Genomic DNA, 71,756 nt, shown 5'->3' on the forward strand with positions numbered 1-71,756 from the left:
AGTCTATGTTATAATCCATGACATTGTGGCCACCACAGGCTCTTTGCTCCTCCCAGCTCCCTTCTCATGGTTCCCTACCTTTTGGCCTCCATGGGAGGAAAGGGAGTTGGAACTTTGCCACAGAGGTTTTCAGAAGATGCTGTTCATTTCTGACCCAAAGTAGACTTGGGAAAGGCTTGGGTTCAAAAAATGAAGACTCATTGCTTCAATCCTTGCAATAAACGTCCTGGCTTACTTTCACCTCAAACCTCAGAGGATTTCGAGATACTTCAGAACATTCTGTGCCTTGTTCATTTCCCATCAGTTGGTGGAGAAATTGAACCAAATGCTCTGGTGATAGTGAGGAGAGGACAGTGTAGACAATGCAGATGGGTGGGAAATAGAGGAACGTGGGGCAGGGGGAGCCATTTTTCCACGAAGACTTTTGGTGATGGTTGGGTCTGAGGCATTAGTTCTTTCAAGGGCCATTCAAGCAATTCTTGCAGCTCCATGATCACATTTTCCCACCGAAGAAGTGAGGTAACGTAAATTCCTCTTTATGGATCACAAGATCAGCAGTTATACTTCAATAAGGCCAATGGCAGACCGCAGGGTTTCACTTCCTCTTTTTGACTATATTAAGCTGTGGGCTTCCCTGTGCTCTTTAGTGAGTATGATCCTAGCCGAGGCAAGGTTATCTGGTGCTGGTGTGTTTGGTTGACCACAGAGAGAGCAAGGACAGGACTCAGTTATTTGCATACCCTTCATCCTGGGATGATGAGGTATTTGGGGAAATTTCCCTGCATGGTGGTGAATTTATACCCTCAATGTTACTTGGCTTGACCCAAAATTTATAGCTCAAACTTTAATAACCATTTCAAAATTTTGGAACAAAAGCAGACATTCTCCCTTCAACTGGTCCTTGGAGAAAGGATAAACACGGATACAGTGTAATATTTACCCCTTGGCCAACAAACTCCATTTTGAGGACATTACAGCTTCTATCACGAAGTTATATAAGTCAATACAGCTTTCTCACCTGTGGTCCCCCTAAGTGCCCGGACCTCAATTTGCGACCACGTCTAAGTTTCCATCGAGGTCCAACATTGTATTTTTCTCAGATTTTGTTTACCCAATCTGAGCAGAGATTCCCTGGGAGTTCTCTTCCTTGTTAGCAAAAGGATAAATCTAGGGCCTGTGGGCCCTTTTAACGTGGAGCCATTTGTTTTGACTTGTCTCTAGACATTTCCCGTCTGCCTTTCCACCTCTAAGAACCCCAGTATCTGAGTCAGTTAGATGGAAAGTGCCATTAAGGTTAGCAACATGGATTTTAAAGGACATTCGGGTAAGTGTTCTTTTCCATCCATCAACATGGGGGGTCCATATTATACCCCTGCCTACACCACGCAGCTCAGCCCAACAAGAGGACACGGGACCCAGAGGGCTCACATCCCCACCCCATGCTCTGGTCCTGGCCAAGTTCGTATCCTTTTCCACGTGGCTTCCTGTTCATCTCAGGGAGGGCACTGGACCTGGGGGGTGGTGCAAGCCTGTCCAGGCAGACAGCAGGGGCAGTGAACCCGGCAGGGGGAGGGCTGCTATGGGCTCTCTGCATCTGAGGCCTTGCATGGGGTCTCAGTGGGCCCTGGGCAAGTTCCTGCAGGGGGAGTTAGGAGACATTTGTTTTGTACAGACATGACTTAGGACCGAAGCTCCATTTCTAAGAGGACAAGCTATTCAGTTAGGCAAATTCCACAAGTGGTAATAAAGACTTGGAAAGTCACCCTCTTCCTTTGCACGACAATTAAACATCATATAAGACTGGGAACCAGGGGACTCAAAGCTTAACTTCCCTTCTATCCCAGAAGAGATGTTCTGTGGGGGAAAACACCTACCAGCCCACTGGCCGAAGACCCGAAGACCTCCTTTTCTCTTTGATGGGGCCACGGCCGGCAGAATAGACATCACTTCAAAACCGCCTCTCAGCTGGAAGTACGCAAGTGTTAGCGAGTCACAAAAAAATAGGGAAACTTGCGCACAGTGTCCTTGGCCACTTCCCCATCTGAATGATCACGCACCCAGTGCCATTGCCGAGAGGGTGCTCCCCTGTGAAGAGGGAAAAGGTGTGTCCATAGCCATTCAGTCAGAGAGAGTGACACAAGCCCTATTAGGAAATCCCTGGAGGACGGGGATATAAATCCCAGCCTGGACTGCCCAGTTTCCACTGAAGGTAAAAGTCGGGCCTGGCAGCCTTCCCCAGGCGAGAAGCAACAAGGTCAAAGAATGCAGGGCTGCAGGTAAGAGGCTTTTGAGAGAGAGAGAGAGAGAGAGGATGAGAGAGAGGGAGTGCCAGAATGAGGGGAAAGAGAGAGGGAGAGAGACTGTGAGAGAGAAAGAGAGATGGAATGAGGAGAGAGAATGAGTGAGACAGAGGGAATGAGAAAAAGAGGTAAAGAATGAGGGGGAGAGAGGATGAGAGGGAGAGAACTAGAGATGGCATGAGAAAGAGATGGAATGAGGGAATGAGAGAGGAATGACAGAATGAGGGGCGAGAGAGAGGGAGAGAGAATGAGAGAGAATGAGAGATGGAATGAGAGAAAGAGGGAGTGAGAGAATGAGGGGGACAGAGAGAATGAGAGAGAGAAAGAGAGAGATGGAATGAGGGGAATAGAGAGAGGAAATGAGAGAGAGAAAAATGGAATGAGAGAGGGAATGAGAGAGAGGAATGACAATGGGGGAGAGAGAGAGAGGGAGAGAAATCTGGGCAGCCAGGACACTTGGGTTCCATTTCAGGGGTGGCTTTCCTGGTGTCTCTGGACCTTGGGTGCCTTCTCTGGGTGATATTCCTCATCTCTGCGACCTTGGCATGTTGGAAGGTGACCCTGACCTTCTTCGGCTTTAGCGTCTCTGTCAAAAACGGGCTGGATCAGAGGATTTCTGAGGATCTTCTGTGATTCACAGTGACAGGCAAAAATGCTGTGGGATCCAATTAAAGGAGACTCTTAGCTATAGACAGTCACCTCGGGAGAGCCTATGCCTATGAGGCTTATACTGAATTTAGAGGGTTGCTTCTTCGGAAGGTCAGGGGGTTTTCTAGCATGGCATGTTTTCTTTTTAAAAGTAGGTGTAATTTTTCTAACACTCGTGCTGTCAGAGCTGGCTGAGGGCCAGTGTTCCGGGTTGTTTCAGAGGAGTAGTGAGCAGATCGTGGTGGGAAAATGTTAAGCTGTGGGGCTAAAAGGTCTGCGTTCAAGTTCTCAAGAGACTTTCCCTCTTCCTAGCTATATGTCACATGTGTGTCCATATCATAACTGTCTTTAAAAAACTCTATGCTGTAGTGAATGAGGGGTACCCTTTGAATAGAGGTCATCTACCTGGTGGCCAGCAGCTGGCCAGCAATTGATAGCCAGGCAGCATTAAGCTTACTTTTATCCTCTGCTTCATTATTGTGAAATAATAACACTGGTTACAATTTTTAAAAATAAAGTTGCTTTTTATCCTCAGTTATTATTAAGTAAATTGCACAATTTATTTTTAACCCCTCAGTGCCTCAGTGTCCCCATCTGTAAATAGTGAACTCGATGGGGAGGATCATAGGGTCATGGGAAAAGTAAATGAGTATGAATCATGTAAAGCACTTCGAGTAGCCTGGCTCACTCTGTGGGTGCGGCTGAAACATTGGCTCTCACTCTTTGGCGCACTCTCTCTTGAATCCCTCCCCTTGGAAGTCCTTTGCTCCTCGTGGAACCCCAGCTCCCTCAGGAGTCGCCTACGTTGTGGCCCCCAGCTTTGCCACTGAAGTGCTGTGATCCAGGTCAAGGCTGGCATCTGTCTGGGTTTCCTCTTCTGTAAATAGTTTAGTGACTTGACCTTGCAGGGTTCCCCTAGTTGCTCGGGGTCTGCAGGGGGATGTGGCCAGCTTCCCTCTCTGCAGTTCACCCCACCCCACCAAGCTCAGTCTTGCCCTGGCTCTTCTCTCTGAGCTTTGCTATCCCAAGAGGGCTGTGGATTCCTTCCCACCGGCTCAGTGCGATATTCCCACATGCACAACAGGAAGAGCACCTTCTCTCACATCTCATTAGTTTTGTTCAGTTCCATTGCATTTTCCATGTTTTAGCCTCTGGCTAAAAAGGCCAGCAGGAAGCTTGGATAGTGTCAGAGGCTCTGGGAGGACAGTCTCTGCCCCATTGGTTCTCAGCTGCCTGGGAGCACCTGCCAAGCCCTACCAGCAGGTGTCCCCTCAACCTTCTGGCTCCCACCGGATCTTACCCCCCAGCTGTTACACAGCAAAACCCTGTGTGATCAAGACCCTCAGACTCCGTCCCTCCTCGCCTCCCCTGGGCTAGCAGAAGTCAGTGTCACATGAAAACGCAACGGACAAAGCCTGAGTCATACGGGTTTGAGTTGTTTTTTTCTGTGAACATCACCAGCTGTCTGGACGAGGGCACATGGTCATGATGGTGATTTTGGCCAGTGCGTTTCAAACTTGAGGGTGAACTAGCACCCCTGAGGCTTAGTAAGCACAGACTGCTGGATCCACTCAGATTGTGATCCAGTCTTATGTGCAGGGTGTCCGAGGTAGAAGTTCCCAGGTGATGCTGATCCTGTTGCTGCTGGTCTGCGGACCACACTTTGAGAACCACTTCCTTAGGTGATAATAAGAGGCTTTAGATCCAGTAGCACACTGAGTTGTTTCAGGACAAGAAATGTTTGAGGCCATTTTCAAAACAGAAATCACAGAGATCTGCTGGGTTTGACATGAATGCTAGAGGCTGGAGGTCTTAAATAGGAGAGTTCTATTTAACAAATGGACAAACAGGTGCAGAGGGAATGATAAGTCTCTCAGTGTCCGGAACTTGACCTCAGGCTCCTAATGGTTTTGTTCTCCACTCATGAAGGGACATTGCCTAACATAGGAGGGAAGAGGGTGGCTAAGAGCAGCCAAGAGATGAAGGGAATATGGAAGCTTCTGTGGCCGGCTGATGGGCCAGAACCAGGGGGGCCACAAAAGAAACAGTGATGGAGTTGTTGGTCCTCTGGCATCTCAGAGTCCCTGCTCCGATGGTTCTCAGCCCTGGCCGAGCGTTACCATCACCTGGGGAGCTCTTAAAAATCCCTGTACCTGGGACCAATTACATCATTCATGTTGGGGGCTGGGACCTGGGCATTAGTAGTGTTGAAAACCTTCCAGGCAGTTCTGATGTATACCCAAGGCCGAGATCCCCTGCACTATTCCATCTCTTACACTCCTTACTGTCCCACTTTTTATTAACTCTTCAGGGACTCCTCCTCTCTTCCTTCAAACCCTGTGTTCTGAACTTGTAATTTATTTGATAAATTTCAGATAAATGGGCATTTTACTCACCAGTAGTGTGCACACGAGAAAAGTCTGAAAATCTGTATTAAACTCCCTACAAACATTTCTGAAACACACTTTGGTTAAGAACCTCTGTTTCATAATAAGCAAAAATAATTTCCTAAACAGAAGGAGGTGAATGATTGTGGCATTTGACTGTGGGCCCAATGAGTCCAGCTTAAGACCAGTTATCTTGCCATGCAACTTAGTCATATAACTTAGCTTCTGGATGTTAGTTTCACTCATCGGATGACAGGGATGGGGTAGGGAGCAGAGGTTCTTTGCTATGGTTAAGGATTTCTGGAAAGTATTCATACCACCCAAAGTTTTCATGAAACATCAAGGGGACATTTAAGAACATGTGGGCTTCTTTGGGGATTTCAAACTTGAGTGTATTGGGGGGCCATGTAGTAAATCAAATATGTGAGGCTATAAGTGATAAGGCCAGTGGCCAACTGGAATGAGCTTGTCTCTTGGGAAATACATTCAGCGAAGACTAACATCAACATTCCAGCTGAATAATGCATACTCACAAGCTGAACTGGCCCAGATTCCAATTTGTGATTTGCGGACTGGCTTTGACAATATGATTACATACTCCCAGAGTGAAGGGGATCAGGAGCAAAATCTGCCCCTCCTTTTATTTATATTTCCTTAGAGGAGTTATTTAACTCCTGTAAGCCCCAATGTCTTCATCTCTAAAATGAAAATAATAATATGTAGTTCATTTAATGTTAGGGAAAATAATGGAAAACTTTGCCTACTGCCTGCATTTATTGGTGTTCAGTAAATGTTAGCTAGCATCTTCAATATCATCATCATCAAATCATACGATTCTGACAGCAAAATTTCAGAAACCCCTCTGAAGAGCTGCGGTGATCAGGACATAGGGGTTTACTATAATCTCTGTTCTCATTCCCTGTCAGCATCTGCCTTCTCTACTTAAGAATAAGGCAGTTTATTCATTTATTATTATTATTTTTAAAGATTTTATTTATTTATTTGACAGACAGAGATCACAAGTAGGCAGAGAGGCAGGCAGAGAGAGAGGAGGAAGCAGGATCCCCGCTGAGCAGAAATCCCGATGCGGGGCTCGATCCCAGGACCCTGGGATCATGACCTGAGCCAAAGGCAGAGGCTTCAACATACTGAGCCACCCAGGCACCCCAAGAATAAGGCAGTTTAAAGACGAATGCTTCTCTATTGTCTAGAAATCCTGTTGATATGCCCGTAATCCCAAAGCCTAAGTCTGAGTTGGAGCCTGAGATTTTGCATTTCTTCACAAATGATGCTGCTGGTCCATGGACCACACTTTAAGTAACAAAGCTTCAGAATATTTGAACCAAGGTTTTCTTACTTGGGAGCAAGGAAGAAGTGAATGTACAGCGTTGGATGGGTCCTGGATTTTCTAGAGCTAATATTAATCAGAACGGTTTTTTAAATATCTGCTGTAGGCAGAATTCTAAGATGACCCCCCACTGATCCATGCCCTTGTGTAATTCCCCCTCCCCTGAATGAGGATGGAATATATGAATGTGAGGGGATATCACCCTCATGATTACGTTTACCTTCTGCCACCAAGGTAAAGGAATTTTGCAGGTGTAATTTAAGACCCTGATGCGATGACTTGAAGTTAATAAAAAGGAATTTTCCTGAGCATGCCTGAAACAACCAGGTGGGCTCTTAAAAAAAAAATAAATAAAAAAAGTTCTAGAGGTTAGAGTCAAGAGGTCAGAGAGAGTTGAAGCAACATCTGATGTTGCTCTATTGGTCTTGAAAAAACAAACTGTCTTGTGGAAATGGCCATGGGTCAGGAAATGGTGGACAGCTTCCAGCTGCTGACCATGGCCTTGGCTGACAGACAGCAAGAAAGTGGGTACCTCAGTTTATACAATCACAAGGAACTGACTTCTAGCAGCAAACACATAGAACAGAACCTTGGGATTTGAGAGTCTCTTACACCCTCAGCAGAGACTTCATCCAAGATGAGACCAGACATCTGACCCATGACAGTATGACTAATGAAGGGGTGTTATTTTAAGTCACTGAGTTTGTGGGATTTCTACAAAGCAACAGAAAACGAGTACAATGTCTTACTTCTCTTCGATTGTTGTGCATATCAGTCCAAGGTATAGATAACCTAAAACATCTCAGTAGCTTAATATAACACATTTCTCTTGCTTATGCAGTGTCATTGTCATTGGTCAGCTGTGTCTGACCATAATGGCTCATGATAGCCACCAAGGACATTTTCAAAAGAGAACTCATGGAGACCGTCTGTTGGATTGTTTGGATATGGGTGCTGGGGTGGGAAATAGGTGTTCTCCTCCTTAGCAGAAGGAGAAACAGACATGGAGACGCACTGGAGTGGATGCATGGGTGGAAGTAGACCTCATCCTCCTATCAGGTTGACCTGATCATCCTATGTGGCCACCATCAATAAACGAGGGCTCAGAGAAAAGGGGGCTGGTGGGTAGGACACCAGAAATGAAATGCATAGGCTTGCAAGTGACCCATGTCCTTCCCACTTATTTTCATGGCTATAACCTGTCCTGAGGCTATCCCTGAGATGTGGCATCCTGTGTGTACCCCGAAGTAGAAAAGTACCAGACGTTGGTGAGCGTGAGTCTGTCTACCATGGCATGTTGCTTAGTTGGGTGGGAGTGGCAGGGGAGAAAACAGGATCTCAGACTGTTCAGCTTCATAGATGTCTTCCTGGCGCTGGGACAAGATGGTGGGACATCCCAACGCTGAGAGTAGCAAAAGGGGCTATGTGTGTGAATGGAACGCTCACTCCCAGACAGAGGAGGGCGAAGGGCTTCTGGGGACTTTTTGGGTCAGCGGAAAACCCAGTCTGGGCTATCTTCAGCTAAATAGTGAGCTTTCTTGTGGCAAGGGATTTCCCCCACACAACAGAGATAAAAATCACTTGGGTTTTCAATTGTTTGTTTTTGCTTGACTTTTATCTGCTTGTATGGACATGCTGAACACAGGGCTGGGGAAGGCTGCCACCTTCTGTGACCCTCAGAGGACTAGCCATTCTGGGTGGGCACATTTTCCAGGGATGGAAGATGGTCTTTCAAAGCATAAACAGAAAATCCCCCCCTTTTTTGACAACTTAATTTTGGAAGGAAATATTTCTTTTTTCTTTCTTAAAAAAAAGCAGCAGGCAGAGCAGACTCCCTGCTGAGCAGGGAGCCAGATGTGGGACTTGATCCCAGCTCCCTGAGATCATGACCTGAGCCAAAAGCAGATGCTTAACTGACTGAGCCACCCAGGCATCCCTGGAAGAGAATATTTCTAAAATATATGTAGCATGGTGAAAATTTATATTCACTGCAAACTGATGCCAAAAAATGTACCTTTCTTTTCTAACTTTTCTAACAAGCATTTCATTTGGTGATTGAGGTCCCTTTAGTACCATGTCTTCTCCATTTTGCTGGCTCACATCTGCTTCTCTTAGATTTATTCAGTCTCTTTGGGGGTAAATGCTCAGGCTTTCAGTTTCTCACCTCATTGCTTTCTTCTAGCCAGGAAGGAGCCTGAGAGTATGGAAGCCATGCCCCAGGGTGGCAGTCCACACCTGATGGCCTAGGGCCTTCACTGGTTTCCATGGAGATGTCCCTGGACGTGGCTGGTCATGGCGTGTCCTGCCAAATCTACTGCTGAGGTCTGTAGCTGGGAAAACCCACAGTCTGATCTTGCAGCTGAGTCAGAGCCGCCACAATGGCCAACTTGGGCCCACTGTGCCCCTCACTGGCTCCACAGGCTCTCTGTGTCTTTGCCAGGCCACGTTTCTCATCTGGCTTTGACTGACCACTTGTGCAGGTGATACTCAAAATATTTGACAACCAGCAGGGGACGAGCACCAACCAGTCAGAATAGACGCTATAGGATTTGTTGCTAGACTGTGAGGATCTCCAAGGAGCCCCAGGAAAGGCATGGTAGCAGAGGACAGAGAGCTCAGGGCTTGGTTAAGTGATATTTACCAGCTGGTGGAGACATGTTTCCATCTTTGGCCACAATGCTCCTTATGGACTGAATATCCAGCTCCAGGTCACCTTGTCCTTTATCACAGCAGCCCCAAATTAGCCCAGATCTCAGTTTACCTCCCATTCCCCACTTGAAGCACAGAGAAGTATCTGGGTTTCTTCCCCATCAGTGAGAAACTCAGGCTAGCAGGCCTTCTGTCTCTTTGCCCTCGGGTTTTGAACTCAGAGTCAGGAGCGGGCCAATATGCCTACCTCCTCTTGTGGTTTCCTTCCTTTTACCCTGAACACCCCGCCCCCCACCCCAAAGCCTTTTCTTCTACTTCCCCTTCCTACCAGGAAGGAATATGTCACATGCACTTCCTTCCCTCCTTTCTGAGGAGGACTTTGGTCTTCCCTTTTCTTTGGGGCATAGTGGCAGAAGAATTGGAGATGCTAAGAGTTCTGGATTCTGAACAAAATTTAAACTGTTCTTCATGATTCATGGAAATCACCATGAACATCAACTGTTTTGTGCTGTAACACCCTGATGCCCCCATTGGGCACAGGGAGGTGGAGGGGACCACTGGTGTCTGCTCTTAATGGCTCCTGATTGCCGTAACTTTGATTCTTGCACTGTCTTAATGTTTTTCTTTCTTTTTCCCCCCTGCATCTATCTTAATGTCTTTCTGTCTCCTGTGTTATTAGGCCATCAGCTGCCTCTCCCTGCTCTATGTTCTCTGGTCCACCAGCCCAGTCCCTTTCTAATTTGCTACCTCTAATCTGCTTTTGATCAAGCATTCTGGTTGCATACTGCTGCGTAACAAAATGCCCCCAAATTTAGCAGCTTACAACACACATGTTATTATAACTCACATATTTTTGTAGGTCATGAATTTGAGAGGGGCTCTGCTAGGTGATTTCTTCTGTCCCATGTGGTTTGATTGAGTTCAAGCAGTGGTACTTACTTGGCTAGTGAATTGACACTTCTGGGAGTCTAAGATGGCTTTACCTACAGGGCTGGATAGAGTCTTTGAGGGGATTCCTGGGAGGCCAGACACAGCTGGAACTGTGAACTCTGCCCCCTACAGGTGACCTCCTTTGTGAGTTGGTCTCGGGGTGGTTGGACAGCTTACATGGTGGCTGGCTTTCCCCAGAGCAAGCATCCAAAAGACCCCAGCTAGAAGCTCTCACCCAGCATCATTCTGTTGGTTAGACGCCAGTCACAGGCTGGCCCATATTCAAGGTTGGTGAGTTGGGCTCCACATTTTGCTGGCAGAGTGGCACCGTCACGTTGCAGAGGACTGCATAAGATGGGAGGTACTGTTGTGGCCATCCTTAGAAAGTATAATTGTCACCCTGGGAAGCAACAACACTTGTAGACACGGAGAACGAGTTGTTGCAAGAGAGCTGCCAAGCCACTTCTAGGAGTAAAATATCCATGCCTTCGTGCCAGGATCTTATGGGCTCTCTTTCACCTGTTCGGGTCTTTCTGTCTTTGTTTTCTCTGTCCATGTTATATTTCAGATGGACAAGTTTTCTGGATGACCGATGATTTAAATATCTGAGGTGTTCACTACATACACTCAGATTATAAGAGGTTGAAAGCCACCTTTAGCTTACGATGTGTGATACCTGTCCCATATCAGCACAGAGCTAACGTTACCCAGCGGGTAGCCCAAAAGACCTAGAACTCCTATTCCCAGGAGAAGTCAGAAGTCTCGAGCTGTGCCTCAGCTCTTTGCTGGCTTTGGGAGTACCGCAAGTGAGTTGATGAGATTTGGTGGTTATCTGAGTAAAGCCCTGGATTTGGTGCCTTTGAAACAGAACCTGTGTCCAGGGCTGAAGCTTAAGTGCAAATTCAACCTGATTTGGAACTTTCAGAACTTCAGTGGCTGGGAGGGTTGCCAGAGTTCTCAGCAGCTCAGCTCTTGTATTTATCTTAGATTAAAAAACTGTTTCCCAGATGGGGTAAATCGGTTAGTGACTTGCCTAAGCTCACACAGCCAGTTAATGGTAGAGTGAATCCAGCTTCAGTCTCTTGCTGTGTGTGCTTAGAGGCTCTATCACTAAGATGTCAGTCAGAATGACAGCCTGGAAATGCCACACACTGGGCGTTGATTGAGCACGTGTGTGTGTGTGTGTGTGTGTGTGTGTGTGTGTGTGTGACTGTGTGTTTCTGTTTTAAGCGCCCTTCTATGATAGGGATTTTAGGCGTCAGGCTTCTGATTCCACTAGGTAAAGCTGAACACCTTTCTTAGTAGCAACTGGTGCTAGGTAAGTTATTACCTACAGTACTGAAAGTTCTCAGGCTGTGGGATGGACCTTCAGCAGGACTTAGTAAGAACACAGATGGTGGCATCTCTGACTTCTCCCTTAGTTCTGTCAGTTGCAGGATCCTGAGAAAGTTAGTCACCTCCTGAGTTTTGGGGTCTGCTTCTGTAAAATGCTGATGAGAGCCACCACTCGTCGGGTGATTTCTCTTTGCCAGCGCTCTGTACACATCACACACCATCTGCCCCCCTCTGCTACACGCCAGGCTGCAGCCATTTTACAGATGAACAGACTAAGCCTCTCAGAGGCAATGTGATCTACCCCCTGGCACCGAACCATCCAGCTGGCTACAAGGTTCTTTCAGACTCTCAAGTCGATGTGCTCTCCTATATAGACTCCCTCACACTCAGGACCGCTGCAAGATACAGCTAGACTTCTGAGCTGCCTCCTGGGGTGGCATCTGACCAAGGAGTGGAGCTTAGGAGAAGGCAGATTTGCATTCTGAAATGACAGAAGGTTCTGATCACGTGTACTTCCCAAGACTGGAAGTGCCCATCTAATGAGGGGTAAACTTGGCCATCTGTGGAGGATGCCAGGTTTGGGAAGACTGTTAGGGTAGGCTGCTAAGCTTAATGGCTCATGGCGCCCCCTCTAGTTTTGGGTTCTGGTGCTTCTACAGAGCAGGGGAGGAATACTAAGGCTGAAGACTGTGTTGACTCAGGTTTGCGTTCCACTTTAACATTGCATTAGCTTTGTGGCCTTGGCTAAGTTACTAAATGTATCTATTTCCATTGCTTCATGTTTATAATGGGGATGATGCACTCTTCCAGGCTCATGAGTGTTGCCCTCTGGAATTTCTTAGAGTGGAAAATTCCTCTTATGCAGATACCAGGCTGGGAGAACTTGAAGCCTGGTGGATTCATACTGAGCGCCTCATGGATGGAGCTTCTGCATCAGTCATTTTTCAGGAGGATGGCAATCATTCTGAGCTAGAGGAGTGGTCTTGTGAGGGGCTAGCCTGTGAGAGGGCCTGATGCAGGAAGAAGGTGAAGAAAGTATCTGTGGCCGATGGTCCAGTCTGCGGGGGGTTCTGAATGATTCAGCCTTACTGGGAATGCAAAGTGTGAACAGAGGATTTGAAAGAGTAGGGAGATGAATTGGGTTGATTTACCGAATCTCTTAGTCAATGGTTCTTGGGGGCAGAAGTTGGCCAAGTCCAAAAGGTTGGACAGGGAAAGAGTGCTTTTAGAGAGAAGGGACACTTGTTGGGAGAAAGTAAAAAATAGAGAGCCTGCAGCCATTAGTGGAGCCAAGTCTGAGTTTCTCTAAATTTTCCCTTGAGATTCAGCCCATCGTGGCCCAAAGATGGGTCTTCCTGTGCCATGGCTCCCAGAAAACAATTCTGTCTCCCCAGGCACCGCTAGGATCAAGGACATTGAGGTGCTCTTATCCTGACACAGCCAGGCAGACCAGACACAGTCTCACCAGGCTGCACTGAATTCCCTCAGTTCTGGGGTGTGTGTGTGTGTGTGTGTGTGTGTGTGTGTGTGTGTGTTGGGGAAACCAGCTTCTCTCTTTTCGGTAAAACAGCAATAAACTGTGGACAACCCATCCAGGGTTCTGCTTTGAGCCAGTATATTTAAAAAAAAAAAAAAAAAAGCTGCCTCAAACCTGCTTCTAGTTTCAGAGAAATATAGGACCTTGTTATTTATTTATTTACATTTATTTGTATTTCCTTATTCCCCAAACTCTTCATGTTCTGTGCTTTCCAGAGACTGAGTTCAAAATAGTCACTTTGTCTCTGCTTTGAATTTTAAAAAATTTCCCAAGCTTCACTTTAGTGCAAATATTTATTTTCCCATGGGTGTCAAAAGGTTTTAAAGCACAAGCCTGCCCCAACATGTGTCGGTTTTTAGGGATTTATTTTACAAACTGGAGGTGACAAATAGTATGCGTCAGGCCTGATAAACTATTTGACCTCATTAATATTCAAGATCTGTCACCTTTGTTTTGCTTTATTTGGATGACTGTACCTCCTGACTCCGAGATGGGCAGTTGCCTACAAACTTCCGGTAACAAGGTGAAGACAGAAATAAAGAGAAGTTAAAGCTCAGTGAATCAAGAGATACATTAACATATATTATGGAGTAAGATGTTGCATCACTTTAAATGCCTGAAAATTTATCTCTAAATTTATCTTTAAATTTATCTCTAAATCTATCTCATTCTATTATTTACTTACAAATTCGTCCTCGGTCTGCTAAAAATGTGTTCTCCATGCACTCTAAAGTCTTTAGGGGTGAAGTGTGAGAATGTCTGCCCTTTCCCATGTTCAGGGGAAAAATAGGTATATGTGTATATAATATGTATGTGTGTGTGTGCGAGAGAGAGAGAGGCAGAGAGGCAGAGAGGCAGAGAAAAAGGGAATAAAGCCAAATGTTAATAATTGGTGAATCTAGGTAGAATACATACGGGTGTTATACCGTTCTCTCACCTTTTTGGTCTGTTGGAACTTTTCAGAATTAAATGAGAAAGTGAAGCAGACTGTGATCAGGAGGCTGAGCCCGGGGAGCTGTGTTCTTTCTCCCTCTCTTCACTCTTCACACAGTGTTGGAGATTTCCTTATGCACAGCCCGGCTTTTCATCTCATTCCTCTGTTTTCAGACAGGGTATAGTGAAACATGGTTGTGTGACCCCCCCCCCCCAAAAATCACTCAAATTCTTGGAAACAGCTGCCTTTAAAATTTCTTTCTTCCAGTAAAAAGGTCAACTCAGATTCAAGCAGAAATATCAAATTGTCTGTAATTTAAAGGCACATTGAAAGAAAGTAGGTCAGGAGAGGAATGTTTTGCTGCAAACCTCTGCAGAACAAATTCTTTTTCCTTTGGGCCTGCCAAAGACTTACTCTTTCCCACACTATGGCAATTTTGGTTCCAGCCTTCCCCTGAGGTTTTGATTTCTGAAAATGATCACTACTCCGTGTTTGCGGTTTAATTACCTGAAGCCACTTCCTGAAGAGGTCACAGTAAAGTGGCTGTTTTGCCCGAGTCCTCATAGGGAAACCAATACAATTCCCTTGAGTGAAGGGGTCCCCCCAGGGTTGGGGGCTAAGGGGGGGGTGGAGAACGGCCAGCTGTTGCTTGAGGAGGACAGCAGTTTAGGATTTTGTTCCACTGGAACAGGACCTTTGTTGAAACATCTCTACTTTTCACTCTGACCACACGTTGCGATTTTGAGAAGAGGATTAATGTCCAAGGTGCTTTCAACACCTGAAAAAGAAAGTGAGGGGATTTCTCTAGGACACTTTCTGCTCTGTAGCTCTGTGAAGCCTCAGCTAACATCAGCCAGACTTTCTGGCATAAAAATAATTTTAAACTTGGTTACAAAGCACATAAATCAAGGCTAAGCCTGCACCTGTCTTGGCAGGGGTGCGGGGGGGGGGGTGCTCCTCTCCAAAGGGAGGCTGCTCAGCTCCTCTGCCTTTGAGCTGAATTGGTGCTCTGAAACTGTTGAGTATCAGAAAGAGGACTAGGGACAGCCCCGGCAGGGCTCCTTTTCCCGGGGTCCTTTCCATAAACTTCGGAAAGTTTGCATATTGGGATTAGGTTTGGCTGTGTATGGCAAGAAGTCTAAACGGAAAAAAAAAAAAAACAAACCAGAAACCAAAAGTTTAGGGTGGGAGAGCTGTTCCACGAAGCCAAGACACCAAGGACTCATGCTTCTGTCTTACTGCCTCAGCACTGCCAGCCAGTGGCCTGTGCCTTGTGGCCCAACTTGATGGCTACAATTCACCCATCACATCCAGACTGAGCCAGCAGAAAGGCAGACCAGTGGAGACCTTGAAGTCTTTAGAGGAGACTTTAAAGTCAACTTCCCAGAAGGAGCCTACTTTTCTACCTACGTTTTATTGGCCTACATTCTGTCACGTGGCCACTTCTAGTTGCAAGGGAGGATGGGAAATGCAGTCTTTATGTGGGCTAGTGATGTGCCACGTTGAGTTAGGTATTCTATAATTGGGGAAGCAGGAAAAGACTGATATTAGAAGAGGAAACTAGCAGCATCTGTCATAGAAACTATATTTTTGAAGAGTTAGGGCTTTGGAATCAGTAGTCCTGGGTTTAAACTTCAATTCCTGCTTATTAGTTGTAAGATATTAGTTCAGTTACATAACCTCCTTAATATCTTCTATTATATGATCTGTTAAATTGGCATGATACTCACATCATGGGGGTAAAATGAGAGAATAGATGCTCAGTATTCAGCTCAGTAGCTGTCACTATTACACGTGTCCCTGTGTCACCATCCTCGACTTTGTTCACTTATTTGAATATGTGGTATTGGTTATACATGTGTATTTGATTCCAACATCTTTCATATCCTTTCTAGAGAACCAGTGAGTCTGGTGGGGACCAGCACAGTTAGGGACGTGAGAAGCTAATGTGGGTGCAGAGGACAAAGCACCTTGGTCAATGCTGATGTGACGTTTATGCTAATCAAGTGGCCTGGTTAACCTGAGGCTGGGGTTAGTGGTTAAAGTTACAGGAAATATTTGTGTTTCAGAAACATGTGAAGGATAAGACCATGCAGAAGCAGGAAGAGTTTAGAGGAAACAGCCCTGGGGCAGACACCCAGCGAAGGGGAACATCTCAGGTCATTCACTACCCATCCTGGCTCCTCATCACCAGAGGGGGAGTTCAGGCTGCAATTCTGAGCACATGCCTTCTGATGAGCGAGGGTTTCTAGCATGCAAGGACTACTTCCTCAGTCTGTTAACCCTGCCCTGGCCACCTAAGGGCCCTGTGGGCTTACTGTGAGACATTCACAATGATATCTGTTCCAGGAACAGGAAACAAGTTAAACTTTAAGGAAATGGGGGAGGGGTGGTGGGAGGGAAATTTTCTTTTCTTTTTTTTTTTGTCTGGACTCACTCATCACTTCAAGTCCTTGCTAGTTTCTGATCATAAATACTCACTGGCATTTTCTGGGACTGGGCATCTTGTAGGCCTTGAGGGCTATGAATAAGACCAGGCTTATTCCGGGGACTCAAGGCTGTCCCCACCCATGCAGAGCCACATTACAAACAGGTATAGTAGGTGTCATGGTTGCTCCCACGTGTTTCCCCTCCTGGCATAACTTGGAACTCCTCCTACTAGTGGTGAGGGTAATTTCCCTGCCCTACTGATGGCAATTCTGGCCATGTGACTTGCTTTGGCGAATGGAATGTGGGGCACATGGGAATGAACTAGTTCTGGGCAAGGCTTTGAGTGCTCTTGTCCATGTTGCTCCTGTTTTTGCCATCACAGAAGAGGTTCATCTATCTCCCAGATCATAGATCCAGGGAGGATGAGAGACACATGGAGCCAACTTAGCTCCCACCCAAAGCCTGGAGCCATGCCTAACCCAGCTTGATCTAAGACAGCCAACCCCCATCTGATCCACGAACTTGTGAGCCAGAACCATTTTACACGATTGGCGCGATCGCCATGGCTATTGTTTCATGCATTTCAGTGTTGAGGAGGATTGTTGGCAGTATTGTTGAGGCATTGATGAGCTAATATGACAGGTAATTACGATATGATGAGAGAACTGCAGGGAGGTAAGAGGCACCTGGTGCTCTGGTCTTGGGAAGGTATGTAGGCAGGAGTGCTTCACGAACTTGTGTATGTTATTCACAATTTGGACCTTATTTGGCTTTCTCCCCAGGAGACCAGAGAGTTCATGGTGTATGTAGTCTGCCAGTGTGTATGTAAAGTAAGAGCTAATCCATAAAGACAATAGGAATAGTTCTTTGACATGTAAAATATGAGGACCTTTTGGTAGCTAGTGATTAATTCGCTCATTCATTCATTTAACAAATAGAAGTTAGGGATGTAGCTGTGAGTAAAATAAAGTAGGATCTCTGAGCCCATGAGCTGGCATTCCAGAGGGTGGAGACATGGTTGATGAGGAATGCCATAGAGAGCAATGGAGTAGGAAAGAAAAATGTGGAACATCGAGGCAGAAGGGTGGTGCAGCTCACACAGGAAGGTCAGTGAAGACCTCACCACCAGGGATGCTGAGTAGGGACCTGAAGGAGGAGAGAACCTGAACAGTGGCCATAGCTGAGGAATGAGCATCTTGGCACAGGGCAGGGAATGCTAAGGCGTACTCCAGGAGAGAGACATTAGGATATGGAACATCTATTCCAAGACACCTTGTAAGTGCTTTGGGGGTTTAATGGTAGGTATGCTCAGTGAATATAGTTACTGAGATGCAATTCCAAAGCTTCTGTGTTTTCTTGCTAAAAACTCTAGACAAAATGATTTCCATCATCAGGGGAAGCCTCCAGAACCTGCTTCCAGGGCCATCTTCAAGGGGTTCTCTCTCTGGCTCCTAGTGACCCCTCTGTCTCCTCCTATAGGCTACCGAGTGCTGGACCTGAGATCTCCATCTCCTGTGTCCTCCAGAAGTTGCCAGAAATGATGTTCATCTTGTACACGTTGATAATGAGTGTTTCAGCCTTCACCATTCAGCCTGAGGAACACACAGGTAAGAAATCAATCTTACTGAATCTAGCTGAATCTTACTACCGAATCTTACTAATCTAGCTGAAGAGGGCCTGCCTGCAGCTTCTCTGGGAAATGTGGTTGTTTATCTAGTGAAGCTTGTTGTTTTCAAAAAGCAAAGTGGGACAGATCCTTCCTCCTGCCCGTCTCCTCTGTTTCATGGTGCTGGTCATGGGCATCCATCATTTCTGCCAAAGAGTGAGCCCAGAAAGTGGTGCCTTTGGACTCAATAAAAGATGCTTTTGGATTTTAACCACATGTCCTGTCACAACTAAGCTCTTTCTCTATCTGAACTCAGCCCAGATCTACTTTTATAGATTTTATTTATTTATTTGACAGAGAGAGATCACAAGTAGATGGAGAGGCAGGCAGAGAGAGAGAGAGAGAGAGAGAGAGAGAGAGAAGCAGGCTCCCTGCTGAGCAGAGAGCCCGATGCGGGATTCGATCCCAGGACTCTGAGATCATGACCTGAGCCGAAGGCAGCAGCTTAACCCACTGAGCCACCCAGGCACCCCCAAGATCTACTTTTAATGTTAAGGAGTCAACAAGTGAAAAAATATGACCAAACTTTTTAATCGGTTTTTGTTGCCATATGAACCAGATTTAATTTTTCCCACAAAATTTAAATTGGAATGGACAGAAGCCCTAGAGTTGTTTTTGGGAGTTTTGAAATCATTATAACAGGAGGCGTTAATGGGACCCCCAGGGTGTAGGCCACTTGTTTGGGGCACTCAGCTTCTTCAGATGTGCCTGTCAAAGGAGCTTTTGGATCCAAAGCCTGACTGTGGTCTCCCTGTCCTTTAGTGACAGCAGAAAACTGCAAATTTCTTGGCAAGCATTTCAAAACTGACTTCAGGGTGGAAGGGGAGCCTGTGGTTCTGAGGTGCCCCCAGATGCAGCTCTGGCTGTGGATGTCTGTCAGCCCCCATGTCAACGTGACATGGCGTAAGAATGATTCTGCTCCAACGGTCCCAGGGGAAGAAGAGACGCGAATGTGGATCCAGGATGGTGCTCTCTGGATCTTGCCAGCATTGCAGGAGGACTCTGGCACCTACATCTGCACTGTCAGGTAAACCCCCACCTCCCCCGGGACTAGGGTAGGGAGTGGGTCTCCTTCCAGAATGGGCTTCTGCACGGTTCTTCAGTGATGATGTGGATTTCAAAATCCAGTGTGTAGGACCTTTTGTCCTCCTCACCGTTCCTGAATACCTCCTACCTGAGAGCCTTCCCCAGATGCCTTCATGGCTCTTTCTCTCCCTTCACTGAAGTCTTTGCTCGAATTTCACCTCTTTGGAGAAGACTTCCCTAGCTACTCTACCTAAACCAGTACTCCTGACAGTCCCTCTCTTTCCCCTGCTGGTATTTTTCCTCACATGACACACATGTGTTTACCTATTTAATGTTGTCTACCCCATTAGAATGTAAACTCTAGTTCCACAGGGACTTGATCCATTTTGTTCATGCCTACATCCACCTGGAGAGAAGAAATTGATGTAGAACACTGGATGAGACTTGAGGAATGAGTTAGTCCAACTGCTGTACATGTGAGGGGACCAAGCTCATTAATAACATGCTCCCAGGTGGTGTGTATGGAGCTGAGACAGGAACTCAGAGCTCCTGATGTGGGGTGGAGCCCCCTTCCTCTTTATCCTCTCCAATTCACTTTGTTGTGTAACCGTCACCACCGTCCATCTCCAGAACTCTCCATCTTCCCACATTGGAGCTCTGTGCCCATTAACCACGAACTCCTCCTTCTCTGTCCCCCAGCTCCTGGCAGCCCCCACCTTCTGTCTCTATCTGTGAATTTGAGTACTTTAAATACCTCAGAGGAGTGGAGTCAGACGGTGTTTGTGCTTTGGTGATTGGCTTATGTCACTGAGCACAGTGTCTTCAAGAGTCATGCACACTGAAGTGTGTATCTGAATTTCCTTCCTTCTTAAGACTGAATGATATTCCATTGCATAAATACACCATGTTTTGGTTACCCATTTATCTGTCAGGGGACAGTCTACCTGCTTTTGGCTATTGTGAGTAATGTTGATCTGATCATAGGTGTGCAAAGATCTCTTTGAGTCCCTGCTGTTACTTCTTTTGGGTACAAACCCAGGAGAGAATTGGTGGATCAATGGTCATACTATGTTTAATTTTTTGAGGAACCATCATATCGTTTGCCACGTGGCTGCTCTATTTTACATTCCCACCAGCAGTATACACGGGTTCCAGTTTCTTCACATCTTCACTAACACTTACTATTTTCTTGGTCTTTCTTGGAGAAGGATAATAGCCATCCTACTGGGCATGAAGTGACATATTATTATGGTTTTGATTTGCATTTCCCTAATAATTAGTAGTGCTGAGCATCTTTCTGTGTCTTTTATTGGCCGAATGTCTATTCAAGTCCTTTGCCCATTTTTAACTTTAAAATTTTTGTTGTCTCATTATTTTAAATTTCTTTTAAAAATTGAAATATAATTAACATGCCATGTTATGTTAGTTTCAGGTACAGAGTATAATGATTCAACAATTCTATACGTTTCTCAGTGCTCATTGCTAAGTATACTCTTAATCGCCTTCATCTATTTCTCCCATCCCACCACCCATCTCCTCTCTGGCAGCCACCAGTTTGTTCTCAGTATTTAAGAATCCTTTTGTTTGTTTGTCTCTTTTTTAGTTTATTCATCTGTTTTGTGATGAACACATTTTTTTTTCTTAAATTTCACCTGTGAGTGAAATCATATAGTCTTTGTCTTTTTCTGACTGATTTATTTCACTTAGTGTTAGTCCATCTAAATCCATCCATGTCATTGCATATGGAAAGATATAATTCTTTTTTATGGCTGAATCATATTCCAGTGTGTGTGTGTATATGTGTGTGTATCACATCTTCTTCTTCTTTTTTTTTTTAAGATTTTATTTATTTATTTGACAGACAGAGACCACAAGTAGGCAGAGAGTCAGGCAGAGAGAGAGGAAGGGAAGCAGGCTCCCCACTGAGCAGAGAGCCCGATGTGGGGCTCGATCCCAGGACCCTGAGACCACGACCCGAGCTAAAGGCAGAGGCCTTAACCCACTGAGCCACCCAGGTGCCCCCATATCTTCTTTATCCATTCCTTAATTGAGTTATTTGTTTTTGAATTGTAGGAATTCTTTCTATATTCTGGCTATCCATCCCTTCCCAGATATATGATTTACAACTATTTTCCCCCATGCCATGGGTTGCCTTTTTACTCTTTTGATAATGTCCTTTGATGCACAAAGTTTTTTTTAATTTTGATAAAGTTCAATTTATCTGTTTTTTTCTTTGGTGGCCTGTGCTTCTGATGTCCTATCCAAGAAGTCATTGCTGTATCTAATGAAAAGCTTTTGCCCTGTGTTTTCACCTAAGAATTTTTATAGTTTCAGCACTTATGTTTAGGTCTTTGACCCATTTTGAATTAAAATTTATACAAGGCATGAAGTAATGGTCTGACTTCATTCTTTTGCAAGTGGCTATCCAGTTTTCCTAATACTTTTATTGAAAAGACTGTCCATTTCCCATTCCATGGTCTTGGCAAAGCTTGCTACTTCTTGCAGGAGAAGGTTGTAGGTGCAGTTAGTGCTGGTGATTTTAAATCTCCCCTGGCTAAGTTCTCTTGAAAGGATTAGGGCAGACTGGGAACTGGTGCTCCTGGTCTTCTCTCTCCAGCTGCTGCTTATATCCTGCCCCCAGGCGCTGCCCACTCCTTCTACCAGCCAGCTTTAGAGCCTGCACATCTCCTAAATCTGCTTGATTTAAGGAGGAGCTGTATCGATGAGTATTTTCATTTGGAAAGAGAACCAAAGAAAGTGGATTCATAGCACAAGGGAATGACTGGTGAATGGGAGAATTTCAGACAATATCAGCCCCAGTCTTAGGTGGTGTGTGTGTGCGGGGGGTAGGGGGTGGTGTGCTCAGTCCTGTCAGTGGACCCTGCCTAGGAAACAGGTAGGCAGTCTCTTATTTCCTCTTCAGGGCAATGTGGATATCTGATTTTACAGTAGCTATAAATGCATATTTTTTCCTACCTTTTAGAGGAGAAAATTCTAATGTTTTCCTAAGGAGTGCTACTAAGAAAATTTAATAGTGTGGTAGACAAAGAATGGAATTCAGACATAGAATGGTATGAGTGTGAATCCTAGCCCTCTCATTTTCTAGCCAGTAGGACCTTGGTCTTATTATTTGGCATTTATGGATCTCAGTTTTCTCCTCTCGAATGGGGAGAGTTTGTCGGGAGTCCTGTGAAATCACAGCATGTGAAGCATCTAGTCATGGGGAGCACTATAGAAGATGGACCATATATATACATGGAAATGCCTTTTCTTTCCCAAAGGCAATACTTATTGACTACTGAAGGGATAATATGCAAAACCCAGGGAGATGTGAACTGAGTCATGTTTGTCTTAAAGTTTGTTTTTCTACTTGATTAAAAAAATTGTACCTAATGCCTTATTTTATTTTCTATTCTTAAAAGAAATATTTATTTATTTATTTATTTTGGTGGTGGGGGGCAGGTGGAGGGAGAGGGGGAGAGAGAGAATCTTGAGCAGACACGCTGCTGAGCTCAGAGCCTGATGTGGGGCCCAATCTCATGACGCTGTGATTATGACCTGAGCCAAAATCAAGAGTCAGATGCTCAACCAACTGAGCTACCCAGGCACCCCTTTATTTTCTGTTTTTGTAGAAAAAGAGAGCTCTGAGATTGAGAGGGGCAGATGAAATCCCAGGGTCAAGGTTTCTTAGCATGTGAGAGAGTTTCCCTGGTTGATCTCTAGAACTCTATTCCAGCTCTAAGATTGGGGTTCCAGTGGAGTAAGAATCACCAGCAGTTACCCTAATACCCTTTGGCAGGTATTAACACAGCCCTATTCCTTTGATTTTTAGACGCTTCTCATCTAGAACCCACTTGGCCTTTCTGTCAACCAGGGTGGGTAGATTATGCTGCTAAATCAAACAGCCCCCAAATCTGAGTGGCTTAAAACCACAAAGGCTTATTTATCACCCACGGTGGGGCCATGATGTGTAATTCCACTGCTCAGAGTGGGGGAACTGGACATACTCAGTGAACAGCCCTAATGACCACCATCCCTTTGCTATGGGGAGGCCACACCACATGGAGAATGTGGGTGGTGACCAAGTTACTCCCTACCCACCAGTCTTTTTTGAGTTATTTTCATGGACTGTCTGGCCCACATGTAATTACCAGATCAATAATGTGAATAGGTTTGGAACTCTTGGTATGTGTAATAAGTTTGGTTTCTGGAGATATTGCCCCAATTTACGGGTTTTCCCAGAGCCCTCCTGGGCTTCTAACCTTGGTTTGACCTCTAAGTAGCTCTGCAGTCTTAGGAAGTAACTTCATTTCTGTATACCTAATTTTCCTCATCTAAAAATGATATACTAATAATTCCTACCTTGTAGGGTTGGACAATAAATGAAATAACTTATGAAGAGCACCGAGTACAGGGCCTAGCACACACCTCTCCCAGCTGCTTCCATGCCTATTTTCGGTGTGCACTGGTCTTTTGTCCTCATTGGCGTTTCTTTGACTTACAGCGAGATTATGTATTTTTCAAGGTGATAGCTTTCTGCATTTCTTTGTGCCAAAGATGTTTGTTCATCTTTTTCCTTTTTTTAAGCAGACATGAAATATAATATTAGACATTGGCTTTATCCATTTGAGTTAATTCTTTTTACTTTCAGGTGCCAAGCTTTTATCACTTACTTCTCTCACAGACATTTTTCACATTTTCTTCCTTCTTTAGATATAGACTGTTTGATCTTTTGCTGTGCAGGCTTCTCCCCACCCTTCCCCTCCTTATACAGCACACGTTCTCATGGTCTCTGTTGATTATGTAGCCAGGAACTTACTTAGCTGAGATAACTGTATTTTTATGTTTTTCTGTTTTTTTCCCCATGTTTCTATCAATGTTTTGCCTCTGCCCTTTCCCCAGTCCTATGATCTTAATAGAATTATGATATTGAGATTACTTAGGTGAACCAAAAATAAAAAAAAACACCCCAAATTAAAAAAGAAACTTGCCAAGTTCATTTCCCCCATGCAGTATTGCGAAAAATATTTTAGAGATCTTACCCAGAGTTCTCCACAGTTTTCTGAAATTTGACATCAGTTGATAGATGATTCCCAGAATTTAATGGGTTTGGGAAAATTATTCTCAATTTCATTTAGTGTTGCTGTTATTTTGCCATGTCATTTATTATGCTTTTTTCCCCTTGACTTCAGAAATGCTTCTTACTGTGATGAAATGTCCATTGAGCTCAAGGTTTTTGAGAAGACAGAAGCTTCCCTGCCTTTCATATCGTACCCGCAAATTCTAACTTTGTCAACCTCTGGGTCTTTAGTTTGCCCTGAGCTGAGTGAATTCACCCATAACAAAATGGACATGGAGATTCATTGGTACAAGGTACGTCTTTAAAAATTGCTACTTTAATTAAAATGTGTTTTACTAGACACGGGAAAGATATAAAATGCTCATTCTGAGGGCAATACACTCACTTTTATATTTCTGTTTTTTTCAACTAGTTATTTTTTTTTTTAATTTTATTTATTTATTTGACAGATAGAAATCACAAGTAGGCAGAGAGACAGGCAGAGAGAAGAGGGAGCAGACTCCCCGCGGAGCAGAGAGCCTGATGTGGGGCTCGATCCCAGGACCCTGAGATCATGACCTGAGCTGAAGGCAGAGGCTTTAACCCTCTGAGCCACCCAGGCGCCCCTCAACTAGTTATTTTTTAAAAGGGGGATGACTAATATGTTCTGTTCATCTGTGTGTGGCTTGGGTAAGGGTCCTCAGAGTAGAGCTTTGAGAAGCCAGAATGCAAAATGAATGGAGTAAGTGACAGCTTACTCCAGAAAATAGCTTTTTACACGGACATTTTCTATAGGAATGTAGAAAAAAAAAGAAATATTTGTTTTCTTGTCTGGTTGAATAAATACTATCATAGAGCACTTGTGTAGACCAGGTATGGGCAAACTATAGCTATAATCAGTGGCCAAATTGACCTGCCACCTGCCCGACAGCTCAGGATAGTTTTCACTTTTTTAAATGGTTAAAAAAAAATTAAAAGGGGAGCACCTGGGTGGCTCAGTCGGTTGAGTATCTGACACTTGGCTTTGGCTCAGGTTATGATCTCATGGGTCATGAGGTTGAGGTCCATATTGGGCTCCATGCATAGCAGGGAGTCTGCTTGAAGGTTCTCTCCCTCTGTCCCCCCGCCGCCCCCCGCCGAGCACATGCTTGCTCTCTCTCTCCCTCACCTTCTCCCTAAGATAAATAAAGAAATGTTTAAAAAAAAGTTAGGAATGCCTCGGTGGTTCAGTTAGTTAAGTGTCTGCCTTAGGCTTAGGTCGTTATCCCAGGTCCAGGGATTGATCCCCACAGGGTCCTGGGATCGAGCCCCACTTCAGACTCCCTGCTCAGCGGAAAGCCTGCTTTTCTTTCTCCCTCTCTCTGCCACTTGCCCTACTGTGCTCTCTTTCTCTCTTTCAAATAAATAAAGAAAATCTTAAAAAAATTAAAAGAAGACTAGTATTTCATGATATGTGAAAAAGATATAAAATTCAAATTTCAGTGTCCATAAATACAGTTTTACTGGGAGGTGGCCACACTGTTTGTGGTCTCATACTGCAAGGGCCAAGTTGAGTAGCTCTTCAAATTTAGCAGAGGACAGAGGGCATATAGACTGTAGGCCTGAAATATTTACTGTCTGGTCCTTTACAGAAAAATTTGCTGACCCCCGATCTAGATAGACCATAGACTGATACTGAAAATTACAGTTACTTGCTTAATATTTGAAGGAATTAATATTTGAAGAAATTAACCTTTTAATCAAGAAACGCTCAACCAGTTGACTGGTGTTATAGCTACAAGATACATACAGGATACCAATGCTAATCATTACTGAGCAGGTACTGTGTATAATTCTGTTCTAGCTTCCCTGGCATATAACCTAACAAAGTGGGGATTGCTAATATCTCCATTTTACAGGTTAGGAAACAGAGAGACAGAAATGTAAGGGCACTTGCCCAAGGTCACCCAGCTGGTAGATGGTGAAGCCAGCACTCCAGCATGGGAGGCCAGGCTCCACACACCACTGCCATGCAGGGGAGCCCTGGGGGTTTGGTGGCCTTGGAAGAATTGGGGACTGAGCCCCATTTGGCTTTTTTCACCTCTGGGCACTCATGTTAGGAACAATAAGATCTCTCTTTTTAATTAAACATGTTGTAGAATAGCACTTGATGAGCCACTAGCTGACGAACTATTCCAGTTGTCTGTGCTCCCATTCAGAGCAAGATTCTGAGATGACTCAAGGTTATGTTGGACTGTCGCAAGCTTTCAGTCATCATGGTTTTGAAAGATAGGTTCCTGAGAACACTTTGTGCTCATTGGGATGTTTTCTCGAATCCCATTCAACGTTTTCTGTTATTGGAGGCCTTGATCTTGAGGGTTCTGTAGTGCAGAATCCTCAGGACCTTTTTATCCATATGGAAAGTGTGCCCTCGTTCCTCATACTTAGTTTTTCCTTACAAATTTTTCTCCATCTTTACTGACCTGTAAAATTGAAATGATTTTTAAAGTCATTACTCTAACATCATTTCTTTATTTTTCCTGAATATTACTTTCACCCTGAATATTTATCCTGAATATTACAGTCACCCTGACGACATCCGTGTTTCCCAAGGTGGTAATGACCTACTTTATCAAATAAGAGATAGTTTCTTTTTTTCCCTTTGTGCTCACGCGAATGTGCAATAAACATTGTGGTTAAACACATCCCACAATTTCACTTTATCTGTTAACAAATTCCCTTTGTTAAAAAGTACAGGTAATGGTATGTCCAAAGTCCATTCGCCAAGTAAATACCAGGGCAGTTCTTGGATTGGATATTCAACATTGATTGATAATATGAGTGCTACTCATATATAGCTTTTGAAATACAAATTAGTACATAGCATAACTCTGAAAAGTATTTTCTCTTAAGGATTCTGTCCTCCTGGATCAAGACAACGAGAAGTTTCTAAGTGTGAAGGGAACCTCTCGCTTACTCATCTATAATGTGTCTGTGGAGGATGCGGGCTATTACAGCTGTGCCATAACGTTTACCCACGAAGGCATGCTGTACAACGTGACTAGGAATATTGAACTCCGCGTCAACAGTGAGTATTTGCCACGGAGGGACCTCCCCACCCTGTCAATAACAAGCATGCAAAGAACTAATGAGGGTTCATGTGGAATTCCTTGAATGTCCTCAGTGTGAAAGGATACCTGTCAACTCGCCTAAAGCATCAGGCTCATAAGACACTTGTGTGGCGCTTTGAAAGATAGAGAGCAGGTTGTTTTTATGAGGAAAGGTGGATTGCTGAGTGGTTGGTAGGGTTCCAGGTGTGGCTAAAACACACCAGCAGAGGGGGCCATACAACAGTTCACTGGGAAGGTCCCTTTTGGAAGGCTTGCACCACCAGAGACAGTCATCAGAACATGGTTGCCAGAACTTTATTTATAATTCTAGGATATTAAGATTTTATGGGATTTTTTAGTTAGAGGGCTTTGCATTGGCATATCCAGTGGAAATTCCCCTTTCTTGGGCTTCCCCAAGGCACATGACCCTTGAAACCAGAGTTTCAGATAGTGAGGGCTCTCATTGCCTTAAATGAGTTCTACTTGAAAAGAATGTTGTGAACAGTGTTGATGAGTATTTAAAATTGTTTAACATTTACTGCCTACATGCTGGACATCAAGCTTGGAACAAGAAACATAAAAGGACTCTGCCCTAGAGAGTATGCTGCTTCTGAATACACAATTGGGAGTCTTTTAGGACATTTCAGATGGGTTTGGAAATATATTAAGGTTAAATAATTGGTTTATGAAGGGAGAAATTTAACTTTTTGCCCCTTCCAGAGAAAATCCAGATATTCAGTTTTACCACAGGGAAGACTCCCATGGGATATCTCCCATGAACTGAAATCTCTAGATTACATAGTCCTGTGAGGATTCATTTCTATCAACAACTTGTTCCCTGGAGGGGGAAATCACAGAGACTTCCGGTGACTTTCAAAGGGCTCAGAATTATCCTGTTCGTGTGATACTCCACAAGAACACAAGGGGGCGGCCAGCCCACATATTACCCCAAGTTGTGAGCACACTGTTTCTCAGGGCTTCTCAAAGGGTGTCTCGAGCTTGGGTCCTCACTAGACTTGCAGAATCTCAGTCTCCGTCCCAGACTTACTAGGTTAGAAATCAGGGCATGATGGGGTGGGGGGAAGCATAGCAATCTGTGTTTAACACTCCCCGCCCCCCACTCTACCCCCACCGGATGCTGTTGCACCCTTAGGTTTGAGAAGCACAGAGGTATTTAACTACACCCCCCCCCCCCCCTTTTTTTTTTTTTTTTTCCCCTTTCCTCTCTGTTGTCCAGCCTCTGTGCAGCAAGCATGTGACTATGTGTGTTTTGGGGAGGGGTGGGGCGCAACTGTGGAGAGGCTCCTGATCTTGGCCCAGAAGCCATGTGCTTCTCATGCTGTGAGGCTGCCTAATGTTTACTCATGTTAGGATTTCAAAATGCTCTGCAGGGAAAATGGAAGGGTAGAGTGAGCAGTTATGGAGATGGGCAGCCCTTTACCCACCCCCAGCCATGCTTTTTACTCCAAGTCAGGTGCCTACTTTCTTCAAGTTGGGAGACGTATCTCTTGGGGAGCTGCGTTTCTATTCAGAGATCCCCCTCTGTCTGCCTCCCAAAGCAGTTTAAATGTCCTCTATTAACAAGACATAGTAGCCAATGCTGGGTTATGCTCCTTATCATTCAGTGTGAGATTAGCAATAGAAACAGGTGGTTCCCAAATTCCTATGTCTCTGTTTACATTTTCGAAGTGACTCTACAGTATTCTGAGGCAGGCATGTGGGGAAGCACGAATGGAGAGGAGGGGGTAGATTTTAGGGCAAATAGACGTTGGGGTAAAGCCTATCTTGTAGGCATTGTGAAGATTACTATTAAGAATTCATTCAGGAAGCCGGGGAGGGGAATGGTTAATTATTTATCACAAAGCAAAGAACATCTGTTAGTGGAATGTGTATTTAATTGTGGCCTCTTCCAGTAATATCTCTTCTGGGAAAGGCATTGGCCAAAGATGCTCAATTTTGTGGAGAGCCTGTTTCCTTTGCCAGACAAAGGTCGAATCTTACAATGGCTGGCCATACTGTAGGGGATAACTTTATTAATTAGCTAAACAATGGAACTTGAATCTCAGCTTGAAATGATGGCTTCCCTAATTGAAGCTCTTTTCCTCATATCTTTCTCAGAAAAAGAAGAGGAGACAATTCCTGTGATTATCTCCCCCCACCAGACCATATTAGCTTCACTGGGTAAGGCCTGTGAGGACTGTGTCACCCACGGGGGTGCCTTCAGTCCCAAAGCCTGAGGTCCCCTGCCCCTTTTGTTTGCAGTGTGCCTGGGTAGGACCCTGGAGCCCCTGCGTGAGAGGCAGAAATGACATCTTTCCTTCTGTCAGATGTTAGAAATGGCACTGTGTGAAAATAGGTATACTTTGTCACAGGAACACCCATCCGACCAGCAAAAATCTAAATTTGAAAATCCCAACGTTCTGGTGGCAGTTGTCAACTGTATGAGAGGATTAACAGCAGGATCCCTTCCTGGGGCCAGCACTTGTGTTTTAAATAAGTCTCTCCAAAATTTGGCTGACATGCAGCACTTCCCTAAGAGTCCATTTGTAACGTGAGGCTGCCCTGTCACTGCTGGCCCCGGAGAGATGGTCTCTTGTGGTCGAAAGAGCTGCTCAGCTGGTCAAGGTGGATGATGAGAGTGACTGACAGGGTTTTCCAGTTTTCACCCCATTGTGGTTGTGGCTCAGGCTGTCCTGGCCAGTGCCCACTTCCCTGGTGACTATCACTGTGTCTCATGGGACATCAGTCAGTGCCAACACCGACCCCATAGAGGTCCTTCCGTAGAAAGAAAAGCTGCTCAGGGCATCACTGTGGGGTCATTGAAGGTCAAAAGCCACACTCATGTCAGGCTGGGCTTCTAACAGGCCTATGTATCCAGGAAGCCTGTACCATTTTGGTGTTTGTTTCCCTATAATGGTTTTGTAGGCCTTATTCTCCCTCCTTCCCTCCTTCCCCATCCATCCATCCATCCATCCATCCATCCATCCATGTCTCCCTTCTGTTTGGTATTGGGCTTATATTTTAAATTTTAGTTGGTGGTGATAGAGAAGGGGGACTTTGGTACAGACACTGGGATTGCTGCCAACACAGGCTGCCTCGGCCCTTGGGAATAACCACCTGGAAACCTGGGGAAGTGGGCACACGGGTCGGTGCCGACTGGGATTCCAGCACCCTGACTCCTAGATTCCCCAGCCAAGTGGAGCTAGTTTCCCACCCTGTTGCTTTGAATGCACTCACGTGCATGGCAGAATTACGTGAGGCCAGATTTAATGGGTTGCTTTTGACCAAGAAATCTTAAGGTTGTAAGAGGTGGTGAAGGAGTGAGAAGAGCCTGAAGGGGGGCCGTACATTAAAAAACCCACCAGGAGGAGGCATATCACCCATGGGGGTTCCTGGGAGAAACATGAGGGCTGAGACCAGCAATGGGCAGAGAGAAAGACTTGAGACATTCATCTGACTTTTTGAGAAGTGTGAAGAAACTAGAAGAAAGTGTGGGAGAAGGCATCCATGAGTTCAGAAGGCCCTGTAGGAGCTGAGTGGCCTTGGGGAAGCCATGTGCCCTCAAGGTTTTCATCTCTCATGAAGACCAGTTGAGGGAACTGGAGACACTTGATAGATACTGGTGTTCTGTGTGAACGGAATAATTTGAGGGAACCGAGTTTCCTTCTAAGGAAAAAATTGGCTGGTGAGGGGTATTTGAGAAGGTGGGGCAGAGCCCACCACTCGGATTTGCTGGTGGCCACGGGGGCTGGTGTGACCCCTGTTCTCTGGTGGGGCTCTGACATGGTGTCTTGCTGTGCACAGGTTCAAGACTGAGAATCCCGTGTAAGGTGTTTCTGGGAGCCGGGACACAGTCGACCACCATGCTCTGGTGGATGGCCAACAATACCAGCATAGAGAACGCCTACCAGGGAGGCCGTGTGGCTGAAGGGCAGCGCCAGTAAGTGGGTGAAGGTCATTGTCAGCTGAGAAGCATCTTATGGGATTTCCGAGGGCTTTGCTCTTCCTTCTAGGGACAAGGTTGCACAGACCAGACCAGGACACACAACTCTGTTAAATAATCTTTTTGATTGTAAACTGTTGGATTTTTAGAAATTTTTTTTTTTTTAGAGATTTATTTACTCATTTTAGAGAGAGAGAGAGAGAGCATGAGCTGGGAGAGAGGAAGAGAAAGAAGGAGAGAGAATCTCCAGCAGGCTCTAGGCTGAGTGTGGAGCCCAACACAGGGCTGGATCCCACGACCCTGAGGTCATAACCCCAGCTGAGATCAGGAGTTGGACACTTAACTTACTGAGCCACCCAGGCACCGCAGATCTTTAGAATTTTAAAAAATCGAATTTTTCTAAGTATCACCAGTTGTTCTTAAGAATCAAACTTCTTATAGGAGCTGGGGTGCAGTTGACTGCTTGGCATTGATGTTGCATTTTTTTAGCTGTTTCATTAAACATTTGTTTCTTGATTTTTACGGTTTTCCAAAAAAATGCTTTGGAGTTCATACATTTCCATGCCGCACCCTGCAACCTGAGTGTCAAATGTTTTCACAAACCCTTCAAAAGAGTCTGAGAGTTAGCCACAGTATCCGAGGGTGGTTATGGATGTCAAGGAAGGTGAATGTTAAAAAAAAGGGAGAATTCTGTTCTCATAAGCATTCATCTTTGGAAAATGTTTTCTCACCCCAAAAGTAGGACAGTCAGACCTTGTAAATCTGTGTTTGAGGAAGGGAGACCGTTCGATGTTCCAAATTGTCAAGGAATTTTAAAATTCAAGTTCCACTATGATGAATTAGGCTCAACTTCCACTTGACCTATCATAAAAGGTCTTTTTAGATGCAGTGTGGTGGATCAAAATTATATGTGGTTAGCACAACCGCTTGCTTGCAAAGTCCCTGTTGGGAAAAGCTTGGCATCACTCACATGCCCCATGTTAGCTTACTCATACTATCCGCTCACTTAAAGGAGCCTTTTTTCCCAAGGATTAAAAAAAAAAAAAAAAAAAAGCCCTAGCAGATGCACATCAGTGATATTTTTATTCATGCTCTTAGGTAGCAGTGAAGCATCTTCAGATTATGATCACATTACAAATGGCAGCAATGCTGGCTAGAACCATTCCCTGGCCTGGCCTGTCTGTGGCCCTCTGCTCTGAGCTTGAGTTCCCGGAATTACAGTTGGCAATGGAGATGAGAGGAAGAAACACAGTGGAGGCCAGGATTCCCGGAAAATCCCTCCTCTTCAGTATGCAAATGATTTTTTGGCCTTACAGTCAAGTTTCTCCAAGGCAGATATTTCTTTCCCACTACCACCTCTTTGTTCGTCAATGGCCTGAAAAATGAATTTTCCCAACATCCAAATGAAACTGGCTCCTGTTCAGTTCTTCTTGTGACAAGTGTCCTGTTATAAGGACCAACATCTTCAGTGTCACTCCCACCTTCAGGCACAGGTTTAGAAATTCTCCCAGATAGGGAACCAAAATCAAGGCAGGTGCTCCTGTCTTTATGGATCCTGAGACCAATTTAAGCACAGCAGGTCCTTCTCGTTAAGCACAGCAGGTCCTTCTCGTTGAGAATGTTTGGACATCTCCCTTGTAAAGATGGGCTTGCCCTGGTTACAGCACATTTAAGTAGATGTTTTCTCACTCAGGGAATACTCGGAGAACAATGAGAACTACATTGAAGTGCCCCTGATCTTTGATCCAGTCATAAGAGAGGATTTGAACACGGATTTTAAATGCCTTGTCCGCAACAGACTGAGTTTTCAGACGCTGCGCACCACAGTCAAAGAAGGTATGTATTTGGGGGGACGTTTGAGGGGAAAGCAGCACGGGCAGGGGTCTGTGGTCGCTTGATAAAACTGCTAGTTCTCCAGCTGTTTGCTTAGGAAGTCCCCCCATTTCATGTTAGTGGACCACCCAGAGCGGATCTCTCAGTTTTTATGATTTATTTTTTGTCGGGTGGAAGCTGGCTTTGGGAGATTATGTTCAAGGAAAAATTTAAATAGCAAGCTGACTTCAGGAAAAAAGATAAAGTGGTTCTGTGATAAACTTAAAACACACACACACACACACACACACACACACACACACACACAAAACCCCGTGTCCTTCTGTGGTTCTGCCCCTGGATCAGCAGAACTAGCTGGTTTCTGGTGACACCTGGAGGAGTGTGCAATGGTCTTTATCCCGAGATTGAGGAACTCCCTTCTCCAAGAGCTGGGGGCTGGGAGATCCCCAGGGCTTGTAGCAGCTTTCAGGTTGAAGACATTGGTTCCCAGGAGATAAAGCACAAGACTGTAGTCAGATCAACTCAGTGCCCATTTACAGTAAGAAGAAAAGAGAAACCCGTGCTCTCATTTGGACCAAATTGATTTCCTCCCAGCGTTTAAGTGGGGAAGGGAAACACAGGTACTGCTGAGACCGCTGACCGTCAGAGGGGACAAGGCAGAAGCCAAAGTGATCTCCAGCAGTGGTCTCCTTATGCCTTCTGGGCAATCTGTAGCAAGCCAATGAATTGATCCACTTTCTCTCTCCCTTGCTGGGAAGGCAGCTGCAGACGTACTTGTAATTGAAAAGCTGAGGATTTGGTTAAGCCTCAGGACAGTGCATGACGCATACAGCTTTTCTCCAGTTGTGGTCTGATAACCACCAGCACTGCCCACTTGGGCCACTAGCTGAAAACACAGAGCCCCGGCCTCAGCCCAGATCTACCCCAATTCTCCCAGGGTAAGGCCAAAGAGGGCAAGGTAGCAGGCTCCTCTCCTATTCACGTGTGAGAACCGCTGTCCTAGGACATATATGCAAAGGCTGATGCTTTAGATTGTTTCCATGAAAGAGTCAGTAGTTGTCCAGACTTGGAAAGGAAGCGTCCCCCAGAAAGCAGAGTCCACTTCCGGGGTTCAGATTGTGACCCAAAGGATCCTGTGGTTTGTCTGGACCTGAAGCTGGGAACCTTTAAACATTTTCATAATGTGAGCCTTCTCCCTCCTTTGTGGGGTTGGCGGTGACTCATGGCCAAGGGCACAGCTAACAGCCTGTCCCCAGCATGGAGAGGTGTGTCCCGATGGCTGCTCAGCAAATCAAAGCTTGGCGCATTTCCAAGCCTTGTGGGATGTTAAGGTGGAAGAATCATCTAGAGAGACAGTCTGAAATTGTGTTGGTTCCCAGAGGCCCAGAGAGATGATGATAAACAGTAGCTTTAAAATGTGGAACTCTGGCCTCGTCATCAGTGAGTCCAGGAGCACTCATGTTCTTGTGTTTGCTTGTTACGTCTTTATTTGTACTCTCCACAATTTCATGATGCAGAGATGCCAAGGAGTAGAATATAAAATAGCTGGGTCCAAGCAGTCATCTTGACACCTAAAGCTCCTACATTCAAAGTTGGTTTTCTCTTCCTGTGTTTGTTAGTTTCTATCATCCCCCTGACATGCTCACTCATTGGAAGAGGCCACGCTGGACCTTGGCCACGTCCCAGTTGTCTGGTTGAGACCTGAACGGATAATCTCTTATTGCACACTATTCAACAGGTGGAACAGAGACCCCGCCACCTCGCCCCACTCTGTGCTCTTTTCTCTGATCGCTCTCTGATCAATTTTTGTTCTACCTTGTTCATTTCCCTAATGCCACAGATGTCCTTCTCATATATCCTTGATCTGCTGTGAGGGGCATGCTTTGAGAAAAGCCAGTGCACAATTACTAGGAAAAAATGAACTCCAGCTCCACTCTTCTCTATAAACATGCACTGCACTGTCCTGCTTGGCAGTGAGAGAATGTTCCTTCCACCCATGATGTGACTCTGTTCTTCCCACAGCTAAAACATTCTCCTGGGGGACCATGCTGGCCCCCCTCTCCCTGGTCTGCTTGGTTTTGGTGGGAATATGGATGCACAGACGGTGTAAACACAGAACTGGAAAAGCATACGGTTTGACCACGTTAAAGACTGGCCATTAAGATTTTCATCTCACCCAAGTAAAATAAAGACAATAAAACAATTCAGAGACAAACGATATCCTTTTTTATGGAAGTGACTTGGCCTTTGCGAGGATTCTGCTCTTCCTCAGTTGGTTTAACGAGCTGCTGTGTTTATGGTAAAGGACAGAAGTATGAATGTGATGTTTATTCTGAAACTGACAGGAGCAAGCGTACCTGTGGGTGGGAGAGTAGCTCTTGGACACTTGTGACCTATTTAGAAGAGTGAGGTGGAGTCGAAAACATCTAAATGAATTTTGTAGTTCATTCATTTGTCTTTTAACGAAAATGTATTAAAAATCTATATTGGCTATGCTCCGTGGAGGGTGTTAATAGATAACAAAGATAAGACGTAGGTTGCCTTTTTGGGAAGATGGAATTTCGTTTTGAGACTGGAAAGAGGGATTTAGAAATGCTAAAGAAGGAGCATCAGCAAAAATTGGTGGATTTTTCCCAAAAGGATGAGCCAAAGATTAGCAATTAAAATAGACTGTGAGAAAATTACATGTTAGCACATTTTAGTGAACTGAGAAATAGACTCAGCTTTATCTCAAAGCTTCTGAAAATGAGGAGGACGGAAAAGTATTGAGATAACTGCATACATGTTGGAAAAAATAATCAGAACCTCTTTTATATCATATCCTCATTCCCCTCCACCCCCCAAAATCCCAGTTAACTCAGTAAATTCAGTTTTAAGAAATCAGATTGCAGAAAAACTAGCATGAGTCACTCCTTCACTTGAGTTCAAGTCTTTGTTCAAGTGACCGTCACAGAGGCACACGTCTGAATGGTACCTCTTTCCATCCCTAACTGTTTCTCCCTCTGCTTTGTGTCCTTATAGATCTTATCACCACCAGACCTTCCATTACATATGTACTTGTTTATTTTCAGTTTTCCTCATGGGAATGGCATGAGGACAGAGATGTTATTTTGGTCATGGCTGTATCCCTGATATCTGAAATCATGCCTGCCACTGAACATTTAATACATGTTTGTGGAATAGGTGAAAATAGGACAGAGTTTCTTGTGTTCACCAATAAAAGAATAGAAGGATTGATTATGATGCAATTCCTGCATAACAAAAGAATAAAAGCAGAACATAAAGGAAATTATGTCAGGTGAGTTCAAGGAATTAATAATGACAGCATAGAGGGTTTAAGGAAAGGCATCCTAACCCTCGTGGATGGGGGAAGCATGAACAGGGAATGTGTGGAAGAAACACATAAGGGGACCATGGAAAAATGATCCGTTTCAGTAACAGAGATATAAATTAAAACAATACTGAGATACCCAGGCACTCACACACTATCCAGTTTTAAAAAGGCAACATCGAGGTCATTTCCAGATAATAACTCCCACATCCTGTAATTCCATTTATAACTTTGTCCTGGGAAGTAGAAAGGCAATTTGTATCAAGCCAGGGGTTGCTGGGTACAGCTTGTTCTTTGCAAGGGCCAAGTGTGGCTTCTCTTCCCAGCTCTGCTCAGTGATGTCGTGTTGGAAGCCCAAAATCCACCATCGTGGGAGTTACTGACACCATAAAAACTGGCAAATGCCACAAGCCAGTGCCCCCCTCCCCAGCACACCACTACTAAGGCCTAGAGATGCCTGCGAATGCTGCTCCTGGGAATTAATCTTAGATGAATTCAGCAACAGAAGATAAATTGATGTATAAAATGTTTCATTGAAACTTACTACCCTGATGACGAACAATTATGTGTCAATTGTGAGCTATAAAGAGCAAGAATGCAAGACTGAAATATTTGTAACATTAAGAAAAAATTATATATCGTGTATGCAATTTATATCTTTAAGACCATATTAAAATTTGTTCGCAGCTAGAAAAAGGGGAAAACTCAAGGGTTTTGAAGACAGACTTCTTGGGTTCAGTTCACAGTCTACCCCTTTAGCTGTGCCGTATGTCAGTCTTCTGATCTGAAAATGGGCCTAAGAACAGGAGTTATCCCAGAGTGTTATATTTAATCATCAAAAACGTAGGAGGAATAGACAGGAGAAAAACTAGTTGTACTGTTTAGACACACAGGTGGACACACCGCAGCCTCTGGCCAAATGCAGCCTGCCCTTTGTTTCTGCAAATTAAGTTTTGTGAGCACACGGTCGTTTTGTTTATGGATTGCCTGGGGCTGCTTTTGCTCTTTGAAGGCAGGGTGATCATGCCAACAAAGTCTGAACTGTTTGCTCTCTGGCGCTGTGTGGAGAAAATTCGCTGACTGCTGGTTTAGACCAAGGACGTTTACAGGCAGTTTTTGAGCCTTACTTTTGCGTTTCCCTGCTGTTCTCTTCTCTCTCCTTCCTTGCCTGTCTTGTAAGCGTGGAAGGAAGGGAAGGAAATGAGAAGGAGCAGACAGAGGACTCTTGGTCTCGAATTTGGAGCTTTGACCTTGAACGAGGTGGACACAAGGCTTGAGACGGAAGCAAAGGGCAGCTCTGGGTGCTTCTGCCTGTTCTGGATCCTCCATCTGGGGCCCCATGCAGCTCTCGTCCTCTTCCTTCCTGGGACCCCTCCCCCAGGGTTCCCCGGAGCTCCCCCCCACTCAGGCTCTGGTAGCTTCAGCCGTGACCCGGAAAAGAAGCCGACTGCAGCCAGAGGAGAGCTGCCGACAAGTGTGGAGACTCACCTTGACTGTGCGGTCTATGAGCTTCCTCCATCCACAGTGCTCGGGCTTGGGGTGTTGGGGGGAACTTGCTCTCAGAAAGAACAGAGACAACCAGGGAATTTTGGACACCAGATTGATGATAATAGCAAGGTGTAAGTGCGATACTGGGATTGTGTTACATTTTGAAAGAAGAGTTGCTGTATTTCTAACAGACTTTGAGAAATAGTTACGGATGATAGTTGAGATTTGCATCAGAGTGTTCCAGTACTGGGGGCGGGAGTGTGGGTGAATATGGAGATTGATTGGCCATATGGTGACAATTGTTAACACCAGTGATGGGTGTACGGTGGCTCCTTATACAATCCTCTCTCTTTCTATGCCTAGAAATTTCCATAATACAGAGGGAAAAAACCAACAGTATAGAAATAACCAAATACGCACTGGACAAGAGAATGTGTCCATAAGCTGAGTGTAATCACCCTGTGGAATCTTCTACAGCGGTGAAAAGGAATAAAACATAGCTGCACACAGCAAAATGGATGAGCCTCAGAAATATATTATTGAGTAAATAATAAGTCCCAGAAACATCTGTACCATGATCCCTTTTTAGTGAAAGTGAAAAACAGCTAAAACCAAAATCTCTCTCTCTACGTACATATGTGTCTTTATATATATTTATATTTAAGGCACACATATGATAAAACTATATTTTAACTATATTTGGATATGTATGTATCTGTATTTGAAGAGCACTTATATGCTTTTAAAAGTTTATAATTGTCTGTGTTTTAAGAAAGCAAGAGAAGGAGCAACCCAAGTTTCAGGATAGTGAGAACAACAGGTGACTGGTGGGGGACCAGGCTTGGGATGGGTTAGAAAGACATCAGTTACATCAAGGTCTAGATCTCCTGTTGAGTCGTGGATTATTACTCTTTATTATCAAACAGATGAAGACACAGGTCACTCATGGACCAATGAAGAGTGTGTGTCTTGAACTGAGAATTCTGCTTAATTCTGAGTCCAAACTAAACAAACAAACAAAAGAAACAAGGTGTTTTCTTCATGTCTTCATCTACTTTATGTTCATTCCATTGGTCAAACCTTCTGAAATGGAATTTTTTTCAGCCCCCCCCCACAAAAGCAGGGGGATGGGGCAGTAATCAGCATCGGACGGCCTCATGCTTCGAGGCACTACCTGCAGGAAACAGGCCCTATGTCATCAAATACCACTTGGCCAAGAACTGACTGAGGATGGCAGTGGACACCAGGAGCGGGCACCAAAAATAATTTAGGCACTAGAGTTAAATTTGATATCTCAAAGATTTCCTGTGCTAGGGGGATGTGTAGGGGCTTTATGGAGCGGGTAGGACCGTATATCTAGTGTCAGACCCTCCAGGGACAGGAATATCCCCGGCACCTGCCCAGGGCCTCACCACCAAACAGGCACTGCAAAAGTGTCCGCTGGCTGGACAGAGAAAGCGTGTGTTACTTGGGTTTTTCCAGGACTTGCCGGCCTGTGTGAACAAACACGATCACCCCAGCAGGACTCTTCCAAGTTTCCCGGCTCCTGCCCCTACTATCCAATTCGCACCCGTTATTTCCATGACTCCTACCAATAGCTCACTCGGACACATTAAGGGCCTCGTGTTCTGTGGTTGTTTTCCTGTTCTTGTCCCCACCTGTGGGCATCTGCTGACCATGTTGTCTCACGAGGTCTCCTCGTTGCTGCGTCTGGCCTCCCACAGAGTGCTGTCATCCCACAGAGGGCGGTGTCCCAGGGTGTCCAGAGGACGAGCAGTCCAGCTGGCACACTGGGTGGCAGCCTCTGTCTGCTGCAGGGCCGGGAGCCTCCCTGCGTGTTCACAGACGCTCCCCCTTCGTGGCTCACATGGTTAGCCACTGTGGAGTGGTGGTGGGGGCCTGCAGCCCATCTCCCACAGAGCTCAGCCAAGGAAGATGCCCTTCTCCTCCCTAGCGTGCCTGCAGAAACGGCTTCCTTTTTCTTGTTTGGATGAAGCAGAGCAAAACAGTCTCCTGCCAACAAACGTCTAGAGGTTCTGCCGCTGGTTCTTCAGAAATGGCCCGTCTGCCGTTACCAGGCCCTTGAGGGAGGCCCAAGCGTGGGGCCACATGGGGCCAGGAGAAGCTCAGCCAGCTGCAAGGATGGAGGCAGGGAGAGCTTGGGATGATGGAGGAAAAAAGCAAGAAGGAAGAAGAGGAAACCAACACTTAATCGTTTACAATGTGCAAGATTTTATAGGTTTTACACAATTTCACCCCCCCCCAAAAAAATCAAGGCAAATCCTGTAAGTTACATTTTGGAGATGATGATGGGGGGCTCAGTTTCAATATTACATCATCATGTGGCTTAGATGGGCAGCAACGGAGAGTTTCCTAATACTGACTTCTGGGACTTAGCACAGCTGGAGAACAGCTGGCCCCAAGCCGGGCTGAGTCCTTTGCAAGAATACAGAAAGAGGGAGCAGAGCAAGTATTCGTTTTCTTGGGGACAACCTGGCCATGGAGAAGAGCTGAGATCCACGTGTCCAGCTCTTCTCCCGACTCACCAAAGCCACATCTGGAGGGGATGACAGTGACTCTAGTGGGGGTTCTTCTGCAGGGAAGAAAGCACCATGCATGGGACCCAGATGTCTCCTTTATAGAATTCCCCAGGTTTTAGTCCTCTTGTCCTGTGGGACTCCAACTGGCCTGTGTCCCACAGGGTGGGAATGAGCAGCCCACTCACTTGACCTTTTGGCTGCTCGTCCAGGAAATAGAAGTGAACCTTCTCCATCCAATCTTTCTGGGCCTGATGGTGGGCAATGTAGATTTAGCCCCCAGAAGGTTCAGAAATGATTAGGAATGGATGTGAATTAAATATCCTGTCCCAAATTACTGTTTTAAAATGTAGGTTTTATTATTCTTATTATTTTGATTGATTGATTGATGATTGATTGATTGATTGTAGTGGGGAGGGGCAGAGGGACAGGGAAAGAATCTCAGGCAGACTCTGCCCTGAGCATGGAGCCTAACTGGGGCTTGATCCCACAACTCCTGAGATCAGGACCGAAACTAAGAGTTGGACACTTAACCAGCTGAGCCACCGAGGCACCCCTAAAATATCGGTTTTATTATTATTCAGGTATGGTGAGGCCAACAGATTTGGAAGTGATTGTCATTGAAGAGATGGTTTGTTACAGATCCCAGAAGAAGGGGCCACCCATGCCATGCAGAGCCACATGGGGATGCACCAGGTTGGGTCAGGAGGCAGAGGGAATGAGGGGAAAGCATGGCTTTACTGCTGTTTCTGCAGAAGGAAAGGACAAGACAGGGGGAGTATTGGATCACTTCGGATTGGCTAGTCTGACTAATTTCATTGAATAATCTTTGACTGCTGTCTGGTTTCGGGCAGGTGGGTGATGGTCTGGAGGGTGAGAGAGACTGATAAAGGAGGTGATCCTGGTGTGGACTCTGTATTGGTTGGTTTGCATTTGAAAATTGTGCTCTAGGAATTGCTAGCCCTGGGAGGGGCAGCAAAGCCTGGGTGTCAGAAACGCGTGCTTAGTGCCCAAATGCCCAGCTTCACGTGAGGGCTCACCAGCAGTTCTGCGAGGACATAAATGGTCAAAAGTAAAGAGCCAACAAATCAGATAGGCTCCCGATTTTATTTTATTTTATTTTTTGCAAGAGAATCAAATATCCTTTACTAAGCCCAGCCACCAAGCCAGAAAAGCAGTCACGGTCAACCTGGCAAGCATTAGCAGTAAAAGATTGTAAAACAATATTCCATAACCTGAATTTGATATTCAATTCCTTTCTCACTATGAAGTTCCTTAGGAGACATTCAAGTTCAAAGATTAAATTTGCCCTTGTAAAGTTGAGGGTAGAGAAACCAAACCTCAAAAATGTTGAGATTGCCGCCTGAGTTTCATCCTCCCCCATCGCACCTCGCTCGGTCCCAGCAGGAAGGCTTCTCTGTCCAGGGGGAGCGACCGGCAGCCGGCGGTCTGGTCTGCCTTCTGCAGGGAAGGGTGTGGCTCCTAGGCCTTGACCATGGCATTGGCCTCTCACGTGTCCCCTTTAAAAAGTCCCAGGTGTTAATACAATATAAGCATATGAGCACAGCCCAGACTCCACTCACACCGTGTTTTAGGATAAGCTGTCTTCTGGCCTTTGGAGCTGATACCCGCAAGCCACTGTTGTTCCTACCTGGCACTGGGTGTCGGAGTGACCCCAGCAGCCCCAGGGGTACTGGGGAAAAGGGCAGACAGGTGCTGGTGCAGGCTGCTGGTCCTCAGTGTGTGGACCCCAGCCTGGCAGCACTGGCGTCCCAGGGTAACTTGCTGGAAATGCTGAGGAGAGGCCCTGGACGGTGGCCTGCGGTGCCCATGAGGCATGCTCATGGCCTGAGCCCGCTGTGGTTTATCTCGGATCTTTGACCCAAGAATGCTGACTCTGTTGGGCCAACTGCCCTCACAGGCCTTAGTCACAGCACCACAGTGACCTTATCTGGAAAATTCCACTGCATCTTATGCATCTTATCTCAGCAACTGAATCCCTGATACCTTCTTGAGTAATGTCTGTGTTTCCAGGGAAAGCCCCTCTCCCAGTCTCCGTGTGTTTCTTGGTGCCATTCTTTCCCACCTGGTTCCCCGCTCAGAACTTCTTTTGTAGTCTTTCCAGGCGAGTCCTGGATTTCAGGTCCTGCCCAGTGACAGAGCCTCCCCACTGTGTTGTCAGCAGGCCTGTGAGGTCCTGGCCCGGAGTGCTGGGGACCACGGCCTCCTACTGTGGAACTTTCTAGGCCTCTGCACCTTTCCCAAGGGCAGGCATCTCTTCCGGCTCCACTTGAGCTTCAAAATCACCCTCAGCTTCACTGTGCCCCTGGGGTCCCCTGAAGTTGATCCTCCCACCAAGCGCAACTCAGTTCTTGGTTTTCCCTCGCTTTGGAATGATCAAGACCCCTGTAGCATTTCTGCCACATAAATAAGTTTCTGAAGCAGTGGGACAGGCTCTGAGCATGTGTGCCCCAGATAAGCAGGAGGGTCCCAGCCTTGGCTGCATACTGGGATCACGTGAAAGGACTGAACCAAAGCTGTGGACGCTCGGCCCCGCCTCTGTGGATTTTGCTGGAAGTGGTCAGGGTGCTGGCAATCTCCATGCTCTGTAGCTGGGGCCAGGTTGGAGCCCTGGCTTAACCTCTTTCATCTTCTTGTGCCTGTGGGTCTGAAGGCTTTGACTGTAACTTCCCTTGCTTTCCAGACCAGGATTCATCCACCCATTCATTCATTCATTCATCCTGGCACGCTTTTCTAGACTTTTGTCCCCTTTGGCTCTTCCCTGTGAGAGCTATAAAATCAGTAAGTTTGGGTTTGCCACAGCCCCTTGCTCCCCTCTCTTGAGCTTGGTAATATCACTAGGTGCTATCAGTTCAACATCTACCCCAGGCCAGACTCAATACCCTTGTCCTAATGGCCCCTTTACCCTGCCTCATCTGTGCCTTGCCTTCCTTTATTATTGTCCTAATGGAGTGCCTGAAATAGAGTTTCTGCCATGTTCCTTCAACAAACAGTCTTGCAAGCCCATCTAGCAAGAATCATGTCATATGGAAACTCACTGAGCACTTTGACTATTTTAAGATTCTTGGGTTATGGACAAGGCCCATGGATGTAAAATGTGCCCCTCCACAGTAGCATCCTTGGCCCCAGTGGAGATGGAAACAAGGCCACGTGATCTGGCTTTGCCAACTCAGGCCCGGGACGGACAGTGCAGGGCTAGAACGTCTTGGTGCCCACGGGCAGCGTAGGAACTCATCAGCCTTGCAGTTTAGAAGCAGTGCTGCCCCTACTAAAAAGGCTTAATCCAGTTTCACTCAGCTTTGCCTGGAATCGTACCACACTTGCCTGTAGCTAATGTAGTTCAAGGTCAGGCTGTACCACTCTGTCTCCAAAGGCGTCTGACTTGGCTTTGGTCACTATAGGGCCTGCCTCCCTGCTCAGCCCCTGTCCTACTTCAAACAGCCTCAATATGAAACCATATGCTAACAAGAAGGCAAGCAAGCAAACCAATCACCCATGAGCTGCAATGGTTGCCAAGGGAAGGTTCCGTGCGGCAAAGCATAACATGGGTTGGAAGTGGCCCCCCACCTTCCCTAGAAGAACCTCTGTAGCCACATGATCCTGTGTGGGCTGCCATAAGCCTCCAAGGGAAAAGCCAGCCGTCAGATGTTTCCATCAGAGGTTTCTATCATGATGTGTATTTTACCCACAAATCCCACTCCTTATCACTTCTGCTTTTCCCAGCTGCGTTCTGAGCCAGTTCAGAGGAAAGATGGAAGAGTAGGCAGAAGGGGGAAGCAAACACTACCCTTATCACAGAGCCGACGCTGGAGGGTATGTTGTCGTTGTGTGGCAAAGGAGCTTCCTGATTCTGAAAGCTTGAGCTGGACAAGCTCCAGCACTGGGTCCCAAAAGAACGTAGGACACAGAGGAGCCTGGCAGAGGTTGTGGATAGCCTGGACTGTAAAGGTGGAACAGGAGCACGTGACAGAGCAAAGCACGCTTGGCACATCTCTGAAACTCATGGGAGGGTCACTTGCACCTCCTTCCTCAGGGTGGCTTAGAGGGGACCGGGGTCCAAGAGGGTCCTGATGAAGGAAACATCAGGAGTGACATTTTGCCTCCTAAAAATAAGCAGTTCTTGACTATTTCTGGCAACTGGACCACAACTTTGTTGTTGTTTCTGTTCAACTCTTCATTATCAAGAATTTCTTCCCTGGAAGAAAGAACGGGCAGAGTCGCCAGGCTGTGGTCAAAGTTTTGAGTACCACTGGGCTCTCTTCGTGGAGACCAGACCCAGAGATCAGGACAAAGCCTTTATAAGGCTGTTGTCCATGTCTTTGTTTCCTGTGTGATGTGTAAGAAAAAGGAATGTCCAGCAATTGTTTAAAAGACATTCAGAAGCGAGGAGGTCCTTACGCCCTGGTACTCAGTAGGTGATCCATCCGTGCTTGTTGAATGAATGGACGGAAGAATGGATGGGTGGCTGATTGGCTTCTGCACTGAAAGGACAGGGCCAGAGGAAGACCTTGCCCATTTACCATTGGCTTCCCTGCAACTGGCTTTGCCCATGTATTTTCTTTCTCTCCAAACCCTACTCTTCTCTCAGGGCTCTGTTGCAATGCCGCCTCCATCACAAAGCCGAACCAAACACAGGACTCATTGTCCCTTCCAGTCCTGAATCCTATGTGGGCCTTTATTATAACATTTAGTGCTTTCAACTTTTCCTTTTTTTCCCCTATGAGGCTGTGAGTAATTTGAGAGCAGCTTCAGGATTTGACTTTGTCTTTGTCTTTCCAAAGCAGCCCCCATAGCATCACAGAGCAAAAAGCTCATAGTAGACACATGCAAGGGCTCTGAGGAGGCTACTCAGGACAGGACTGACTCTGAGATGCCCCGGGGGACTGCATGACACAGACAAGACTGCTGAGCCAATCAGATTCTCTCCTGGGACTCTGAACCCTCTTTGGAGAGAACTGGCCACAAGGAGGTGCTGAAGGGGGGTGGGGTGAGGGGCCTTGGCAGGGATGTGCTCTTGTGGGAATTTCACGTGGGCCATGGCTTCACAGTTTCCTTGGGCTGCAGTTGTATCCTAGGCTTACACTTTGCCTAGCTTCACAGTCTCAAGGTGGGACATGATCCTCTGCCTCCAGGCTGGCCTCCAGGCTGGCCTCCCACCGCAGGTCACCTTCCGCAGGGCAGTCAGAGCCAGCCTGCCTGCCTGACTGCCTTCCTTCTTTCCTTCCTACCCCCCGCTTCCTTTTTCTTTCTTTCTTTTCTTTCCTTCCTTCCTTCCTTCCTCCCGCCCTTCCTTCTCTTTTTTCCTTGAAGATAGACTTTATTTATTCATTTATTTGAGAGAGAAAGAGAGAGAGCGCAAGTGGAGGGAAGAGCAGAGGGAGAAACAGACTCCCCACCAAGCATGGATCCCAAGGTGGAGCTCGATCCTGGGACCCCAATATCATGACCTGAGCTGAAACCAGATGCTTAACCTACGGAACTACCCAGGTGCCCCAGAGTCATCTTTCTGAAGCCCAAACATGGTGGTGTGGCTGCTCTGTTTCAGACTTTTTAATGGCTGCCTATTGGCAGGATGCTGGAGTCCAAACCAAGAGGTTTTTCTCAGTTGGCTTACTTATGTCATTTATTTTGTCTGCTTCTGTCTCCTTATACTAAAATGTAAGTTCCAAGAGGGCCATGGTTGTAGCTGTTCACTGCTGTGTTTGCAGTTTCAAATATTTATCAAGTGAACGGATGGACGCTTCACCTCCTGTGAGACCCTCGCCATCTCCTCACCCAGGGCTGGCCATACTGAACCACTCATGGTTCTGCTCAGGTCTGTTGTCTCTGGTCCCGGGGACTTGGCATGTGTTGTTACCCAGTCTGGAAAACTTCCCATTGTGTTCAATTGGGCTGACTCCTTCTTCCTGTTCAGGTCTTTCCTGAGAAGCTTTTCCCAACCCCCAAACCTGGTAAAGACACCTCTTTTATGTGCCCCTAGGGCACCAGGAAGCCCTCACAGTTGGAATAGTTGTCATATATTGATCCAACAGGCCAGGCTTTATCTAAATACTTTTTCAGATTCTATCTCCTTTGTTGTCCAAAACCTATGAGACAGCTAGTAATAATACCTCTGCTTGATATATGGGGAAACTGAGGCTTGAGCACCTTAAGTAACTTGCCTTAGTTACAAAGGTAGAAAGGGGCAGCAATGGGGATCAAAACCTGTTCTCTAGCTCCAGATGTCACATTCTTACTCCCTGAACTTGGTCTTCTAGAACACTGAAGTTGCCTGTGTCCCATCTGTCTTATCCAGCAAATTATAGGCTCTTTGAGGGTAGGGTCTGTAAACTACACACTTTGGCTTTGTCCTGGTTGCTTATGCTTAGCATGCATTACCTGACTGGGCTCACACAAAGCACCCAGCATTCATACCTGGTCAATGAATGAACAAAGGACAGTGGGAAGGTTCTGAGCATACATGGTCAAGGAGAACAGAGTCCCTGGCCTCCACCTCCACCCCCACCTCCATCCTGGAGTGTCTATACTCCATCCTGGAGTGTCACCACCTCCTCCTGGAGTGTCTATATTGATTTTCCCCTGTGGGCCCATTTATCTACCCAGGTGTTTACCTGGTTGCCTCAAAGGAATCCGCCTTACAAATATTATTTTTAAGGCAGAGGTCTACAGATTTCCCAATGTCCAAGATATCAGACAAATGACTGAACAAATTGTGCTGGCTTCTTGGTGTTCTGTGAGATGTTCTGAGGCAAACAAGGAGGATTTTCTCTGTAACCAAAGGAAGAGATTGGAGTCCTATTCCAGGAATCACTCCCTCCTACACTCAGAGATCAGAGTTCCCCTTCTCGAAGTTCTGATGCTGCCAGGCTCTGTCTTCAGCCTTGAGCAAGCTCCTTTATCCCACTGTGAAAAGAACTGTCCCACTCCCACTTCGAGATTTAGATTTAACGTTATCTTCCAACAGTGGAGCCGGGGAGGCGGACAGCTTAGTCTGAGCAGGGAGGGTCACTTTTCTAACTCCCTGGCTCGGTTCAGAATGTTTTCTGTTCTTTGGACTTAGGGTTTCCTGTTTAAATGTCTGAGAGTCTCGGCACAGGGTGTTGGCGGATCTCTGACTAATAGAAGCCTGTGATTAAATTATTTCAGGCTTTAATAAAAATATTTTTAGGATAAAGTCCTTCGGAATTATGTCAAGTGCTGAGTACACTTTTCTTGGTAAACACTTGAATCTGCCATGTCTTTTTGAGTCAGCTTTTACTCAGCAGTGTTCATCCTGAGGAAATTCAGAAGACTTATCTTCAAAGTCCTAAGCCCAGGTTGAATTCAGAAACCTCCTGGAGAGAAAGGATTCTGATAATATCTCATGAGTAGGGCTTTTTGTTTGAGCCTATCATTGCTCACCCAGCTGCCACCCCCTCTGACTGCTGCCATCTTTAAAAAAATATTCCTGTAATGTACTTGAAATTACAATCTTCCAGGGGAGGAAATTTTTTTTTTTTAATTTTATTTTTTATAAACATATATTTTTTTTCCCCAGGGGTACAGGTCTGTGAATCGCCAGGTTTACACACTTCCCCACACTCATCATAGCACATACCCTCCCCAATGTCCATAATAACCCCATCCCCCCCAACCCCCCTCCCCCCAGCAACCCTCAGTTTGTTTTGTGAGATTAAGAGTCACTTATGGTTTATCTCCCTCCCAATCCCATCTTGCTTCATTTACTCTTCTCCTACCCCCTTAACCCCCCATGTTGCATCTCCTCTCCTTCATATCAGGGAGATCATATGATAGTTGTCTTTCTCCGATTGACTTATTTCGCTAAGCATGATACCCTCTAGTTCCATCCACGTCATCGCAAATGGCAAGATTTCATTTCTTTTGATGGCTGCATAGTATTCCATTGTGTATATATACCACATCTTCTTTATCCATTCGTCTGTTGATGGACATCTAGGTTCTTTCCATAGTTTGGCTATTGTAGACATTGCTGCTATAAACATTCGGGTGCATGTGCCCCTTCGGATCACTACGTTTGTATCTTTGGGGTAAATACCCAGCAGTGCAATTGCTGGGTCATAGGGTAGTTCTATTTTCAACATTTTGAGGAACCTCCATGCTGTTTTCCAGAGTGGTTGCACCAGCTTGCATTCCCACCAACAGTGTAGGAGGGTTCCCAGGGGAGGAAATTTTTGAAGAGGTTGCCCTCAGTCTCCCTTTCTCCATTCCACCAACCCCTTAACCCAGAGCATGTTGTGGCAGAGTGGGGTGATTTGGGGGAAGTTGGGGAACCATGAGCCTCATGACCTCCCCATGCTCACGGACAGCACTGACTCCAATATTTCTTAAATACAATCATTCTGCAGTAGCCCAATGAAGATTCTTTGTTTTCTCCTGCTTACAAGCAAATTAGGTAAACAAACAAAAGTCTATTAAGTAACTGGCACAAGTGAGATGCTGGGCTTGGTGATGGTATAAGAAGGAGACAGATTGATGGATTCTGCAATATTTCCTTGCTCTCCAGGAGCTCATGGAACAAGAGGGGGCATGACGTTTCATAAACCGCACCTGTTTCTCCAGGCCACACCAGCTGTGGGTGCCACTGGGGAGGGTGCCACATGGCAACTAAGAGTCTTCTCTAGTCTAGATCCATATCAGTTGGGATGCATTTGGCTGCAAGTAAGGAAAAACCAATAGAGAGCGATCTGCACAAAAATTGGTGTTTATTTTTGTCACACACTGGAAGTATAGAGGTTTGGCAGCTCAAAGATGTCAGGATCAGTGACTCTTGAACTTTTGACCTTTTCTCCTGGTCACAAGATGACTGCTGGAGTCCCAGACATGGTGCTACATTCGAGGCAGGGAGAAGGAGAAGAGGAACTTCTGTTCTATCTTTACCTTTACCTGGAAACCCTTTCCTGAGCTCTCTGCAGGCTTTTACTACATCTCCTAGAACAAATCTTTCCCATGGACTTCCTTGACCCCACAGGAGTCTGGGAAAGCCATAGCCCAGCCCCATGCATTCGGTTTCCTACTATGCAGCCTGTGACCAGGCTTTCTTTTCTCACTGATTATCACCCCAGTTTCCTAGGAACTGGGCAACATGTTTCCGTGGGCTGGATTGGAAGAGGGCTGCTGTGACAATGCAGCATGTCCCTCGGCTGTCAACCCTCAGCAGCTGTGTCCGCAATGGAATCCCTTGCCCAACCTCCCTTCCTTTGGGGCAGCTCCTTTCTCTGGTGAGAATATTGTTTTGTAGGGGCAGCCAGTTGTCCTTGATTTGCAAGATGGTGGATCTTGGGGCAAGGCCGAATGTTAGCCTGGACATGCTGTGCAGTAATCACAGGAGGCTTATGCAGGGAAGACCCAGGTGCGACTGAAACCAACATGTCTGAGGTTCCTATGAGCACATGGTTCAGACTGTTATGACGGGACTCTCACAAAAGGAAGGAAGGAGGGAAGGAAGGAAGGAAAGAAGAAGGGAAGGGAAGGGGAAGGGGAGGGAAGGGAAGTGAAGGGAAGGAAAGGAATAGAAAGGAAAGAAAAAGGAAGGAAGAAAGGGAGGAAAGAAAGAAGCAAGCCCCACTAATTCGTATTACAAAGAAGAGCATGGTAAATGCATGTGACACCAGCATGCTGTTTGAGTGTAGAAGGGGAATGACTTGCAGGGTGCTTGTGTGTGCAGGTTGGTGGAAGGCTAGTGGGAAGAGGTTGAGGATAGTGCATACATCACAGAAGAAAGAACATTTAGTTCACCCATTCATTTATTCATTCATTCAACAAATATTGTTTTCCTTCCTTAGCTAGCAAAAACAGACTTGTTCACTGCCCTCTGAGAACTTGTCTCATGCAGAAGACCAGCAAAGACAATGTAATGAGTGTGACAAAGCACAAGACTGTGGAAGGCACAGCAAGGAGAGAGGTGTGCTGCTGGGAGGTGTCATCGGCTCAGGGAGGTCAGAGCTGGATGCACTGGGGTAAGTGGGGGTTTCACCAAGTGGAGGGAGGGAAGGCTGGGCAGTGAATGGGTCTGGAAAGGGCTTGTTGTGTTCAGGGGAAATGTGAGTGGTCCTGACATCTTTTCTTAGATGAGAGAATGAGCATGTTTCAGGATAACTATTTGCCAGCCAGACATTTCTCATGTTCTGAGATTATGTTATGCTAGAACAACCCTACAATGTGAGAATTCCCTTAGTTTTGGCTCCCCTGAAGGTGAATTCTGGGAGGAAGACTTGGATGCAGGTCATTTATGGGGGAGGTGATTCCAGGAAACAGGAGGGAGGGAGCCCAGATAGGGAGGCAGGAAGTAAGGAAAAAACACGCCAAGAGTGATTTATGGGTGTGACCACTGGGGCTCTTGTCCCTGGGACCTCCTGGAAGGCATATAGAACGTCCCCCATAATATTTTACTTGAAGGAATGGACACAGATCAGGAGTGAGGGGCCCCTGAGACACCTGCTATAGGTATTATACTCATTTAAAAGGCAAGCATTAGAAAATTTTAGCCTCTTGCCCAATTATTTTTACTGCCAGTAAATTACAGAGCAGGGATTTGAACCCAGGTAGGCTGTGCCTGTGAAACTCACACTCTTACTACCATTTTCTGATGGAATGGATGTTAGTATCAGTGTTGCTGTGATATTTTTCTAACAGTCATTAATTCTGCCAGGCCTAAAATTGATGCTAAGTCTGCTGCCGGCTATAGCACCTGCAAAAGACGAATCACGTCCTTGGGGGCTAGTGAGGGATGACACTGTGTCATCTGCAGAGCAAACTCGATGCCCTAACCCAAGCATAAACTAGTGAAAGGGACGACAGCAGGGTCTGTGGTAGACAAAAGATGGTCAGAAAAAAGAAAGATGGTAGCAAATTCTTTGCAACTTCTCTCATTAAAAATGGCATTTAAATCTCCTCCTTCTAAATGCAGTCTGGTCTTAGGGACTTGCTTGACCCATAGAGTGAGGCAGGAATAACTTCCTGAGCCATTCAAAGTTTGCCCACAGGGATCTCTGTAGCTTACAGCTGGGTGTCTTAACTGGAACACTTGCTCTTGGTGCCCTGGGCTCCATATTGGATGTCTAACTTCCTTGAGGCTGCCAGGCTGGAGAGGCCCCAGGTAAGTGCTCTATTTGAGACTATCTGCTGAGCTCAGTGTCCCTGGTGCCCCTGCCAAGGTGCCAGTGTATCAGAGACCCACTACACCAGGCTTCCTCCAACCAAGCACCAACGACCTCTGTTGATGCCACATGGAACAGATGAGTCACCCAGCCACCCATATTCTTGACCTACAAAATTGTAAGATGAAGTAATATGCTTGTTATTTTAAGTTTCTAAATTTTGAAGTAATTTATTCCTCAGCGGTAGATAACTGGAACCTAGCCACTACTTTCTGTTTCCAGTAGTCACTGAAATCTTACTCTTCTTAGAAGGAGATGTACCATTTTGAAATTTAGGCCAAAATGTCCCTGCTTCAACTAAGTTCCAATAATATACACATTTACAGATCACGGGGAAGTTTGGGCATCTCTCTCTTTTTCTCTATGATCCACAACTGGGATCTGGGATCAAGATTCTGAAGAACTTGCCTGTAGGAGGGGAAAGCACACTTCCATTCTCGGCATTGACTTTAAAGCAGAGGACCTGAGTCTCCAAAGTCAGTCTGTAAACATGAGGGCACAGAGCAGTAGGAATGTTGTGTAGTGTGAGGAGATTTCCATGAGGGGTTGCAGGTAAAGGGATGACTATGGTGAGCTTTCTGAGAGGAAGTAAAGCAGAAGTACAGCCACAGTTTGGGGGAGTACCCACAGATGAGGCCAGGGGTCTGAGGTGACCAGCTGGGTGCTTGGAAAGTGAGGAGCTTGATTGTTGAGTTCATGTCCAGGCTTGGGGAGGGATTCCAGCAGGAAGCACTGGTGTCCAGTACCACTGTGAGGTCCAGAAGACTGGCCGTGCACATAAGATCACCGCCTTCCTCACCCTGCAAGTGACCTCAGTCACATAGGTGTTGATGGAAAAAAGATATCTTTCACCAATTATGTAACTAATTTATTCAGGCATCTCACCTCTTTGGAGGCAAAAGCATGACATGGTTTGTAAATTCTTTTTTGATAACTACTGCCAGTTGTGTCCTGACATACACATTTTCCTCTGGGTGGGGATCCCCCTAATGATTCATCGGTCCATTTCCACGACTTTTCAGTAATGTTGAGTTATTCCAACAGTCTAGTTCTGACTGCTGAGATTTAGTACTGATCTTTAAAAAATTTAATCTCATGACATATGTCTTCCATTTACCCACTGCTCTGTGTGTGTGTGTGTGTGCATGTGTGTGCGTGTGTGTGTTGTGTTCTTGTGTATATGGAAGGGTCTGTCATCCTGTACCCTCTTTGTTTCCCCTGAATGAACACCTCTGGGTTGGTTGGGGTTGGCAGGGGGATAGGAAAGCCTTTGAAGTTTCCACAGATGGCTGCCACTCGCCAGGCTCCTGTCCTTTTTCTACTGGCTGTCTCTTCTTTTAGATCTTTCACTGAATGGGTCTGGGGTCCTTGTGGTGCTTTCCATCAAGTGCTGGCTCTCTGGAGATGGGACAGGCATTGGTTGGTTTCTCAAGGGTCTTGGGGAGGGTGGTCTCATCGTACATACTCTCCTGGTTTGTAAGATAACATTACTATCCCTAGTGCCATGATCTTTTCTGGTTGAAAAACCTCAACATGGTGGGCTTCCATCCCATTGCATGCTTCCCATTAAAAGGCAGATCAGGATTTTTCTGAGCCCTTAGTAAATCCCAGCCATTGTGAGAGGATCTTTCAGGAATGTTACCTGACCAAATCCTCTGAACTCCAGGGGAATTCTGCCCAAGCCACACCCACTGTCAGTGGCCATGCTGGGATTTTCATCCAGTTCTCTGCCTTCTTGTCTAAAGTTTGTATACCTTGTACATATCTTTGCAACCATCATTTGTGCTCTGAGAGTTTCCTTGAGCCTCTTTTTAAAGATGTGGTAACCCAAAGTTCACATACTTTTCCAAATACAGCTGGAAATTGGTTTTGGGTAAACGCACAATGCCTGTTTCTGATAGCAGTGGCTTTGCTACACTTTGACTCAGTGGGGTGGTGGGTAAATGTTGCCAAGAAATGGACACAGTCAATGGCTGTGTTTCTTCTCAGGGTTATGATGGATAGGCTGACATGTTTGTCTTATAAAAACAGTAGAGATGACTTTTCTGAAAGTCATTTGAAGGAAAAGTATAATTATTAATACTTCCAGAGAAGTACAGCTATAGATTCCTGCCTGCTATTCATTTCTTTGTTGGCTCTTTTTGCAGTTGAACAGCTTGCCATTTTATCATTTGGAGGAATTGAGTCATCGGCAAAGTTAGAGATTTCTTTGTGTACTCCCACATTTTGGATCATGTTGAAGTATTTGTATATCTCGAAAGTTGGTTTTGGTCCCTAGGTTTCCTATCTAGCATGATCAATGCTTGCTTCTCTACTAGCTGTATTTTGAAGTTGTCATGTTAGATTTGGGGCAGGTCTGAAGTAGGACCAGGATCCAGAGGAGACGATGACTTCCAGAGGAGGTCATTTATCAAACCTGGGATTTCTACTTGGGCAAGTCAAGAATGGGTACCATAAGCTTATATAATCATGAGGTAATTTAAATCGGATTTGCTCAACATTCTAGGATGTATTAGAGGAAGCCATTTGATGTTTGAGTGGTACAAGGGCAATGAAATGGTCCTTTGAATATCATTAAAGAAGGGGATAGAAGTCATTCATGAAAAGCTGGCATCTAGTAAAATCCCAAAAGGGTCAAGTAGAGTTGGGGTTAATATTTCCACATCAGTAAATGCATGTTTACAAGAAAATTTTTAATGGTATGAATGATATTCCCTTGAGTCAACATCTTAAAAATTATTTAACCAGTCTCTACCAAGGGCATTAAGTTGTTTCTAATTTTTAGTTATTATAAACAGTGCCACAATAAACATCCTTGACTCTGCCAACATCTATTTAATAGCTCCTTATGGTAAATTCCTGGGACTGAATTTGCTGAGCCCAAGGGATGTGTATTCCAAGGGCTTTAAGTAAAATACCCTCTGAAAGGTACTACATGCTTACATTTTTACCAGCAGTGGTGGAGATGCCCCAGTGTTCCTGTGCCTGACATTGCTAGGAAGATATTTTTCTTTTAGAGAAATTCAAGATGAATGAGCCATTAAGCCCAGGAAGTAGAATAATTGCTTTTCAGGATGCACACTTTGAGCAGAGAAATTGATGACATCCTTATTGCTCCTCAATTTCTGGTGTTTGCTTTTTCACATCAAACATGTAGATGGAATATATCCAAAGTTTGGAATCAGCTATTTAATGGCTGTGACTATGATGTCATTTGGTGCTGCCAAGCCCCAGGGAATCCTCAGTCTGTGAATTTAGAACTGGGCTCCACTTGACTGAGGGGCTGGCCTTGGAACATGGCTCTGAGGGGATGCTGCCCTGGGGTTCTGTGAGCCTTGCCTGCCCAGGATAGTGAACACCAGGGTAGATAGGTCATTCTAGAATCAACTTTTCAGGATCCTGGCAACACAGGTAGTTAAGCAACACATTCTCACCTGACCAGGGACAGCCCTCAAATCTTAGAAGACCCCAAGTGCAGATTATTGTTTTTAGTAGAAATGCCAATTTTAAAATTATTTTTTGTATCAATTTCTATAACAAACATTTAACCAAGAGTGATTGACCAGATGTCTATGAGATAGGGTTTTAGAGATACTACGGATGAAAGTATTTTCTTGCATTTTCTGCATTGCAGAAAGTTATTTTCTGGCAGGAAAAATAACTTTCTGCATAAATGTCCAAGCCAAAAAGGATTTCCCCCAATCTGGTGAAATACCAAGGGCCATTCCGCATGCCTATTACAGGCAACCTCACTAAATGCCCAGCCAGGGTTCAGGGCTTTTGCCTTTAAGTCCATTTAGTCCAACTTTAGGTGGGCAGCATGCAGAGTGCCAGCTGGGGCTGTGTTCTGCCAACAGGAATGAGCGTGGAGGGTGCACGTGCAGGACCTGGCAGGTGATGACTATCTGAAGTGAACGTGGGCCTGCTGGCATGTCATGAATACAAACAGTCCTGGTTGTGCTTGTGACAACACCCAGAGCGATCACATTGACTCACTGGTTTGTGGGAGAGAAGTTTATCTGTGTATATACCGACGATACTGTTTCAGTCTGGAATGTTTCTGAGGATGCATGGAAGCCTGGTTAATGTCGCTGTCTCTGGGGAGGAGGACAGATGTGCTGGGATGGGAACAACAATACTTTTCAAAGCACTGTTTTACCAAATGCGTATATTCCTCTTCCATTTCATTAATCAGACCGACTTTCTCTAGCTGTATCAGGGCTAATGGTGAGATCTTAGCCACCTGTCACCAAATGTGGTGGAATTTCACGTTTCTTATTTGCAAAACAAACAAGTTGAGTTAGAGACATTTTAACATTTTTCTGGCTCCTTTGAAGGATTCCTTTTAAGACAGAAGTACTTTAGGAAGTTAGTTATACCTAAAAGCAATTTTTCATCTGAGATGTTTAAGTTGGCCACGACGTCTGCACAGGGTTTTGCAACCCAGCCAACCCTGCTCTGCAGATGGCCAAGACAATGGAGATGTTTAAGATCAATTACACATGCCCCTGTCTCCTCACATGGCCAGAAAGGGAGAGTGTATCACTTCCAGTACATTCGATAGATGCAGTAGACCTTCCTGTTTGTGTGGATAGGTGGGGCTGTTTAAATCCTTGTCCAGCTGACAACCAGGATTCAGGCCAACATTTGGAGGAAGCCAGTAACCTATTTGATCAGGATGCATGAAGTCTTCTGGGATCTTCCATCAAATGGCTCTGTTTTCAGAAGTTTCCTCTTGCTTCTCATTGATATCAACCAGTGCTTTGAAAGCCACTATTGAATGATGGCTGGCTGGTTTTCTCCGAAAAACACTTCCAGAATGGAAATAATCATGCTTCACTAAAGCAAGGAACTTAAATAAACAGTCATTTCTTCCCTCAGTGGAGGACTTTAATCAGCTGGATTTACTGTTAACATTTCTTTGAAGCAAACTGATAAAACAGGGTCACTTATGGGAAGGGTTGCAGATGTGCTAAGGCAAAGTTTGGCCTCCCCAGAATTGTGTCCCAGGGTGACTGATGGACTGTGCACTGAAGGGCCTGGATGGTGACTCAGGAAAGACTTTATTAGGGCCGTTGCCCTGTGTGAGTGGAGTCACTGAGGTCTCAGGAAGGTTCACACTGCAGCCAGAAACTTCATTTTGTTGGTGCCCAGTGATGTTCAGGCTCCCACAGATGGGCTCATTCTAATCAAATTTAAGAAGCTATTAAATTCCAGAATGCCCAGTTGTTCCTTATAGTGGGCATATCCCTTCCAAGTGATTTGTGGAGGTAACTGTGGGGCTAAATTTGGGGTCTGAAGGCTGCATGAAATCAATCCACTGGTAATGTAGGTGGAATTTTCCTGACAGAATTTTCAGGCAGTTTAGTATGGTCATTAAGAGCATGGATTCTGGACCCAGACTGGCCAGCACTGAGTCCTAGCCCCTCTTATGCTGGTGACATTGGAGAAGGTTCCTTAAGCTCTTTCTTTGCTACTGTTTCCTTATCTGTGAAACTGGCATAATTTCATTGGATGTTTTCAAAACTTGGTGTGAGGATGCGATATGATATGTATGGTACCTAGAACAATGCTCAGCACATAGTAAGTACTAGAAATATTAATGGCTGTCATCATCTAGAGAAGGGGTCAGCAAATTCCTTCTGTGAAGAGTCAAATGGTAATATTTAAGGCTTTGCTGGCCACACACTCTCTATCTCGACCACTCAATTCTGTCATTTCAGCACAGAAGCAGCCATAGATATTAGGTAAAGATGTGGACATGGTTGGAAAAACAGGGAGTGGGCAGAATTCTGTCCTTGGGATTGATCTACTGATCCCTCATCTATAGAATCCCTGGGATCCTGGAGCACCAGGTAGAATTGCTGATATGGGCAAGGGGCCAAGAAGAGGATTGTTTAGTCTTTATCCTTAAGGTAATAACTCTTTCACCCTTTGGGAGGTTGGAAGGGGCAGACAGGGAGACTGAGGCACCCATTCTCATAGAGTGAAGTTGGCAAAATTGGATTCCCCCGACCTTATTTTAGTTCTTTTTCCCTAAGCCTGAGCAGGTCAGTGCTCACATGGATAGCAAGAATCCCTTACGCTCATTTGAAAGGAATGAGGGATGGAAAATCCGACCCAAGGACTAGCTGTCAGTGAGGGATATTAAAGGATCATGAAAGATGGAATCTCCACTGAGGGGGATCTTAGTGGTCAACTATGAGTTGCTTCTATCCCCTCAACTGCATCCTGATCAAGGAGGAGTATGGTGACTCCTCTACTGGCCTTGACTAAGAGCACCCTCTAGCAATGGCATCCATGATGGCTGGGCTCAGAACTACCCTTAGGTCTGTAAGACGGCCCTGCCCCAGGCCCCACACTTGAGAGAAATAAGCTACAAATCTCGAAGACTTCTTTTTTAAAATTTAATTTCCGTTTCCTAAGGAATTTTTTCGAAGGTTTGGCCAAACACTGAGCAAAGAGGGATTATGGAAGGAAGTTGTTTGGAACAAACTGGACCCCTCTGAGCCTAGGTATATTGGGGTGGGAGCACTGGGTTTATGGGGGAAGAGGAGAAAATCACAGGTCTGCTCTGAGGACCCAGAGACAGTTGCTCCTTTTGTTTAAAGTTAATTGCCCCCAGCTGCTGAAAGTGGGTGTCTTGGCAGGAGCTGGGTTCCCTGGAAAATTATAGTCTCTTCCTCTCTAAGGCTGGGAGGATGTGGTTTTGGAACTGCTTAGAAACTCTGAGTCAGAAGAGTGAGGTATGGCTTGGTGGGGATGGTGGGGAATCCTCCAAAGTTTTAGGGTCAGAGAACCACCTGGTTGCTAGCCATAGGCCCCAGACACAAACAGGTAGAAGTTCAGGTTTAGCATTCCTAAGTCTATATTAAATCCTTAGAAATATCCAGATACATGGTATGTGGCCCGTCTTTGGACTCTCATTTCAAGTCTCAGAAATGTTAGGAGTGAGCCTGGCTAAGTTCACAGCACCTTGTGTTCCTGGGTCACCTGATTTTCCTGGTTTGGCTCCTAAACATCTCCCTTCTAGATATTTTATCAACACACACTTAACTTTGGTCAAAGCTCTCCTGGCTGGGATACACTCCTTTCCCTTAGAGTACCTTTCATGCACCAAACTTTACCCATTTTACATAGGTTAAAGTAAATCCAAAATTCTCAAGGTTCTAATTTTGTACTGTGTATGTGTATGATAGAAAGGAGGGTTGGGGCAGTGAGAGAGAGTACACATGCAATGTGTATATATGTGTATGTGAGTGTGTATGTATATGTGTGTATGTACATATTCATATGGATATACACATATGTTGTTTAGTTTTTTGTCTTCCAAAATTGCCTCCTGTATTTCCTGAATATGAGGAGGGCTGGGGTAGTGAGTACATGAGCCATAGATTTGCCACTCTCAATTATCCAGTTAATAGAGTTAAGAGTTTGGAATTGAGTGAAGAAATGCCCTCTGCAAGCTGAAATAGACACTGTATTAGTTATCTGTTGCTGTTTAATAAATTTCTCTTGCTTGAACAAGGACGACTGTTTATTAGCTCACAGTCTCTGAGGGCCAGTGATTCAGGAGTGCTGGCTGGGCTGCATTCTGGCTCAAGACCTTCACGAGATTGTAGTCAAGATGCCGGCCGGGGCTGCCGTCATCTGAACGTTTGACTGGGGACCGGGAGTTCTGCTTCCAAGAAGGCTCATGGCTGACCAAGAGATGCTGACTGTTGGCAGGGAACTGTTGGCCAGGGACCTCCCTTCCCCACCTTGAACACGTCCTACAGGGCAGCTGAGGGCCTTCATAACAGCGGCTGGCTTCCTCCAGAATGTGGGGTCCTGAATGCCACTGTGGAAGCTCCAGTGCTGTTTGTGTCCTAGCCTTAGGAGGCCTCTGCTCTTATTTCTGCCGGTTGGTCCTGATTAAGTAGCTGAGGTACAGGGCATGCCTACTAGAAAGTGAGGATCATCTGGATCATCATAGAGGCTGGCTACTGCAGGTGTTGTAACGTTCCTTGGTAAGATGTAGCACCTGAAGACCCAAATCCACCCTATTCAGGCCCCATTTTTGAGAATGTTTTTTTCTTGGATTGCCTTCTGTGGGCCCCAGGCCTATAGACATTGCCTCCACCTGGTCCAGCCACAGCTCCCCACTCATGCCCAAAGAAGTCCTTGGATTCAAGATTTTATAAGAACCACCCAAAGAGTATATTACCACCAGATCCAGAGTGTCAAAGGTCCATGTGAATATGTATACACTGATTCAGCACAATGCACAGGCATAGGCACAGTGCTGTCCTGATGTTAACCACTGATGCTTCCTCATTGAAGAACTGGCCACGATACTGCCCCAGAGAGCTCTGGCGGTGTGTCTGTCCTCCTCCTGGTTCTCTTCACTGATTGACCTTGAATAGCTTCTGCATCCCACTCAATGCATTGCTTTTCTCAATTTTAATTCAGCTGACACAACAGTTTGAAAGAGTCTCTGTATTGCCAAGGATCATCTTTAAAGGACCGAGTCCTACTGGCAGAATCCCATGAGCTCCAGGAACTGTTTCTAGTGATCAAGATCCTTGTGTTCTCATTTGCTCACTCACTCATGCTCTCATTCATTCAACTGTGACTGTGTGTGCTCTACGTTCAGGAATGGTGTGGAGCCCTTTGCTCTTGGACTGGCGATTGCATGATGTGTCAGACACTGCAGAGCTCAAACCGGGTGCTCCTTCATCAGGGGAGGCTCTGCTAATGGCTCCCGCAAAGCATCCTTCTACAAAGTGCCAGAGGAAGCTGTCTGCAGCCTGGGGAGACCAGATTTGAAAGACAGCTCTCACTGTAGGTGAACAAGGCTTTCTGGGCTCACTCTACTGAATGGACCCTTAGAAAGGTCCTTCTTATTGTTGTGTGGCTCTCTCCTCTGTTGTTTCTGAGGTTCCAGCATCCTAGTTACATATGCTCGAAAGGCTTGTGGTCTTGGTGGGACTTTGCTTCTTTCCTGACTTTTTGGATCTCTCCCACAAAGGAAAGTTCTCTGGTCTTCTCCAAGAGTATACTTATCCTTTGGTACTTGGATATCTGGCCTCCCAAAAGAGACAGGATTCAAATCAGTTCCTTTAAAAGGGGGAGTGGCTGGCAGAAGCAGGTAGTGTGACAGTAACGTGAAGAGGCCATGGAAGCAGATTGAGGAAACAGAAAGATGACACAAACCAGAAGTGAATACTCAGAAGGAGTGTGCCTCTGGGGACATTCAGACACAGGGCAGGCTGCCCTAATGTCTTGGTTAAGAGCCCACATAAACTCTGGCGTGGTCATCACCCAGCAGTTGGGGCCATGCACAAAGTCTGTTCTACTGAAGGGGCTCCCCATTCATAAAGTTCTACATGGGATCCAGGGACAGGGACTATGTGACTATGCAAAAATGGATGCTCTCTGCTCAAAAAAGTGACCTAGAGGGAGAGGGGAGGCCTCTAGAACTCAGAAGGTGATGGCGGCTTTTTCTTCTGGTTAGCTAGCTCAGACCTATGCAGTTAGCTCCCAGATCAGCTGCTGTGGGAGGAAATAATCCTGCGGGGCCATTCAGATTGGTCATTCATCAAGGTCTCCAACCCTGCGGTGATCATGAAGGTCTGCTTGGATGTGGACTCTTAAGAAGTCACCAAGAATTGACAGGTCAATTGTATAGTCTTCTCTTCTTGAGGGGATGGTTTGGGGAGTGTGTGTGTGTGTGTGTGTGTGTGTGTGGTGGTGATTTGCTGGTCCAGAATCATTAGTTTCTTCCCCAGTTTGAACCCTGTGAAGATGTGGGAACGTTTGAACACTGACCTTGCTCCTTTTCTGCCAGTAGAAGGAGAGTTTTCTAGGCCTTCCCCGTCTAGCACCCAAGTCCATCTTTATGTCAAGCGCCAAAACAGTTTTTTAAGATATTCTAATTACCTGAAGAGAACTCTTTCAAGGGGAAAACAAATGAACTGCTTAATTAATGCACCTAATTCCATGTTTGCAGTAGGCACACAGGGAAAGGGAAGGGATGGCTTTATCAGAACAGGCCTCAGGTTCCCCTACTGCTGGGGGACCCTGTGCATCCCATCTTTGACAGCACATAGCTCCCCATGACCCTTTTAAGGCTTTCCAATCAGAGAACCTGGTGTGAACCTAAAAGGCAGTTGGGTACCCAGCCGCATAGGATGGAGACAAGGAAACTTAACATTTTTTGGCTGCCTGCTCTAGTCGAGCATCCAGGCAAACCCTCTTCGCTGGAGCACATCCTCTGCCCGCCTTACAGAGTCTAAGTCAATACTCTGCTGTCCACAAGCAGCTGGTTTGACTTAGGGGCTTGGTGAAAATCTTCTATTCTGGAGAGTGGGGTGAAGAATCATTCCTGTCCCCTTGAGGGCTTGAATCTCACATGCAACCCCAAGCCACTTCCGGACTGTTCCTCTCCCTTCCCCCACCTCAGACCTCCTGACCCCCTCGCTGTCGAAGGTTCATTTGTTCTTTCTCCCAAGGCTCCTCAAGGGTAGCCATTTTGCAGGGCGCTCACCTTCTGGTCCTACAGTGATGAGTCACTTTCTGCCACTTGGATCCGCCCGTCCCAACCTCTGTAACTTTGCACCCAAAGCCACGATGCAATCCCTGCTTTTCTTTCTTGATTGCCTCTCTCCAGTATTAGTAACTTGGAATCATTTGAAAGAGTATAGCTAGTGGGCAGACCACCAGAAAGGAATTCTGGGAGTCTGGCTGGTTTGGGCCCAGCCGCTGCGAGCTACCATGAATGCTTACTTCTGTAGGTGCTTCTGGAGGCCTCGCTGAGCAAAGGGAACCCCAGCTTCAGTATGAGTCAAAGACAGGGATGTGAGCCATGCTAAAGGCTTGATAAGGGCTGGGGGTGGAGAGTTTCGGCTACTGTTTTATGGGATATGATCTCTTCTGCCTGTCTCTTCCTTCCCTTCTCCATATGTATTTCTGTATATGGAAATGTATATATGCATCTGCGTGTGTGTATCTGATTCTGTCTATATATGTCTATATCTATACACATACACACAAATGAATCAAAATGAAATAATTCAAGCTCTGTTTTCAAAATGACTTGAACATTTTCAAAATTCTGCTTTAGAATTGCTTATCAAAACATTAAAACCAATTTTTCAAACAAAAGGAAAATGAAAAAAAAATCCCCCTTTTACAGGTATAGTGGATGTCTCTAGAGTTTGGGGGAGCTGGGGTCAGGCAAAACTGAGCGAGTCTGCACACCTGTCACCTTACAGGATTAACTGTGAGCTGGAGGTCTGGCACTGGGCACCAGTGGAAGGCAAGCATGTGGGAAGATGGGAAGTCTCTTGAGGCAGAGTGCTCAGACAGGTGAGTGAGATCCAGGTTTGGGTCTGAGCTCTGTCACCAGGTGTGCCCATGTGACCTTAGACACATCACTTCCTCTCTCTGGGCCTCTGTTTCCCCCTATGTAGAAAAAGCATACCTAAGTGACCCAGGAGTTCCTTGCCGAACCAACATTCCTTGACTTACAGTCTTGGGGACCGTTGTCATGGGTAAAGTGTCATCCCAGGGGCCCAAGTGTCATAGTACTGTGGAGGATAATCACGTGGCCTTGGTTCTATTCTGACATGCAGAGGTGAGGATGGCAATGGTTTGGGACTGAAACACTTGTTACATGGATTTTCTTCATCATTTCCAAATGAGACCCAGAGTGAAAGGGGCTGGGGACACCCCCACTAGGGCCTGGGATTCCAGCTCCTTCCCTGAACAGCTCTCTGATCTTGGGCACCAAATCGTTACCTTTGCTCTCAGGGGTTTCTCTAGCAGAATATGTCTCTGGCCAGGCAAGAGTTTGGACTGTGCCTATGGCAGTGGATGCCTCATGGCATTGTTCACACTGTGATGGTGAGAGCATCTCACAGACTCTGGAGTGAACAAGGTTGGCATAGGAATCCTGGCCACGAGCAACAGCAGACCAGAGCTCAGAGCCATGGTTTAACAGGCATTTTATTAATAACACATCTTAGTGAGTGCAAAGCAGCAAATTGATCTTCCAGAAAACACTTGACTTTAGATTCTTGGAAGTGTTTTTATAACTTCACAGCTATAAACATTTTTCTCTTGGATTGAAAGACTGAAGTGGGTTCACTGAGCATTCTGTGTTTTAGAAGTATTTCCCTTGGATGGCATTCAGAGCAGCAAAATCCTCTCATACATCCCAGTTTGGAAAGTCCCCATTTTGACTCTGGTTGACCAAGGATTAACTTCACGTTTGTATTAAATGAGCAGGCAACTTCTCTCATTGACATATTTATGAAGATAATATTTTCAAGAGTTCTAATTTATATGTTTTTTACCTAGGTCACTTTTTTTTGAATTATGGTAAAAAATATAAAGATGACTAAAAATATAAAATTTTGCATATAATCTCACTCCTTATAACTAAGCACTTATATTAGTAAATTTTTTTAATTTGTAAGTGACAACCCATCTCAAGGTAACATGTGCGGGAGGGAGGGGAAGAGAGAGAGAGAGAGAATCTATTGGATTAAAAGACAGTAAAGTTAAGTAAAACCTGGGGACAACACAGCTGCAGATATGGTTGAATCCAGGGGCCATCAGGGAGCCTTATCTTTGTCTCTTTAATGATTCTCTCCATATGGTGGGCATATTAGCCACTGGTAGCTCAACCTTTATATTTGCACAACAACCCCCCTGAAAAAAGATAATCTTCTCAGATATTTCTGTTCAGCTATGTCCTATGATTCTCCCTGGACTGCTCACTGTGGCCATGGACATGGTATCATCTGATTGATGAGGCCTGGGTGACATGTCCTCATTCATTCTACAACTCATGTGGCATGCTTCTGTCTTTGTATCACTGTTTCCTCATTTCTAAACATAGAAGAATATTCTTCTGGTTTGTTTTGTAAGGCTATCTCCTAGGTAAATTGTTTGGTGATTGCATTCCATCCTGTGCTTGATTTTTCTGGGGCTACAGCACTGCACTACAGTTGCAGGTGGGCACGGACATGTGTGGTAGCCATCGTAAACTCAGGCAGTCCCTGAATCTGGTCCTATTCCTTCTCTCTCAGGATTTCCAGAGAGCGTTCTCCTTTCCTGAGATTTTTAGTGCCTATGATTAATTGCACCCAGAGCCCAAGATAGAAAATTAGGTTGAAATGTAAAGCTTGGGATGTATTCTTGACAAATCGCAAAGCCTTGCAGTGTGTCTCTCATTGGTCAAAATCCAGGGCTGGTGCATTCAAATGAAACTTGGTGATCATGTACATTATTTGACTTGTGCTCAACATCATGCTGTTTCGGCGAATGGTTTGTCCAACACAATGGCTGTTGTAGAAAGTGATTCTTGGGGTGCCTGGTGGCTCAGTGGGTTAAAGTCTCTGCCTTTGGCTCAGGTCATGATCCCAGGGTCCTGGGTTGGAGCCCTGCATCGAGCTCTCTGCTTAGCAGGGAGCCTGCTTCCTCCTCTCTCTCTGCCTGCCTCTCTGCCAACTTGTGATCTCTGTCAAATAAAAAAAAGAAAGAAAGAAAGAAAGAAAGAAAGAAAGAAAGAAAGAAAGAAAGAGAGAAAGAAAGAAAGATCTCAAAAAAAAAAAAAAAAAAAAGAAAGTGATTCTTTTTCCGCTCTTGAGATGAGGCTGTGGAATCACTAGGGACACCTCCCTTCCTAGGAAATCTCCTCGAGAACTGGACAAAGTCACCATTTTCTCAGGCTATGCTGAGAGCTCAGTGAATTGGTATTAATTGAAATTCCCCTTTTTGTGAGATTTTCCTTCAAGACCCGGAAACAAATGACTGGGGGAAAATGAATAACATGACACCTTAAGTATCAAAAGACCTGAAATTGTTCCGTCTGTGTCGTCTTACTTGGAGAGGCAGAGAGATGGGCTTGCACTGGGTTTGTAGGTGGAGAAGTTGAGGGTCACTTGAGCCATTTGTCTAACATCACATGCTAGTTGGGGCCCAGTTAGAACCCTGACTCTTTCTCTGGGTCTCACAAGCTCAGACATGGTGGCAGACAGCTTCAGTTGTACGTTTGGGATGACTTATTTTCATATCCTCCTGAGGAAACCAGACTTCCGATAGTCAACAGAACTTGATACTACACATTCTAAAATTTGAAAACTCACCTGACCAAAAAGACCTTGCAATTTTATTTGCTTGAACAGGGTTCATAACCTCCCACAGAACTTCCATGTCACACTCTGAATAAATAATCACTCCCCCTGTAATCAAATGTCCTTTGACCTCTTTTCAAGAACCTGTGATCAGTTTTCCCTTTCAAACAGCTCTTTGAAGTTTGTTTAGTGTGAGCACAAGGCCTTCTCTCCCCTGAGGGTCACAGAGCAATTGCTGGAAGATTGGTGGGAGGTGGTTCTTGGCTTCGGGTACACATGAGTGTGCATCTCTGAGGAGCCTGGTGTTTAATGTTCAGGAACTGGAGCCCTTTGGTCAGAAGAAATGTGCAGGTCACCTCAAAATACGGGAAGAAAATGTGAAGCCACTCCCTTGCAGTCAGGGAGGGAAGTCAGGAACCTGTGCCCCGGACACCCTCAAGGCACATCAAGGAACCCTAAGGTTCCTCTGAACACAGTCTGAGAACCACTGGACTGGATGGAGGCCCTGTATGAAGTTCTAGTTGTAAAAGCCTATGAGATCTGTGGTGGGGGGTTGCTAGCAAAGACCTGCCCCTCACCAGAGGCCTCCAAGGAGTAGACATTGGCCTCACATGCAGGCAGATTCCTTTCCTCTCTTTGCTTCCTACCTGCCAGGCAAGATGGTAGGTTTCAGGGAAAGCAAAAGGTTATGATTTGACGTTTTTCTTCAAAAAGCTTGTCACTCAGTTTTCATAGTAAATGTTCCATACATATTTGATGAATAGAGGAGAGAACCTCTTTTGAGGTATACAGAAGCTAAAAAGGATGCCTAAAGTGCAGTCCTCAGTAAGAGACCCATTTGACATTGAATTCAGAACATACATCCATATACATGGCTGCAATTGAAAACCGAGATATACTCCATTCTCTTTCTTACATCAGTAGTGACCCATGGAAGTGTTTCTGTAACCCGTTGATGGGGTCCTGCTCTGGAGACTGTTGGTGAGGGTGTGCTCACTGGTCATTCTCCCAAACTCACACTGGATTACTTTTAAGCTTCTCCTGCTGCATCAAGGGTTAACAAACTGCAACCCCCAGGCCAAGTGCCACCTATCACCTGTTTTGTATGGCCCAGAGGTACTGGCCAAGCACCACAAACCCAGGTTGGTGTGTCCCTCCTCTCTGCTGTTCCCCACTCTGTTCCCAGCACCTGCTGGGCACTATTCTTTGGGCTCCCAATCTGGGAGCTAGAGTCTCAGTAACCTCACTTCTAGCCTCCTGAGGGCAGACAGGCTCTCCAGGAGGAGAGGGTCTGGGGGTCATTTGGCAAAGAGAATCGACAGGGGGGGCTCAATCGCCTTCAACTCCCCCATCACACTGATCTGGCCTTTAGGGCGCTCTTCTTCCTGAGACTGTCTCCAACAGATGCACCTGGGCCCAGAATGGGCTTCCCACCCAGGACAAATAGATATTTGCTTCTTGGCCCACAATGTCTGAAGTATTTACTATCTGGTATTTTACAGGAAAAGTTTGCCCAACACAGTGCTCTATGATCATGGGCTGTGCATAACATAATTCTATTAAAACTCATCCACTTTTTAAAAAAATAATTAACTTTAAAAAAGATTTTATGTATTTGAGAGAGAGAGTGAGCAGGGGGAGGGACAGAGAAAGAGGGAGAGAAGCAGACTCCCCACTGAGTGCAGAGCCCAACATGGGGCTCGATCCCACGACACTGAGATCATGACCCAAGCCAAAAGTAAGAGTTGGATGCTTAACAGAGAAAGTCACCCAGGTACCTCAATACTCATCCACTTTTTTTTTTTTTTAAATTTGACAGACAGAGATCACAAGTAGGCAGAGAGGCAGGCAGAGAGAGAGAGACAGGGAAGCAAACTCTCCACTCAGCAGAGAGCCTGATGCAGGGCTTGATCCCAGGACCCTGGGATCATGACCTGAGCCAAAGACAGAGGCTTTAACCCACTGAGACACCCAGGCACCCTCTCATCCTCTTTTAATGACAATAAACAGTAATATTAGCTATCCCTTATTGTGGCTCAGAAAGGTTAAGTAACTTGCACAAGATCACACAGCTAGTAAGAGGCAGACTGGGATTTTGCAGCAATGGTTTGGCAGGAGAAGAGAAGAAACCACAGAGTTCATACCCAGCCATGTTGCCCATGTGTTGATACCCCAGCCTCAGCTTCTCTAGGGCCCACCCTTGCCCCAGAACCACAGGGCAGCTGTCTAATGTCTCTCCTCGTGAGCCTACTCTGGGGAGGCTGCCAATGCTTCTTTTTTATTATCATGGTCCTGCATCGGGACACTGTGGCCAGAAGCTTCTCTCTGTCTGGGATTTTCTTTCCTGTGTGGCCTCCCAGACTTAGTGGTTCCTTTGTGACTTGGCTAATTCCCCTCCGGAAACTTAGGTTTCCTCTTCAACTTCACCCTGTGGTTCAGGGAGGAGACCGCTGTTTTTAAGTGGCACCGTGCTCCATTTCTGGTGCGTCAGAGTTGACAAGACCCCTTGCCTCTTATCTGCCCCTGATTTACCCTCACAGAGCAGACACATCTCACTGACTGGGCACCATCCAGGAATGTGCTCTTAAGTGGATTTTCCAGGAACCAGAGCTCACTGCTGTGAATACCCAACTTTGGAAACTTGTAACTATTTTGCACGGTCATCTTTGTAAGATAAATGACACCGTGTTTTCGGTTCTTAAGCAGAGCTCCTTGCACACATTTACTCTTTCCCCGAAAACGGAGTAGACTCATTAAAAACATTAGTTATCGTCAGGACTGTGACTGAAAGGCAGTGTAAGGTGGTGTACTGCATGACTTTGAGAGATTTACATAAAACCTTGAAGTTTCTGTTTCCTTATCTGTGAAATGGGGATGATACTCTGACTGACCTGGTAGAATCAGATGAGGGAGAAATGAGAAGATTCTCGTAAAGACTCTAACAAGGTGATTGGCATGCAGTGTGCTCCCACTAGGTGACTGAACTATGACTCAGACATCATCCCACCTGGGGTATTAGTTCTCAATCCTGACTGTGCACTGGAGACCCTGGGGGGAGTTTTGAAAGCCTGATGCCGGCCCCCCGACTCTCCCCAATTAATTACATCAGGATCTCGGGTTGCTTGTGCTTCAGCATGAATGCTTTTGTTTTGATGTGCCTACATCTATGCCTCCTTCCTCCCACCCCCCCAAATGTACACCCTTGGCCTCTCTCAAATGCAGCTAGAGCTGGGGACCCATGCTTCGAGGTGTGTGCAGTTATTTGCTCCAACACTAAATAACCCAATCCTCTTGATTCTTTCAAGAATTTCTAGTTTTATTTCAGAGCTTTTCTGCTCCTCTTAAGAGCAGCCAATATTTATTAAGGGCTTTACAAGACACTTTGCCTGGCTTGATCAACCCTTCCCTGCACCCCCACCTAGGTCCTGGTACCAGGGAATACAGTTTAAGGAGGCACTCACTCTTGGGGCCTTACAAGTGCCCTCAGTGTGTATGTCATCACCCGTTTGGGGCCCTGGGCACCTGTTTGTCTCTCCCAAGTCTCTGTCTCACCCCATCAACCACTTGCCCCTCCCTTCTCCATATGGACTGGAATCTGTGTCTGTTTTATTGCCTGAGACAGCACAATCCCTCCAGAACTGTGACTGAACACGCTAGGTGCTCATGCATGCACGAGCAGATGGCCTTTGCAGGAGCCTTGTGCCTTAGGTACCATCACTATTCACCATGCCTCTTACATGTGGGGATACTGAGGCACAAAAAGGCCAAGTAGTTTGCCCAAGGTTCCCAGAAAGTGGCAGCTCCAGCCTGGGCTAGCACCCTGCTTCCTGATTCCATCACTCCCACTGCCTGGAGAAGCGCTGGGTCGCAAGTCTATCTGGTCCAGGAAGCCAGTAATCACATTTAAAAAAAGAATTGACTGGTATGTAACTGAGCCCTGAATATCTAAGAAATGTTATTTCCTCCCTTTTTCCTGACTCTTGAGGCCCAATTATTATTTTTCAACAAATAAAACTGTTAGTTCAGAAAGTTGGAAGTGTCCTTTCTTTCTGTAATGCCAGCCCAAATCCAGGCCTGCTGCTGATACTGCCCTCCACGGTGGAGATGTCATCCCGGGAGGTGCTGTGGGGCCCACCCTGACCAATTCCGGCTGCTTCTGATCCAGTCACAGGAAACATAAACATCACCCAAGAGGGAATCTGGCCGGGCAGGAGGGTGCTGACAAGCTGTGGACACACACAGCAACAGCAGCGAGTCGGGGGTGTCCTGGTCAGCAGGGCAGGGCCTGAGCACGGGTGGAGGAGTGGCCCTGAGGACAGTGGGGTGAGGAGCTCTCAGTGTGGCAGCTCGGCATGGAAGGCTGAGTCAAACGGATGAAGAACTGCTTCTTTCTGAGAAGCGGAGTAACTTCTGAGTCATGGCACTGTCTGACCCTGTCTGACAGACATACCACCAGCCTAGCTTCCAGGCCTTAGAGTGGCAACCCTACCAAGTAGCTCCTTCCTCCCACCAAACCCATCTCCCCAGGGGAATTGTTTACCAGACTCTCGGTTGCGCATTCATTCCCTCAGGACAAACAACACGCTCGCCTTAGACTTCTCTAGACTGTGATTTTGAACCATGTGCTTCTATTGTTTTCTAAATTTATTGCAAATACACTGCTAAAGTCATACATGATCAGTGCCTCAGAATTTCATGTCTGTTCTTAACCTCCCCATAAGGAGGGTTGGCTGAGAATGATGTAGAGACGGGGTAAAATTGTTTGGACTCTGAACTTGCTTCCAGAAAACTCTGCACCGGGAGGATCTGATTACATAAACTCCCCAGTGTGCCGGGTTTTCTTGATACACCCCTTGAAGCAAGAGCCTTATGTCGTTGTATCCTGCAGAATAGTTTGTTTCTGTTAGAACCCATTGACTGTCACTGGGGGTGGGACTTTGTATGGAAGTGGCTTTAGGCTAGGTCTGCAAGGCCCAGAGTGAATGGAGTTACTTAGGGCCACCCATGTATGCAGAGAGAGCAGCTGATGGGATTGTTGGCGAGTGAGAGCCTGTGGGCACCCCTCTCAGCTGGGCCAGTCTCTTGTCTCAGGTCTGAAGTAGGTCAGTGGGGTTCACCTGGGGAGAGGTTATGCTTCCAGGAAGCCTGATGTGGAGCTAATGTGCCCTGCAGAGAGCATTGAGGATGGTTTTCTTCTGACTTTTGGTAAAGAGCAGAGAAGATCATAAACATGGGCCACTGGACACAAGACCACTCACTCCCCAACTGTCCCCCTTCTTCTCGATCTTGCCCTGAATGATGGTCGGCCTACACACCAAGGCAACATTTCATGGTTTACCCAACTTCCTAGTGTTTTTTGTTGTTGTTGTTGCTGTTTTTAGTAGGCTCCATGCCCAGCATGGAACCCAACGTGGGGCCCAAACTCAAACCACGAGATCAAGACCTGAGCTGAGATCAAGAATCAGACGCTGAACTAAGCCACCAGATGACCCCCACCCAAGTGCTCTTAATCTTCCAAAATCTGCTGCATCTGCTACCAAAGCATATATTTATGTTCTTTCCTGTGTCTCCACCGCCTTAACCCAAACCTAGCCAGGTAACTGGCCTCCCTTCTAGTTTCACCTCACTCCAATCCTCCCCTGATTCTAGCTGGAGCATCCTTCTGAAGCCCAGAAATCTTCCCAACCATTACCAACAGAAGTGACCCTTGACTGTCACTCTGCAGCACAGGGAAGGTCCCACTCAGAGGGATTGCCCTCCTCCTCCCTCCCTTAAGAAAATACAGCAGCCTGCACATGAGGGGTCTACACTGCAGGGATCCCCTTGACAGAGTCCCAATTAGTAGTACTTGCCCCACGCCACCCAGCAGCTCTCTCCATGAATCAGGACATCATGATTGAGCAGCACTAGCCCAAAGGTAGAGTCCAGAGGGCGTTTTGCAAACTCTCCCTGACCTAACTTTTGA

General features: G+C 45.8%; 1 protein-coding gene across 1 annotated transcript; it reads left to right on the plus strand.

The window, feature by feature from the left end:
* The first annotated feature begins 2,112 nt into the window (after positions 1-2,112).
* Positions 2,113-35,317, plus strand: IL1R2 (interleukin 1 receptor type 2). The gene is made up of 9 exons (XM_032840387.1): positions 2,113-2,276; positions 17,978-18,105; positions 18,927-19,191; positions 24,383-24,563; positions 27,142-27,316; positions 29,457-29,519; positions 31,143-31,278; positions 32,975-33,117; positions 35,137-35,317. Exons 1-9 carry the CDS (start codon positions 2,263-2,265, stop codon positions 35,274-35,276), a joined length of 1,245 nt encoding a protein of 414 aa, XP_032696278.1. The 5' UTR covers positions 2,113-2,262; the 3' UTR covers positions 35,277-35,317.
* The last annotated feature ends 36,439 nt before the right edge of the window (positions 35,318-71,756 follow it).

This window comes from Lontra canadensis, unplaced genomic scaffold, assembly GCF_010015895.1.
Source record: "Lontra canadensis isolate GAN:19392208 unplaced genomic scaffold, GSC_riverotter_1.0 scaffold112, whole genome shotgun sequence".
In the NCBI taxonomy this organism is placed as follows: domain Eukaryota; kingdom Metazoa; phylum Chordata; class Mammalia; order Carnivora; family Mustelidae; genus Lontra; species Lontra canadensis.

Coding starts and splice junctions, on each gene's coding strand:
- IL1R2 (XM_032840387.1), top strand. Junction 19,192..24,382: donor ACCTACATCTGCACTGTCAG/GTAAACCCCCAC, acceptor CCTTGACTTCAG/AAATGCTTCTTACTGTGATG. Junction 24,564..27,141: donor TGGAGATTCATTGGTACAAG/GTACGTCTTTAA, acceptor TTTTCTCTTAAG/GATTCTGTCCTCCTGGATCA.